Genomic DNA, 72,089 nt, shown 5'->3' with positions numbered 1-72,089 from the left:
GGTTGAACACGCACTCGACCTAACACACCACTGAACTAATATCATGGCTAGAATCCCAACCTGATTTCCCAAATTCTGCTATCAAGCACCAAGAGGACACGATTCCCATGCTGGGGAGTTTTACCGAACTCCCAACTCACATAACTCTCAAACCAAACAGCCACTTGGGTTGTCTTCCTTCCCGAAAACGATATGTAACTTATCCCTGTTTCAAAACCGATCCTGCTTCTGCATTCCGGGATGATTCTCCCCCACTTAGATTCAACCAAGTCTTCACAATACATGAAAATTTGAGAATTCCCAATCCTCCTCACTTTCCAACGATCGATCTGATGACCACCAACTCTTTCCAACTAGGGCTCCATTACTCGCCATCCACAAGTGATCACTTACTTCTAAGAACTAGCTGACACTTCCTGAATCCCAGTGAAATCGTCAGTCCCTAATACTTGAATGATCCCACACTCAAATCCTGAAGTGAAAAAGGTAGATGCTCCAACTAACATCTCAGCCACAAGTTACTTCCATTGGCGCTTTCCTTCGCTAATTAATAACGCTTACTAAAACCACTGAATTCTGACAATGTTGAATAACCATCCTGTGGAACCCGGTCCGCATACCTCCCACATAATACCCTTCTTCCCAAAGTGCTCCAACAAATCTCCCGCCCTCGGCTCTAGAAATAATATCATTCAGGGTCTCGCACCCTGACTCACTCACCAACTCGATCATCCGCATCTGAACTGCAGTAGCTGAAGCAACCTCGGCCCTATACCGGGCTACAAACTACTCCCAAGGCATAGTCGCCAATCCCAGAAGTGCAATAGATCGTACAATCAATCCTTACCGCCCGATACAAGAGATCCAAGGCGAATCGGATCTCACAAGACACTTATGCCACCTCGACTCACCCTCGCTTACCAGCGCCGAAATACTGTCGCCAATCCCGGCGACCAACTGACCTCGAGCTGGAATAAAACCTAATCTTGAGTCACAAGCCTGCTCAATCCTTCGAGCTCGTAAAGTGAAAGGGCACAATCTTTGCCCTAGAAAACGACATTCCAATCCTATCAATTAACCCTTCTACTTCCAGCTGCATAACTCCAGCTAAACATGATCATTACTCCTTTCCGGAGTCCCCGCGACTCACATTCCGGCCTCGAGCAAAACCCCAGAAGCCTCAAATCTAGAAACTCATGTGCTAGACTCCCCCGCTCAACCCACGGAATGAGTACAGAACATCTCCCTGATCACAAGTAACTGCAGCCCTCTGCTCATTAGAATATGTTCCAGTAACAAGTCCCGGTACTGAAAGGCTCGACCAGCTCCTCCCCCTGCCGTCGTTACAGTTGTTGAAGCTGCAGCGGCAGCCGTCTCAACAATGGTTGCAGAGCGCTCATCAAAATACTCAACCATGGCGGTCTTGATAGACCCACACATCTCCGGAATCTGACCCCGGACAAATCTCGATCACCTCCTCCTGGATGATCTCACCGACACGATCCACTGACAATGCTGGCCTATCCTGGCTGCCAGCTCCCGATCCTAACTCGAATCCGGTCTCAAGACGTCTTGTAAACACCATTCTGGTAACACACCAGAAAGGTCTCTGATAACCCATATAATGACAAAGAGCCAATTCCCAACCAAACCCTAGGGGTTGTGACTTCCTTGCTACGCGTATGGGTCCTGTGCTTTCAATAGTACGGGCCCATACTACCTTCCACACCTACCTATATTTGTCTCAAGTATCACCACAACACCCTAACAATATACATAAACATAGAGAGCACTCAATCTTCACTCCTAGAGGAAAGCTAACTGTCTCACAACTGACCTACCGGTCCCACACAACTCACCTATCCATGAAACTTCCACCAACCCTGAAGCACTAGTGTATGCTAGCCATACATAATGCTGGGCCCTATAGACTTTCGAATATCCAATCCTACCCTAAGCTCCCAATCAAACAAGAACAGAACATAAGGCCAAATCAAACATTCTCAGGCTATAAGATCTTAATTATGTATAACCGTGATGCATACACTAAGCAACTACAGTAATGATGTCAATCTCATATAAAGGAAACCCTAGGCTAGCAGGCATAATGTAATCAGGCAATTCTATCATGCAATTCCTGAAGATCCCTTGCCTAGTACTAGCATGCTGTTCTTACATATCACAAATCAAATAATCCGTATTGTATTTTGGGGTCTATCCGCGAGCTCCGGCTGATCGTACACTTGCATCCTCCTTTTTATTATATTGAAAACATTTTAAGAAAATCGTTTTATAACCCTGTCCTCAGTTTGAGACTGGAGGCACCTGAGTGTTTCCTCCAATTCACTCAAACCAAGGCTCTGATACCAACTTGTAACACCCTAAAAATTCAAGCCAATTTAAAACTTTTTAAAACATTTAAAACCATTAAGTCATTACAGTTTGCTTTCAAAATAATTTAAACATCAGAGTATCCCCAAAATCAATCATGAAAATGTAAGGAGGTGCACGATCACGCCTTCGCCTTCCCGCGATCATCCGAATACCTAAAACAATAATCGATAAATGTAAGCTCGAAGGCTTAGTGAGTTACCCCCAAAATACCAACCCATACTAACCAGAACCAATATCATATCAATACAAATACAGAACAACATGCATAATGAGCCTTCATCCTGACTGGACCGCCTCGCAGGCCTTCAGTCTATCTGGACCGCTCTTCGAGCCTTCGGCACGTCTGGACCGCCTCGTAGGGCCTTCAGCCTATCCGGACCGCTCGACGGGCCTTCGGTCTGACTATCATACCCTCCTGGGTCTGTAGTCTATCCGGACCGCCCTGGGTATGTTGGCCTTCAGCACAAAGCAGGACCGCCTCAACCCAAACCCCCAATCAAACAACCATGTCCACATACATATCATACGCTAGCATACATAACGGTCAACCGATCTAACAGATCAAATAGCATAGCAACATCCTATAACCAGGATACCGACCTAACCATGTCACTAACATATATACAGATAATCATACGGATCTAACAGATCACATAGCATAGCAACATCCTAAAACCAGGATACCGACCTAACCAGGTCACTAACATATATACATATAATCATACAGATCTAACAGATCTCATAGCATAGCAACATCCTAAAATCCAGGATACCGACCTAACCAGGTCACTAACATATATACAGATAATCATACAGATCTAACATATCTCATAGCATAACAACATCCTAAAATCAGGATGCAATCATCAAGGGCCGGCCTTGGTGCCGTAGACCCTGTTGATATAGTGAGGAGAACTCACCTGTCACTGCTGAAGTCCCGCAGAATAAACTCCAGCTGCTGGTTGACAGCTTCCCGAACTGTCAACATCAAACAATACCCAATTAATAATTGGGTCCCAAGCCCAAGGTCCAACTCACACTACAAAAGCCCAAAAGTCAAATGATGGCCAAAGCCCAACATATGGCCCAATCTTCCAAATTGGGCCCAGACCTCTACATGGTCTTTCCTTAAGGCCTATCCAATTATTCCAATCCAATTCCCATGACACATTATCACATAATCATAAAGTCCCAATTATGGCCCATCTATGGCCCAATTTTCCAAATTGGGCCCAAGTCCTCACATGGGCCTTATCCTAAAGCCCATCTAATTACTTTGGTCCATTAACTTGTTCTTGGGTGGTCCATCAATAGTCCAACCACCAAAACCCTATAGGAAGGCCCAACTCAAGGCCCAAGTGAAATTAGGGTTTCACATAAAATGATGATTAGGGTTAAGTGTTTCTCACTTAACCCATTAAGGACTTAACCCACTAAGGACTTAATCCACTAAGGACTTAATCCATTAAGTCCAATGTTGCTTAGATTAATTTCTGCCAATGATTATTATATAATATTTCAAGTTATTAAATAATTCCCGTGTGTGTCCCGATAAATTCTCAAAATTAGGGTTTTATTGACATTAGGGTTTTCCAAACCATAATTAGGGTTTCCAACCCAAATACTAGCCCATTTATCAATTGTTGGGCTTTTAGGTCAATTAGGGCTTATTGGGCCTATTAGGCCCACTAGAATATCATTAAGCCCATTAGGGTTTTCACTAAGCCCATTAGGCCTCATTGGGCCCATTAGGGTTTACAAGGCCCAAACGAATCAAACTCACATGACAAGCACACTGCCACCCGACACGACGGCCGGTGGCGGCAGCCACCACCTCACGGTGGTGGTTACAAGTTTTTCCATTGATAACCGACACTATTACAATTTTTACAAGATACACAAACACACACACTCACGTAACATAACACACACGCACACACCGTCGCACTGTGGCGGTAGATGGTGGCAGCCACCATGGCAGGCGGCCATGGTGGTTCCTGTTTCAATTCCGGCCAACAAATCACGCACACGAGATGCACCAATTATCAACAACAGCACACAAGCACCCGGAGACACATACACAACTCGATTTCAGAATATACTCCAACCACCACCCACCTGGTGGCTCACGGTGGCGGTGGCAGCAAGGTTGGCGACAACAACAACAAGGAAAAGAGTAATAGCAGCGGTTATCCAACCACCATGGCCGGTCGCCATGGTGGTTCTCCCCAATCCATGTTCGACAAAGATTCCACTATTCATATGCTTCCATGTCGTAGGCCACGAATAACGGCCAGTACCACCCTCCCGATGGCGTTCAACGGACGGCAGCAACCTTCACACAAGCATTCGGCAGCAGGCGGCGGCGGCTGCTGTGTGACGAGTCCCAAAGTGCGCGGTGGTAGAAGGAGAAGAAAGAAGGAGGATACGGCGGTTCACCGCCTGATGGCAACGAAGCAGCAGCGACACAAGGTAGTGGCAGCAGCAGCGATCATAGCAACGGTTCTCTGATCCCTAACCGGTGCAGCTACCCTCGACAGCCCTCGGTGGTCTCTCCCGGCTACGCACAACCACCAGCGACGAATGATGGTGATGATTCGATGGTAAACAGCAGACGACGAGGCGGCGGCTAAGAAGGAGGATGGAGATGGCGGTTGGTGCTTTGAGGCTTAGGGTTAGGGTTTGATACCCGGTTATGTTGAAGTTATATATCCGGTTCCAATAGATCTATCCCATAATGACACTTCCAGTCCCTCCCTTCTTATTCTTTCTCAAATTAAATCCAAATATTACCAATTGACCCCTCCTTCTGAAAATCCTTACAATTTAAGTCTAAAATGTTACCAAACACCCATTGACTTCTAGAATCCTTTGCAAAATAAGTCCCGAAATTACACTTTAACCCCCGAAACTGTAAATCATGACATTTGGCTCCCCAAAAACCAACACCGCACTACATATTATTTGATTTTGGACTATAAAATATAAAATAATAATAAAAATTACTTCTCGGGGTTTCAGGTTTATTATTTAATTATTCTATTTTAATCGGGATGTTACACCTGGTTAAGGCAATTACCCCTCCGGTACCATAGAAAGGCTTGGGCTTGCAGTTTGCGGAATCCTTATAAGAGCATCCTTTTTGGTGTCCATGGCTTTCGCCATGGTTAGAGCTGTTGGCACCATTTCCATTTCCGTTTGTGCCGTTAGTACTGATTTGAGCCATGACAGCTGCCACAACAGCTTGGAAGGTTGTGGAGTCCATCTGTGGAGGTGGTGGCGGCGAAGTTGTTGATGTGTTGACGACACGTCTGACAACTCTTCGTGGTGACATCTTTCTGCCATAAAGTTTAAAGGTGGAATGATGGTGAGTCTTTGCTAATGGTTAATGGTCGGGTATTGTCGAAATGGAATGTCTCAGTTATATATGTATTAGGTCGCGTTGTTATTGTAATTTTCAAGCAATTCATAAATAGCAATCTACTATAATAAGTAAACAATTGCATATAAAATAGAAACACCCAATGAAATAAAATGCATGCCAATTTCGTTGATAACATATATTAGTACATGTGTTTGGGAAAATTGACCTTTAAGAAGGTCTACAATACATCAAAATAAAGAAAAATTTTGACAACATAACGACCCCTTGAATAGTGTAATCACTTGTTCGTAGGGTCGAACCTACATACAAGAAGGAGTAGCACCGACGCTTACTCGTAAAACCTAATCTATAACAAAATGTGAGTAGTATATGCTCTACTCGCGGAATGTGGTCTCCTGTGGCCCCCAGAATATAGCCATGAAAGCCTGCATCTCCTCCACTCGGTGCTTGGCCTCAATCACCCTCTGCTCAAGGGCAGCGTGTCTCTCTCTGTGCTCCCTGGTCTCCGCTAGAGCGGTCGTGAGATCCTACTGGAGGCCGTCGATGATCCCACGTGTCCAGTCGTGATCCTTGTCCAGTCGTCGAAATCGGGTGGCAGTGACCTCTGTGGTGGCACCCACATCCAAAATCTGGCTATTGGATGCTCTGGCCTGCTCACCTAGGCGTGTGATCTGATGGATCATGATAGGGAGAGCCCTGTCAGTTGGACCTCTGTGGCCGAGGTCGTAGAAGACTCGCTCCATACCATAAGGGGAGCGCTAGCCCTGCTGTCGACTCTACCTCTGTAAATCCTCCACCCAACGGGGTGTGGGCCCCTGGAAACCCTGTCGGTGTGCAGGAACACGGGCGACGTATGGCGGGTTAACGACTTCGGACTCTGCGTCGGAGTCTTCCTCCTCGTCTGAACCGTCATCCTCCTCCTCGATATCCTCCATCTGCTCTTCAGGATCCTCCTCTATCTATACTTCAGGGTCATCCTCTGGATGCTCCTCTATCCATCCCCCGGTCCCATGGTTGGGGAGTAGGGGTCTCCCGGCTAATGAAATCCTACCATGATGTCTGTGCAAGGGACAAGGTATAAGTGACATAGAAACAGTCTAGGTGTATGGTTCTATAGTATCATAAAATACTCCTATAGTATTTTAAACTTTATGTTTGGTTCTTAGAGTTTCTTTGTATGGGGGGGGGGGGGGGTTGGTAGGTTTTAGATTCGTTGTTCACCACGACTATTCCCAAACACATGCTAGTCATATCTCGCATAGATATGGTTGATCAGACCATATTTATCCCGGATATGATTACATAACTATTTAGGCTTAATCGTAACGTCCATCTTATCTTAATACTTTTATATGGTTCTCGTTATGACACTGTTCTAGTATGTATGTATGTACTTATACTTTTATAAAAATACCATTATATTTTTAAAAGCATACTTCTTAGTCAGAGTGTTTTAGCCCCATTGTATTTATAGTTGTATATCTTACATGGTTTGATATACTTAGTTCACTATAAACATTGCTCCGATATCAATCTGTCACACCCCCAAACCAGAACGACGGAAACGTATGAGGGTGGACGACTTCATGTACAGTATCATAACATAATGAATAATAGTGATCAAAGCCATACAACCATCATAATTATAAATAAGAAGATTACATTGTATCCAAAACATTGTTCGATTCAATACCGAAAGCCTAAGACAAAAATAATTAACCTGACGCTGTGACGCCCCATCCACAAAAACCCTTTGATTACCTGTTTACCGATTCCATGAGAATACAAGTATTTTTGAAAAAGTGTCAACAATTAAGTTTGTGAGTTCATAAAAGTTTTGTATGAGAAAAATCTATAACTTTTCCTTGTAAAATAATAGAGTGCGCTTTCAGAAAATCCAATATTTTCTTTAAAAATGAGCTGTAAGTCTTAAACCCTAAGACTAAAAATGTGAGTAGTGCTTTACTGGAAAATAGTATCATGTAGTTTTATCATTATATAAAACCATTTGAATGTATGTTAGCCTCGAAAACCAGATGTATTGTTAATACCTCATGTGAGTTATTATAATCATGCTAAAAGACATAGATGGCCTGTTACGACGTTCTTCGGGCGTTGGAATGTTAGACATTTGTCACCCCAGACCTGCCGGTCTATCTGTAGCTAGCAGCTTAGGTGCGGGATTGTCAGTCCCGTATAGATCTATACACAAGTATCACACTCTCTTACGGGAGATTCTGGTTATAATACATGACTTTTGTGGGTACTCTGGTAGGTACGTGGAGACTATGACTCACAAAATTGTATTAGTTGTTTACGTATAGTGTAATGAAAACCCTTTTGTAAGTGGAAATGTTATCTTTCCATAGTAGTACATAATGTAAAATAATTATACCTTTAAATAATTATATGTTTCGTCCAAAATGATAAAGTAGTATTTATGACCCATAAACTATAGCAATTATAGTTTATTATAAATGTTTTGTTAAGTCCATTTATATAATCATATATATAAATAAATATAAGTTAACATGTCTAGATGTTTTAAAAGATTATATCATATAAATTTACATCTAACACAAGTATAAGAACATTTAGTACGTTAAAGCAAATTTCTAGTTTTTGGCCATTTTTAATGACATTTACCGGTAACTAGTAAAATATAACTTTGTAAAACTTATTTTTACCTTTTTGAGATATTTAACTCAAGTTAACTTTATATGTTTAAAACCATATATTTTTAGTTAAAACCCACAAAAATGGTGTCATAAACTAGTTAGGACCATTTTTGCTAGAAAACCCCATTTTTTTACATAAAATGATAGATTTTTGAGTTTTCTTTTTGTAAAACTAAATCTTTGATATTTTTGACTAGTTTCAAGACATATGTCCCAAATAACATATTTTGGTTTGTTTCACACAAAAATGATGAAATAACTAGGTTATAACCATTTTTGCTAGGAAGCCATATTTTGTTCATAAAACTCTAATCTTCATAGTTTTTGTGGTTGTAACTTATCTTTAAGAAACATATAGCATGTTTGAGTTTGTTTTTCTTAGTTTTGTATTTCAAACTAACATACCACATATAAATGTTCAAGTAACTAGTAATAAACTCATATTTCATGCAAATAATACTTTATATACAACATAGAGATGAAGCATGCAAACATTTTGTTTTATTATGCAAATGTTTCTTGTATTCCCCCCCCCCCCCCCCCCTTAAAGTATAAAAATCTCGAAAATATGGGGTATGAACTCACCTTGAGTGTGTTTGTGGTTGGTTAAATAGATGAAGATGAAGATCCTCAAGCTTAGAACACTTGAAGGTGGTTGAAGAACACTTGAAGATGGTATTATCCTATTGATTTTAACACATGTTAATGTGTGTAAAAGTCACAAAACTAGTATGAATATGTGTAAAGTCACTAGATAATCAAAGAAATGCTTACCAAAAATCTATGAACCAACTTGGAAGGATGAATCTATGGAGGATTTGAGCATGTTTCTTGAGAGAAAAATGAAGGAAGATGAAGATGGTGGGGGTTTGGGAACCCCTCAGCCGCAAGTTAAGAGAGAGTGGGGAGAGGGTGGGGTGGGTATGCTTGGTTACATGTTGGTTAAAAGCCTTGATACTTGTTGGGTAAAAGTCTTGTTGGGAAAAGATGCAACAATCATGTCACCTAAGTCAACCCTTCCTCATTTTTATAAAAATCTAGGTAATTTATAAAAGTGAGGTAATTTTTATAAAAACAGTGATATTTTTTATAAAAAGTGTGGTAAAATAATTTATAATTAATAAATTTGAATCATGAAAATTCGAATTATTATAGAAACCTCAATATCATCAAGGATGTTAGCACATTGTGTTACGAATATTATTTTTTCCCAAAATAATATATACTTGAATTATCGAATTTCACGTTGTTAATCCTACATAGGATTTTTATTCAATAATTGGTGAAAAGCGGCGCACTTTGTATTAATATTCGTAAGTTGTACATTAGGAACATTAGGAACATAGTACTTATCCTAAATTCTTAATACTAGTCGAGTTGACTTGGTTGACTTGTTGACCTTGTTTGGCGCAGAATTGACAGTTGTCACAGATACAAGAAAACTTTTCTAATTATTCTAATTTATCTCTCTTACCCCCTTTCAAGCTGAGAGGTGGTGGACCAACATGAAGCTTGGCATGAAATTGCTCAAACAAGGGGCGTGGAAGACTCTTCGTAAAGATATCAGCTAGTTGTAGATGAGTATGGATATACCGAGTGACCACTTTACCAGAAGTAACAAGCTCTCAAACAAAGTTATAATCGATGTTAATATGTTTGGGTCGCTTGTGAGAGATGGGATTTTGACAGAGAAAAAAGGCACTATGTTGTCGAATAAATTAACGGGTATTAAGGATGCCAGAGCAGCATGGAGATCACTCAAAAGATTTGTAATTCAAACTATTTCAGCAGCAGTGTTTTCCATAGCACGATACTCAGATTCACAACTGGAACGAGAAATAGTAGGTTGCTTTTTGGCCCTCCAAGAGACTAAGTTACCACCAAGGAAGGTGGAGTAGCCATAGGTTGATCGTCTGGTTTCAATGCAGCGAGCCCAATCAGCATCAAAGTAGCAAAGTAAAGATTAATACTTGGGATACTGAAAATGCACACCATAAGAGATGGTGCTTTTGACATAGCGTAAGATTCTCTTGACAACTTGAAAATGGTCAGTTGTAGGAGCATGAAGGAACTGACTAACTTAATTGACTGCATAGGAGAGATTTGGACAAGTAATAGTCACGTACTACAGCGCTCCAACTAAGGATCTGTAGAGAGTAGGATCAGTGAAAGGAGTGCCATGCGATGTAAAAACTTGAGTCGTTGACAAGGGTGTGAAAACTGGTTTTGTATCAAGTAACTCAACACGACTCTGAATATCATGAGCATATTTAGTTTGTGTGAGAAACAAGCATCAGCATTGTAAGAGACTTCAAGACCAATAAAGTAATTTAGGGGACCAAGATCTTTAGTGGCAAACTCCTTGTTGATCTGCTAAATAAATTGCTTGATTAAATAAGGATCATTTGTAGTGAATTAGGAGCATTTGATTTGGCATGCGGAATTGTAAGAACACAAAGAACACGGTGATTTGGGTGCTAAAATATGTATTCGATCATCATGAGGAGATTACAAAAATGAACTAGATCTAGTCTACGTAATTAACTCACTCAAAACTCTCTATGAACTACATCTCTCAAGCACACTCTACACGTGGTATGCAACCCACTATATATAGAGGTGCTAACATCTCTTTCTCTCTCTCTCTCTCTCCCTCTCTCTCTCTTTCTCTCTCTCAAGTCACAAGGCTTTAATCCCATATGCAAGTGGGTCTTCAAGTCAATCCATTACAAAGTCACTCCATGTATAACATTGCACCCTAACATTCTCCCCCTCAAAGTTAAGAATGGGTGACTCAGCTTCAATTTTCCAAAATGAGCAACTCCACGAACGAAACCTCAAGCGTGACAAAAGTAGAAATAAGCATCAAATCTTTAATTCTTCAATGACTTTCCAATCTGGGTTCTAGAGTGTGAGACCTTATAATCCGAGCATCGAAAGGTAATTTGGAGTATCCAAATCTCCACAAATCAATTATCCAAATGTGAGCATAAAAGCACACTCCAAAAATCTTCATTAAATCCAAACCCATCATGAACTGGGAAAACCCACATCACTTCAGAATTTCAAATCGAATCACTTCTTAAAATTCTATTTCTCAAGTCACATCGGTCTTCAAATCCGTGTAATATGAAAAATTCATAACTTTCGAATTATCATATTCAATCTCTCCCCCGTTTTATAATCGAAAAATGATAATAAAACCGAAAAGAAATCAGAAAGCGCTCAATTCGGAATTTTTCATACAAAACTCCCCCTTGACACGTGGCATAAACATTTTGCTTATATCCAGAAAATCCAAAAATATCACAATTTTCGAATTCGATACTTTTCGGACCGCCTTTGACTTGAAATTTGAAAAACCGGATAGAAACTGTCAATTTTGAAAATACGCAGGGACCTGTTGCGCCAAAATAGCTTCAAATGCAAAACTTTACCCCAAATGTGAAACTGGGCATGAAGTGTCAATTCGCATCAATTGTAAGGACTAGATTTGAAATATATTCTCATTTCATAGAATTTTACCCCAATATCGAAACTGGGTAATTTCTGCCAACTTCCTTAAATTGCAGGGATTCGAAATGAAAATTCAGCATTCTACACACATTATGACCCCATTTCGAAAGTGGGTAGAATTTGACAATTCGTTGGAAGTGTGAGGATTTGAATCGAACATTTTCCTTTCTTCCCTAAAGTTGTTACCAGATACGAGCATCGAGCATCACACATCAAAATCAGTATCCATAGATCGAACAACTCCTTTTACCACATATCAAAATTGTGTTCGAATTCCAATCATTCGACTCTAGCGATACTTGTTCGGCCATCAAACCTAAAACATGATCTCATATGCGAATTCAATTCAGACTTGACTTTCACATGTCGAAATGGCTAGGCGCACATCAAACTCTAAACATACATATCCGAACTCCAATCATACACCTCGAATTCCAAGTGTACACATCGAATTCCAAGCAATACAGTTTTCGACTTGTCAATACCCACAAACACGTTCGACCTTAACTTGACATCAGATGCGAATGAACAAAATCAAACATGATACCAGTCAATGTGATTTTGACCCCAATTTAAAGTCTTTCGACTCCAAGGATCAACATTCAACACCCTACATCGAAATCAACTCCCCCATACAAACGAATTCGATTCTCAGTCAATTTAGTCAATTCGACCCCAAGCGACACTAATTCGATCCCAACTCAATACCATATGCGAATGAAGAGCATCACCAGTCGAATTCGACATTGACCTTAAGGCGTTCGACTTCTAATACCATTAACCATTTCGATTTAACCCTAACTCGATTTCAACTTATAAACATCACCAATTTCGAATCAAAATTCACTGATCGAAAATCAAAGAATCAATTTTTACTTTTGGTTTGACTTTTTCGATTTCAATAGTCAACAAACATAAAAATTATGATTCTCACATAGATTTTCAGATCAAAAAGAGATTATTCAACTATTCTTCATCATCTTCAACTATTCTTGATCATGTGCTTCAAAACCAAAGTATCGATTGACAATTCTCAATTTCAACTTGATCATAATCGAATCGTAATCGAACAAATCATACACAATCGATTCACAAGCCCAGATTCACAAACAAAACTAGTAGATTATCAGTTAAGGTTGAAACAAAAACATGAATCACAATCAAAATATAGAAGCGAGATCATAAAATTGGACAAGAACATCATAATGAGTAAGCGACGAATCTAACTGATTTAGGATCGAACATTGGGTTTAATGAATTTTGGGCTCAAATATGATGAATAGTATCAGATAGTCAATATTGGATTGAAATGAATTATCGGCTCAAAATAATCATGAACTGTAATTGATTCGAACTATGGGTTCAATATGAACATAAACATTATTTGATTTTGGGCTAGATTTTGATTCCAACAAACAATTGCAGTCAAGAATTGAATCAAACATAAGAAAGTAGGATCGTATTGGCTTGATCAATGAAAAAATTTATTGGATCATAACAATTGGGTTTTGAAATTTTGTTTGATCCAATGAGTCAAAATGATAAAAAAAATCAATAACACAAGCACGATTTTTAAACTCTGAGAGGTTAAGAGAGATCATCGAGAGACTCACCATAATTGTTCAATTTGTGTTAAATGTAGGGGTGAGCATAATAACCGAAAAACCGAACCATAACCAAATTAACCAATATAATCGAACCATAATAACCGAACCATTTTAAAAACCGTTGGTTCGGTTTCTAATTTTTGTTAACCAATAACTAACGGTTTGGTTATGGTTTTATAGGTTAACCGAACCATTATTAACCGAACCGCTAACTTTATATTTTAATATATAAAAATAAAAAGATTATATATAAAACAATATAGTCAAACTTATTTAAGACCTATTAAAATTTCAAAATGTAATTCATTAATCATCACTTATCAGGAGACGAACAATCTTCCAATCATGAATTGAGTTAGATTATTGATTAATGTTGTAATTCCTAATCGGCTAATTCTATAGTTTTAAACATTATTCACCATTAGTTTAATCTTCACACTCATAATCCTAATTGGAAGGCTTCTCACACTGTTAATCCTAATCAAAGATTGTTTTGACTTTATAGTTCTTTTCGAAGGATTTTTTTACTATATAATCACAACTTCTAGGTAAGTTAAGTTTTTGTTTCTTCTTGACTTTGTGATATATTAAGAATGTAATTTTTTTTCACTTTTTTTCTTTTTTTATTTACTGTTTTTGACTTAATCACATTTAATGTATATGAGTGATTGACTTTTTTTTTATCCAGATAACACATAATATGAACGTTTGACTATTTTATCTTATAGTTTTTTATTTAATCGCATTGAACGTGTCTGAATGTTTGACTTTATTTTAATGTTAATATCAATTATTAATATATGAAATTATTAATGTCAATTTTTTAAATGTTTTATATTTTTATTGAATGTTTTTGATTTTGAATGTGACTATGTGTTATCTCACTCCGAGTATCAAAGGTACACATTTTATTTTATTAATATAAGTTAGGTTACAAACATTGGTTCCAAGGACTCTTTTGTATTCTTTCATTTTTATGCCACTATACTTTCATCATTTATATTATTTTGAACGTTATGGTTAACCAGTATTAACCATTAACCAAAACCGTTAACCGACAAAAACCATTAACCATAATCAATATTAACCATACCCAATGGCTACCAAAATGCATTAACCAATCATAATGGTTATGGTTCGGTTTTGACCAATAACCGAACCAAACCGCCCCATACACACCCCTAGTTAAATGTAGCCAAATCGAAAATCGTTTCCTCAAAAATTGCTTTGATCTTCGAATACCCGCTCTGATAACAAATGTAGTGAATTAGGAGCATTTGATTTGACATGCAGAATTGTAAGTACACAAAGAACAAGGTGATTTGGGTGCTAAAAGATGTATTCGATCATCATGAGGAGATTACAAAATGAACTAGATCTAGTCTACATAATTAACTCACTCAAAACTCTCTATGAACTACATCTCTCAAGCATACTCTACAAGTGATATGCAACTCACTATATATAGAGGTGCTAACATGTCTCTCTCTCTCTCTCAAGTCACAAGGCTTCAATCCCATATGCAAGTGGGTCTTCAAGTCAATCCATTACAAAGCCACGCCATGTATAACTTGACACCCTAACATCATTACCTTTCAAGATAAGATTGTTAACATAAACAACCAAATAAAGTAGGATACACCCTTTGTAAGTATAAAAAGAGATGTATCCGCACGACTGCAAACGAAACCAAGACTTAGAAGAAAGGTGCTTAAACGTTGGAACCAAGCCTTTGAAGCCTGCTTTAAGCCATAAGGTGCCTTCTTCAAATGACATACAGGATGCAAAAACCTTTGATCAATAAAACCAGGGGATGTTACATGAAGACCGTGTTGGTAAGATTGCTATTTAAAAAGACATTTTTGGCATCAAGTTGATGCAACGACCACCGATGTAAGAATACAAAGAGAGGACAATACGAATAATAGTTGCTTTGACAACATGGCTACTGGTGAGAGAGTAATCTTGACCCAGAATCTGAGTGAAACCTTGCACGACAAGACGAAATTTAAGACGTACAATGCTACCATTAGAGTGAAATTTAGTTCTAAAGACCCATTTAGAACCAACGACGTTGGAAGAAGTGGGACGAGCAACTAGTTCCCAAGTGTCATTATCCTTCAAATCATCCATTTCAGACTCCATTTCTGTGAGCCAATGAGGATTTTTAGCTGCTGATTTAAAACCTTTAAGTTTTTTGGTAGCAAAGAGAGCACGATGAAAAGGATGACCAGTAAGAAAATATAAGTCAACAACATGTTTGGGCTTAAAGATGCCATCTTTGTGTCGAGTAGTCAGAGGATGATTACAGGTGGAAGCTAGTCGTGGGAACGGTGGTAGAGTAGGTTGTGGTATTGGATGTGGTGATGTTGTCGAAGGCGTGATGGTTGATGAAGGAGAAACTGGTTCAACAGCGTTGTAAGGAGCTGATGGTGAGTCATGGAGAGACTGATTTATGCATGTAGGACATGTATGAGAGCCATTGGGTGGTGACGCCATTACGGATGTGGAGATAGTAGATTCTTGGAGCAGTGGAGTGACATGCATTGAATTATTTTGATAAAGTGTAGGCTCATCAAAGTTGGTAAACACCAATGTAGCAAGATCAGAATATGATTTTATCTAAAAATGGAAACATGTTTTCATCAAATTAAGCATGATGGGTGGTGTAGATGCGATTCGTAGAAGAATCAAGGCACCGGTATCCTTTATACGGAGTACTGTAGCAAATGAAAATGAAGGGAATCCTTCTACGTGCCAATTTGTGATCTGAGTAGTTTCACAAATACGGAAAGACCCTACAACCATAGGCGCAAAAAATGTCATAATTTGGAGAAACACCAAATGAAGTTTCAAACGGACTTTAGTTTGCGATCACTTTGGATGGAAGACGATTGATGATGTATGTTTCCGAAGAGAAAGCATCAACCAAAAGTGATGTCGGGGCACTAGCGTTAAATAACGTAGCAAGACCAGTTTCAGTTACATGACGGTGTTTACGTTCAGCCCGTCCATTTTGTTGAGGCGTATAAGGACATGAAATGCGGTGGTGTGTACCATTTGTTGAGAGAATGGTGCTAACATGATGATTTAAGAATTCTGTGCCACCTTCTGATTGAAAAGTTTTAACCTTGAAAGAAAATTGGGTCGGTACAAAGGTTAAAAAGGTCTTTAAAATAGTGTAAAGATCTGATTTGGCGTGGAGTGGATAGAACCAACTGAACCTGGACTAATCATCAATGAAAATGACATAGTAAACGTATCCATCAGTAGACATAACAGGAACAGATCACCGTAAGTCACAGTGAATAAATTCCAACACATGGGATGAGTGTTTTAATTTATGATCAAATGGTAATCATTTACTCTTGGAAGGTGCACATGATGAACAAAGAATTGCTTTTGGTAAAATAGAAGTAAAAGACAAACATCTACGTGTTTTCAACAAAGAAATGTTATCAAAATCTGCATGTCCTAATCTAGTATGCCGAAGTTCATAAGAAGCTTTAAGGAATTTATTTCGTAAAGCATATAAAAAAGCCTTTTGTCCTCGCTCAAGCACATATAAACCTTGATCAATGTTGCCCTTTGCTAGAACCTCTTTCGTTTCTCAATTCTAAATGTTAAAGAACTTGTTAGAAAATAGAACATCCACTAGTGAATCATTAGTTAATTTGCTAATAGATAGCAAATTTTTGGAAAGATGTGGCACAACAATAACATCTAAAAGCTTGACATTGTTATAAATTGAAGAGGTACCAATATGAGAAATATGAGAAGAATTACCATTACCAAAAACAACTTGATCCTTGCCTGAATAAGAAGAAGACGAATCCAAATGACCAGTTGAGTTCGTCATATGTGAAGAGGATCCATAATCAACAAACCAATTTGGATTGTTAACATTGCATTGAGACTGAAAAGCTTGAGCAAGATTGGCATCAATAGATGAACCTTTGGTGGCATATGTAGCAAGATCAAGACACATTTTTGCATAATGACCATTCTTTCAGAAAAGTTGGCAATGTGGTGGGCGTCTCCCACGACCACGATCACCAGAGTAGGCACTCCTCGAGTATCCAGATCAGCCACGACTAGATGGTTGGCTGTTACGACGAGTTTGTGCAGTAAAGGCAACATGTGGCGGTAATTTGGTCATGGAAGCAAGAAAGAGTTCATGACTTCCATCTTAGGCCATTAAGGTGTTGTTTGTTTTTTTTTTTTTGAAGCAAAAATTCATGAAGTCTGCGGACCACCTCTGCACTAGAAGAGGTGGACCAAACGAATGCAGACTGTAATAAGAAGCGTGTTTGTTTTTTTAACATCTGCATGTTGTTGCAGATATTAAAAAATTAAAATAAACCGATTTTATAAACCGAAATAGTTTTTTAATACCGAAAAATTACTAATGTATGACATTTCAGCAAGAATTTATGATATTTCATCAAAAAATAATAATATTACAACAAAAAAAATAAAGATATTTTAGCAAAAAATAATGATATTTCATCAAGAAATTATAATTATTCAATATAAAAAATCGAGAAAAAAAAAAAGAATTCACCAAGAATAAACAAAAAAACGAAAAAAAGGTTAAATAATATTTCAATAACATATAATCAAGATTTCAGCAAGAAAAAAGAAGAAAAAGAGGTCGAAAGAGGCTGGAAGAGGCAATACAAGTGTTGTGCCAAACAGAACATGCTTTTTAATCTGAAGACTTCTAAAAAACAAACAAATGCGAGATTAAAAATGATGCGTGTGTGCTGCGCCGCGCAACAATAAGAGGTCTGGAGAGGTTTTTACAAAAAACAAACAACACCTAAATCAATTAGGGTAGGCAACAACAATCAATTTTGGGTCAAACCAGGTCAACAAAAGTCAACCAGATCAACTTAACTTGTATTAGAAATTTAGGAGAAATGTAATTTCCCTAATGTTTCTAATGTACTATCGATAAATTATAATACAAAGTACCTTTCTTATTAGAAAATACTGAATAAACCCCAATTTGGGTTGGTAAAGCAAAAATTCGATAACTTAATCACATGTTATTTGAGTATAAATAATATTCATAACTCAATGTAGTGGAGTTCATAAATCTTATACTACATGGCAAATTCATAACAAATGCTACAAACACAAACTTTTGGTGAATTCGTCACCAAATGCGACAAATTCGAAACCCGGCTAAACACCCAAATTTTTAACGGAAAGAATTTAGGAATCAATCCAACTTCCGTGTAACATATTATTATTTTTTATAAGAATGATTATTATAATAATTTGAATTTTTATAATTCGAATTAAATATTTATACATCCTTTATAACATATTTCTTTATAAAAAAACCACTATTTTTATAAAAAATGCCAAGTTTTATAAAGTTTGAATTTTTTTATAAAAAAAACACTAGAAACAAGGTTGTCCCCCACTTTATACTAACACCTTCTGTACAAATACATGAACCATGAGGTATTATACAACTAGTCTAATCCATGTCCCCCATACCCCTACCCACCCCACCACCCTCCCCCCCCCCTTTTTTTTCTCCACTTCATCTTCTTCATCATCTTCATCTCTTCATTTTCTCTCAAGAACACTTCATTTCTCTCAAGGTTAATCCTCCACAAGTTGGTTCTTCAATTTTTGGTAAGCTTTTCTCCATAAATCTAGTGATTCTACACATAAAAAATACTAGTTTTGTTACAATTACACACATTAATATGTGTTAATATCCATAGGGTAATTCCGTCTTCAAGTGTTCTAATCTTGAAAACCTTCAACTTCACCTCTTTATCCAATAAGAAATACACTCAATGTGAGTTCATACCCCTTCATTTTTGTTTTATCCATGTTTTAGGGGGGGGGGATACATGTAAACTTGTGTAATAACACTAGTTGTTATGCATGTTTACTCTTCAAGTTTTGTAAAAGTATTATTTACATGAAATAATGTTATTACCTAGTGTTATGAACATTTATGTGTGGTATGTTGTTTAAAATGAAAAAATCTATGAATAATGAGTATAAACATATAATATGTTCTTGAGAAAAAGTCACAAAAACAAAACTATAAAAACTATGGTTTTATGAACATAATATGATTTTTCTAGCAAAAATGGTTTTAACCAAACTATTACATTATTTTTGTGGGATACAAATCAAAATATGTTATTTTGAAATGTGTTATGAAACTAGTTAAAAATACCAAAGATTTGGTTTTACAAAAAGAAAACCTTAAAAACCCACCATTTTTATGTAAAAGAAGGGTTTTTCTAGCAAAAATGGTCATGACTAGGTTATGGTACTATTTTTGTGATATTTGACCTAAAATATGTTATTTTAAACATATAAGGTTAGTTTGACTTAATATCCACAAAAAGGTAAAAATAAATTTTACAGGGTTTACGACCTAAATTTTTACCGGTTCGCGACGTTAAAAAAAAGCCAAAGACTAGAAAATTGGCTTTATCATACTAAATGTTCTTATATTTGTGTTAGATGTAAATTATATAATATAATCTTTTAAAACATGGGCATGTTAACTTATATATATATATATATATATATATATATATATATATATATATATATATATATATATATATATATATACACACACACACACAACAAAACATTTATGATAAACTATAATGGGTGTGGTTTATGGGTCATTAACACTATCTTACCATTTTGGGGTGAAAAAATAATTATTTAAAGGTATAATTATTTTACACTATGTAATCACTGTGGAAAGGTAATATTTCCACTTTACAAAAGGGTTTTCATTACACTATACATAAACCTGTTGATACAATTTTGTGAGACATAGTCTTCACCGTACCTACCAGAGTATACACTAAAGTCCTGAATTATAACCAGAATCTTGGTAAGAGAGCATGACACTTGTGTATAGATCTATACGGGATTGACAATCCCGCACCTAAGCTGTTAGTTACAGCTAGACTGACAGATCTAGGGTGACAATTGTCTAACATTCCGACACTTGAAGAGCATCGCAGCAGGCCAACTACGGTTTTAGCATGGTTGTAATAACTCACATGGGGTATTAACAATACATTTGGTTTACGGGGCTAACATACGTTCAAATGGTTTTATACAAGAATAAAACTACATAATACTATTTTCAAGTACAAGAATACGTATAAATTTTTTTGGTCTTAGGGTTTTTTAGACTACAACTCGTTTTAAAAAATATTGGATTTTCTGGAACCATTCACTATCATTTTACAAGGAAAAGTTACAGATTTTTCACATACAAAACTCTTATGAACTCACCAACTTAATTGTTGACACTTTTCAAAACTACTTGCATTCTCAGGAAATCGTTAAGCAGGTAATCACAATATTTTGAGGATGGCACGCTACGACGTCACACTATTCACTTTTGTCATAATGTAATTGGTATTGATGTAACATCCCATTTAAAATAGAATAATTAAATAATAAATCGGAACCTCGAGAAGTAAATATTATTATTATTTTATATTAATATTGTCTAAAATTAAATAATAATTAGCGGGGAGTTGGTTTCGGGAAGCCAAATGTCGTGATTTAAAGTCTCGGGGGTTAAAATGTAATTTCTGGATTAGTTTTGCAAGAGATGCTCAAAGTTGAGGGCTGTTTGGTAAGTTTTGGACCAGAATTGGGATGGAATTTATTGTTGAGGGTTAAAAGGCTAAATTATGGTCTCATATTGGAAGAAATTGTTAGGAGGGGGCTGGAAACGTAAATATGGGGGAAATGTATGTGACCGGGTATATAACCCGTCACCATGCTCTTAACCCTAACCCTAGGTGAAGGCAACAGCCGCCAACCCCTAAGTACCGGCCGTCACTCCTTCTTCTTCGACTTCCGACGCCGCTACTTTCCTCCGTCGAGTCGCACACCGCCCCGGTTGAGACCCCTAACCACCGGAGCAACCCTCTCGTGCTCACCCTGATGCCGGGAAGACGAAGTTGTTCGTGTAACTGCCGCCTTCGCTCGTTACGCTGCCTTTCAGTCTTCATCGTTGCCATGGAAGTCCTCCTCCGCCGCCGAGAGTGTAACAAACACTCGGGAACCACCAGCCGAGTCTGTCCCACTATAGCCGGCCGATAGCGCCGCTGCGGCCACTGCCTTGTGTCGCCGATAGCCGCTGTTATTGCTCGTTTTATTTTCCGCCTGCCTCCCAAAGCGGCTGAGCTAGTTGTGTTCTCGGTACTCCATCCCGTATGGCGCTTTTAGATGTGTGCTGATGGAACTGAGAAGTCGGGTGCTTGTGATACTGGTTGGAGATCGAGGAAGAACCACCATGGCCGCCAGCCATGGTGGCCGCCACCACTGCCATCCCAAAGTCGCTGCAATCTCCGCCTTGAGCCACCGGGTGGGTGGCTGGAGAGTATTATGCAATTTGAAGTATGTGTGTGTATTATGTATAGCCGGAAATTCGAGGATAACCACCGCCACCACCGTGAGGTGGTGGCTGCCGCCATCTACCACCGCCAGCCACCACAAGGTGGTTGTGTGTGTGTGCGGGGGTGTTAGTTTAGTGGGTGTGTTATTTGAGTTTTCTGTTGTATGATGTAATCGTTAAAGGATAATGGAAAGAAAACCCTAACCACCACCGTAGGGTGGTGGCCGCCGCCTCTTGCCGCCACCGGCCGTCGTGTCGGGTGGCGGTGTGCTTCGCATTGGTGTGTTTGATTCGTATGGGATGCATGAAACCCTAGTGGGCCCAATGAAGCCCTAATGGGCCCAAAAGAACCATACTTGACCTAATAAAACCCTAATTTGGGGAATTAACCGGGACACGCGGGAATTATTTAATAACTTGAGATATTAAATAATAATCATTGGAAAATTAATCTAAGGCAATAATGGACTTAATGGATTAAGTCCTTATTGGATTAAGTCCTTAATGGGTTAAGTAAGAAATACTTAACCCTAATCATCATTTCATGTGAAAACCCTAATTTTGGGATTATGGGCTTGGACTTATCGGGACCCACTTTTGGGCGATTGGAAAGGAATTGTGTATTAAGGCCAATCACACCATATGACTTATTTAGTAAAGTGAGGGACTTAATGGATTAAGTCCTTAATGGGTTAAGTGAGAAACACTTAACCCTAGTTGTCATTTTATGTGAAACCCTAATTTCACTTGGGCCTTGAGTTGGGCCTTCCCATAGGGTTTTGGTGGTTAGACTATTGATGGACCATCCAAGAACAAGTTAATGGACCAAAGTAATTAGATGGGCTTTAGGATAAGGCCCATGTGAGGACTTGGGCCCAATTTGAAAGATTGGGCCATATGTTGGGCCTTGGCCCATTACTTGACTTTTGGGCTTTTGGAGTGTGAGTTGGACTTTGAGCTTGGAACCCAATTATTAATTGGGTATTGTTTGATGTTGACAGTTCGGGAATCTGTCAATCAGCAGCTGGAGCGTACCTGCGGGACTTCAGCAGTGCCAGGTGAGTTCTCCTCACTATATCAACAGGGTCTAAGGCACCAAGGCCGGCCCTTTATGGATTGTATTCGGATTATTGCATGTTATGCTTACTGATTTATATCCTGGTAGTTAGGATGGTGATATGCTATGCTTTAGTGATCCGGTTAGGTCTGTATCTCGGTTATTGGGATGTTGCTATGATTGGTGATCTGTTAGATCAGTTTGACTGTTATATGAAATGAGCTAGTGTATGATATTTATGTGCACATGTTTGTTTGATTGAGGGTTGGGTTGAGGCGGTCCTGCTTTGTGCTGTAGGCCAACATACCCGGCGAGCGGTCCGGATAGGCTGTAGGCTCTACGTGGCGGTCCAGACGTGCCGAAGGCTCAAAGAGCAGTCCAGATAGACTGAAGGCCTGTGAGGCGGTCCAGTCAGGCTGATGACTCATTATGCATGTTGTTCTGTATTGGTTATATGATATGGTTATGTTTGTATGGCGTTGGTATTTTGGGGAAACTCACTAAGCTTCGGGCTTACAGTTGTTGATTTTGTTTCAGGCACTTCGGATGATTGCGGGAAGGCGAAGGCGTGATCGTGCACCTCCTCATATTTTCATGATTGATTCTGGGAATACTCTGATGTCTAAACTATTTTGAAAACAACCTGTAATAACTTAATGGTTTTAAAATGTGTTAAAAAGTTTAAATTTGGCTTGAATTTTATGGGTGTTACAAGTTGGTATCAGAGCCTTGGTTTGAGTGAATTGGAGGAACACTCGTGTGAATCCAGTCTCAAATCAAGGAAAGGATTTTAAAATGAATTTTAAAATGGTTTTCAAAATAAGTAAAGGAGGATGCAGGGTGTACGATCAGCCAGAGCCAGTAAGTAGACCCCAAAATACCATACAGTTATTTGATTATGTGATATGTTAGAACAACATGCTAGTACTAGGCTAGGGATCTTCAGGAATTGCATGATAGAATTGCCTGATTACATGATGCCTGCTAGCCTAGGGTTTCCTTATATGAGATTGACATCATTACTGTAGTTACTTGTGTATGCATCACGGCTGTATATAATTAAGATCTTATAGCCTGAGAATGTTTGATTTGGCCTTATGTTCTATTCTTATTGATTAGGGCTTAGGGTAGGATCGAATATTCAAAAGTCTATGGGGTCCAGCGTTATGTATGGCTAGCATACACTAGTGCTGCAGGGTTGATGGAAGTTTCATGGATGGGAGGGTTGTGTGAGGCCGGGAGGCCAGTTATGAGATATTTAGCATTCCTCTAGGAGTGAGGATTGAACGCTCGCTATGTTTATGTATATTGTTAGGGCGTTGTGATGATACTTGAGACAAATATGGGTAGGTGTGGAAGGTAGTATGGCACGTACTACTGAAAGCACAGGACCCATACGCGTAGCAAGGAAGTCACAACCCCTAGGGTTTGGTTGGGAATTGGCTCTTTGTCATTATATGGGTTATCAGAGACCTTTCTGGTGTGTTACCAGAATGGTGGTTACGAGACGTATTGAGAGCGGATTCGAGTTAGGATCGGGAGCTGGTATCCAGGATAGGCCAGCATTGTCAGTGGATCGTGTCGGTGAGATCATCCGGGAGGAGGTGATCGAGATTTGTCCGGGGTCAGATTCTGGAGATGTTGGGTCTATCAAGACCTCCATGGTTGAATACCTTGATGAGTGCTATGTAGCCATTGTTGAGACGGCTGCCGCAACAGCTTCAACAGCTGTAACGACGGCAGGGGGAGGAGCTGGTCGAGCTTTTCAGTACCGGGACTTGTTACTGGGACATATTCTGATGAGCAGAGGGCTACAGTTATCTGGGATCAGGAAGACGATTTGTACTCGTTATATTTCCGTGGGAGAGCGGGAGAGGATAACACCTTAGTTTCTAGATTTGAGGCTCGGGGGTTTTGCTCGAGGCCGGAATGTGAGTCGCGGGGACTCCGGAAAGGAGTAATGATTGTGTTCAGCTGGAGTTATGCAACCGGATATAAAAATGGTTTATTGATAGGATTGGAATGTCGTTTTCTAGGGCAAGGATTGTTCCCTTTCAGTTACGAGCTCAAAGGATTAAGTAGGCTTGTGACCCCAGGATCAGGTTGTATTCTAACTCGGGGTTAGTTGGTCGCCGGGATTGGCGACAGTGGTTTAGCGCGGGTAAGTGCAGGTGGGTCGAGGTGGCATAAGTATTTTAGAGGTCCATTTCGCCTTGGATCTCTTGTATCGGACGATAAGGACTGATTGTGCGATCTATTGCACTTTCGGGATTGTAGACTATGTCTTGGGAGTGGTTGTAGCCTGGTTCAGGGCAAAGGTTGTTTCAGCTACTGCAGTTCAGCTGTGGATGATTGAGCTGGTGAGTGAGTCAGGGTGCGAGGCCCTGAATGATATGATTTCTAGAGCCGAGAGCGGGAGATTTGTTAGAGCACCTTGGGAAGAAGGGTATTATATGGGAGGTCTGCGGACAGGGTCCCACGTGATGGTTATTCAGCATTATCAAGATTCAGTGGTTTTATTAAGCGTTATTGATTGGCGGAGGAAATCACCAAGGGAAGTAGCTCGTTGTTGAGACATTAGTTGGAGTATCTATCTTTGGACTTTAAGACTTGGGAGTGGGATCATTCGAGCATTGGGGACTGTTGGTGTCCCTGGGATTCAGAAAGTGTTCAGCTAGTTATTAGAAGTGTGTGATCACTGGGGATTGGCTGGTAATGGAGCACTAATTGGTAAGAGTTGGTTGTATTTGGATCGATCGTTGGTAGTGAGAAAGATTGGAAATTCTCCAATTTTCATGTATTGTGAAAACTTAGTCGAATCTAAGTGGGGGAGAATTGTCCTGTGATATAGAGGCAGGATTGGTTTTGGAAATAGGATAAGTTTCGCATCATTGTCATGAAGAAAGACAACCTAAGTGGCTGTTTGGTTTGTGGGTTGTGTGAATTGGGAGTTCGGTAAAACTCTTGAGCATGTGTATCACGTTTTCTTGGTGATTGATAGCAGAAGTCGGGAAACCAGGTTGGAGTTCTGGTCATGAATTGTGTTCAGTTCGAGTATTCGGCCGAGGGTGTGCTCGACTCTGAAGGTTTTGGATTGATAGGTTGAGGGTTTTGATAGCTGCCAGGACTCGGCAGTACATTCAACACAGGTGTGTGGGTTATTAGCATATGCGCTAGACACGCAGGTCAGGGAACAGACCACGGATTTCCGAGAGGATGGACGATCGACATGAGGCCTAGGGTTAGGCCGGGGTTAGAGTCCACGAAATGGATCAGGAGTTCGGAACCCTAAGTGGGTGAGAACAGTCTGCATGGGAAAGATCACCAGGGGGTGGTCCAAGGAGATGTTCAATAGTTTAGAGTGGTCCAGATGACTGAAGGCCTAGTGAGGCGGTCCAGTCATGCTGAAGACTCTGTATGTGTTTGTAGATGTATGTGCGGGTATTGAGTATGTTGCTATGTGATATCAATCAGTAGGTCTGTTCCCAAGTATCGAACGTGTTGCTGGAGTAGGCTGAAGACTCCGGTATATTTTGGGTTGATCGGAAGTTGTTATTAGAAATCGGTTAGAGTACAGTGGATCTTGGTGATCTCATCAGTTCGGAGTGTCTCATGAGATTAATCTCTTTGGATCAGGTAATACTCCAGTTAGGTGACCGTGAGTAGATCTGAATGGGTATCCATCAGTTCTAGGAAGGCTTGGGATTAGAATGTTCAGTCGTTCAGGTTCTGGGAACCGGATTAGACCTGGTTAAGCTAGTGATAAGACTGTAGGAACGTCACTACAGTTATGAGGTCAAGGAAGTAATAGATTGCTTAAGATTGCTTGTGATGTAAGGCTACCATTAGTCATGTAGCAATTCCTTTTTAACCGTGGATTTGGTAAGGACGGGATTTGACGCATGGATCCGATCGGTTGGATCAGGAGGTTGTTAGAGCCGCAGTGGCATGATAACTAGTGGCAACTAGTTCTAGGGAAGGATTTCGTTCGGAGGTCGTGTGAGGCAACTATGTGGGAGTCCTTTAGCTCCGCGACCGGGCCGGAACCCGGTATTTCAGATGTGTGTTACTCGGTTGTGACGAATCAGAGGATTTTGGATGAGATGCAAGGATAGGTCCTTGGATTTCTAGATATGGATTAGACCGAGTTATGTATATAGTGGTATTCCAATTTAGGGTATTCCATCGTGAGGATGACATGACCCTACAATTGAGTGGACCTGACATGTTTGGTATTCCAACCCGAGGGTTGATTGGACCAAACATGTGTGTGATACGAGGGTATTCCATCCTAGGGATGACTGGACCCATCGTAGGCATGCCTGGTATTCCAGCCCGTGGCTGTTTGGGCCAGGTATGAGTATTTGTGTTTATGAGCCGGTTAGTATATGTATGTGGTTCGGGAACTAAAGGATCATAGTTAGCAGTGTGGGATTTGTGATTTTGTTTTCTAGTGGGAACCTCAGGTTATCAGAAGTTGAGTAGCCAGTTGGGAGTTAAGTGCAATGTATTCGACAATGACCCAGTGTGGGCAGTCTGTCAGGGAGCCAGACCATCTCGAGACTTCATATTACGGACTGAGTGAATGTGATCATATTGAAAGGGATTCGTTTATTTTTAGGTTTTAGAACCCTGCGAGGGTTGGTTGCGGGTGTCGTGGAAAGGCTAGGGTTATGCTCGGGATTGTAGTCCAAGTTGTTTGGCGTGTAAGGAATGAGGAGAAACGATTTCGAGGACGAAATCAAATTTAAGTGGGGGAGAATTGTAGCATCCCATTTAAAATAGAATAATTAAATAATAAATCGGAACCTCGAAAAGTAAATATTATTATTATTTTATATTAATATTGTCTAAAATTAAATAATAATTAGCGGGGTGTTGGTTTCGGGAAGCCAAATGTCGTGATTGAAAGTCTCGGGGGTTAAAATGTAATTTATGGATTAGTTTTGCAAGAGATTCTCAAAGTTGAGGGCTGTTTGGTAAGTTTTGGACCAGAATTGGGATGGAATTTATTGTTGAGGGTTAAAAGGGTAAATTATGGTCTCATATTGGAAGAAATTGTTAGGAGGGGGCTGGAAACGTAAATATGGGGGAAATGTATGTGACAGGGTATATAACCCGTCACCATGCTCTTAACCCTAACCCTAGGTGAAGGCAACAGCCGCCAACCCCTAAGTACCGGCCGTCACTCCTTCTTCTTCGACTTCCGACGCCGCTACTTTCCTCCGTCAAGTCGCACACCACCCCGGTTGAGACCCCTAACCACCGGAGCAACCCTCTCGTGCTCACCCTGACGCCGGGAAGACGAAGCTGTTCGTCTAACCGCCGCCTTTGCTCGTTAGGCTGCCTTTCAGTCTTCATCGCTGCCATGGAAGCCCTCCTCCGCCGCCTAGAGTGTAACAAACACTCGGGAACCACCAGCCGAGTCCGGTCCCACTATAGCCGGCCGATAGCACCGCTGCGGCCACTGCCTTGTGTCGCCGATAGCCGCTGTTATTGCTCGTTTTATTTGTCGCCTGCCTCCCAAAGCGGCTGAGCTAGTTGTGTTCTCGGTACTCCATCCCGTATGGCGCTTTTAGATGTGTGATGATGGAACTGAGAAGTCGGGTGCTTGTGATACTGGCTGGAGATCGAGGAAGAACCACCATGGCCGCCAGCCATGGTGGCCGCCACCACTGCCATCCCAAAGTCGTTGCAATCTCCGCCTTGAGCCACCGGGTGGGTGGCTGGAGAGTATTATGAAATTTGAAGTATGTGTGTGTATTATGTATAGCCGGAAATTCGAGGATAACCACCGCCACCACCGTGAGGTGGTGGCTGCCGCCATCTACCACCGCCAGCCACCACAAGGTGGCTGTGTGTGTGTGCGGGGGTGTTAGTTTAGTGGGTGTGTTATTTGAGTTTTGTGTTGTATGATGTAATCGTTAAAGGATAATGGAAAGAAAACCCTAACCACCACCGTAGGGTGGTGGCCGCCGCCACCGGCCGTTGTGTCGGGTGGCGGTGTGCTTCGCATTGGTGTGTTTGATTCGTATGGGATGCATGAAACCCTAGTGGGCCCAGTGAAGCCCTAATGGGCCCAAAAGAACCATACTTGACCTAATAAAACCCTAATTTAGGGAATTAACCGGGACACGCGGGAATTATTTAATAACTTGAGATATTAAATAATAATCATTGGAAAATTAATCTAAGGCAATAATGGACTTAATGGATTAAGTCCTTAATGGGTTAAGTAAGAAACACTTAAACCTAATCATCATTTCATGTGAAAACCCTAATTTTGGGATTATGGGCTTGGACTTATCGGGACCCACTTTTGGGCGATTGGAAAGGAATTGTGTATTAAGCCCAATCACACCATATGACTTATTTAGTAAAGTGAGGCATTTAATGGATTAAGTCCTTAATGGGTTAAGTGAGAAACACTTAACCCTAGTTGTCATTTTATGTGAAACCCTAATTTCACTTGGGCCTTGAGTTGGGCCTTCCTATAGGGTTTTGGTGGTTAGACTATTGATGGACCATCCAAGAACAAGTTAATGGACCAAAGTAATTAGATGGGCTTTAGGATAAGGCCCATGTGAGGACTTGGCCCAATTTGAAAGATTGGGCCATATGTTGGGCCTTGGCCCATTACTTGACTTTTGGGCTTTTGGAGTGTGAGTTGGACTTTGAGCTTGGAACCCAATTATTAATTAGGTATTGTTTGATGTTGACAGTTCGGGAATCTGTCAATCAGCAGCTGGAGCGTACCTGCGGGACTTCAGCAGTGTCAGGTGAGTTCTCCTCACTATATCAACAGGGTCTAAGGCACCAAGGCCGGCCCTTTATGGATTATATTCGGATTATTGCATGTTATGCTTACTGATTTATATCCTGGTAGTTAGGATGGTGATATGCTATGCTTTAGTGATCCGGTTAGGTCTGTATCCCGGTTATTGGGATGTTGCTATGATTGGTGATCTGTTAGATCAGTTTGACTGTTATATGAAATGAGCTAGCGTATGATATTTATGTGCACATGTTTGTTTGATTGAGGGAAAGGTTGAGGCGGTCCTGCTTTGTGCTGTAGGCCAACATACCCGACGAGCGGTCCGGATAGGCTGTAGGCCCTGCGTGGCGGTCCAGACGTGTCGAAGGCTCGAAGAGCAGTCCAGATAGACTGAAGGCCTGTGAGGCGGTCCAGTCAGGCTGATGACTCATTATGCATGCTGTTCTGTATTGGTTATATGATATGGTTATGTTTGTATGGCGTTGGTATTTTGGGGAAACTCACTAAGCTTCGGGCTTACAGTTGTTGATTTTGTTTCAGGCACTTCGAATGATTGCGGGAAGGCGAAGGCGTGATCGTGCACCTCCTCATATTTTCATGATTGATTCTGGGAATACTCTGATGTCTAAACTATTTTGAAAACAACCTGTAATAACTTAATGGTTTTAAAATGTGTTAAAAAGTTTAAATTTGGCTTGAATTTTATGGGTGTTACAAGTTGGTATCAGAGCCTTGGTTTGAGTGAATTGGAGGAACACTCGTGTGAATCCAGTCTCAAATCAAGGAAAGGATTTTAAAATGAATTTTAAAATGGTTTTCAAAATAAGTAAAGGAGGATGCAGGGTGTACGATCAGCCAGAGCCAGTAAGTAGACCCCAAAATACCATACAGTTATTTGATTATGTGATATGTTAGAACAACATGCTAGTACTAGGCTAGGGATCTTCAGGAATTGCATGATAGAATTGCCTGATTACATGATGCCTGCTAGCCTAGGGTTTCCTTATATGAGATTGACATCATTACTGTAGTTACTTGTGTATGCATCACGGCTGTATATAATTAAGATCTTATAGCCTGAGAATGTTTGATTTGGCCTTATGTTCTATTCTTATTGATTAGGGCTTAGGGTAGGATCGAATATTCAAAAGTCTATGGGGTCCAGCGTTATGTATGGCTAGCATACACTAGTGCTGCAGGGTTGATGGAAGTTTCATGGATGGGAGGGTTGTGTGAGGCCGGGAGGCCAGTTATGAGATATTTAGCATTCCTCTAGGAGTGAGGATTGAACGCTCGCTATGTTTATGTATATTGTTAGGGCGTTGTGATGATACTTGAGACAAATATGGGTAGGTGTGGAAGGTAGTATGGCCCGTACTACTGAAAGCACAGGACCCATACGCGTAGCAAGGAAGTCACAACCCCTAGGGTTTGGTTGGGAATTGGCTCTTTGTCATTATATGGGTTATCAGAGACCTTTCTGGTGTGTTACCAGAATGGTGGTTACGAGACGTATTGAGAGCGGATTCGAGTTAGGATCGGGAGCTGGTATCCAGGATAGGCCAGCATTGTCAGTGGATCGTGTCGGTGAGATCATCCGGGAGGAGGTGATCGAGATTTGTCCGGGGTCAGATTCCGGAGATGTTGGGTCTATCAAGACCTCCATGGTTGAATACCTTGATGAGTGCTATGTAGCCATTGTTGAGACGGCTGCCGCAACAGCTTCAACAGCTGTAACGACGGCAGGGGGAGGAGCTGGTCGAGCTTTTCAGTACCGGGACTTGTTACTGGGACATATTCTGATGAGCAGAGGGCTACAGTTATCTGGGATCAGGAAGACGATTTGTACTCGTTATATTTCCGTGGGAGAGCGGGAGAGGATAACACCTTAGTTTCTAGATTTGAGGCTCGGGGGTTTTGCTCGAGGCCGGAATGTGAGTCGCGGGGACTCCGGAAAGGAGTAATGATTGTGTTCAGCTGGAGTTATGCAACCGGATATAAAAATGGTTTATTGATAGGATTGGAATGTCGTTTTCTAGGGCAAGGATTGTTCCCTTTCAGTTACGAGCTCAAAGGATTAAGTAGGCTTGTGACCCCAGGATCAGGTTGTATTCTAACTCGGGGTTAGTTGGTCGCAGGGATTGGCGACAGTGGTTTAGCGCGGGTAAGTGCAGGTGGGTCGAGGTGGCATAAGTATTTTAGAGGTCCATTTCGCCTTGGATCTCTTGTATCGGACGATAAGGACTGATTGTGCGATCTATTGCACTTTTGGGATTGTAGACTATGTCTTGGGAGTGGTTGTAGCCTGGTTCAGGGCAAAGGTTGTTTCAGCTACTGCAGTTCATCTGTGGATGATTGAGCTGGTGAGTGAGTCAGGGTGCGAGGCCCTGAATGATATGATTTCTAGAGCCGAGAGCGGGAGATTTGTTAGAGCACCTTGGGAAGAAGGGTATTATATGGGAGGTCTGCGGACAGGGTCCCACGTGATGGTTATTCAGCATTATCAAGATTCAGTGGTTTTATTAAGCGTTATTGATTGGCGGAGGAAATCACCAAGGGAAGTAGCTCGTTGTTGAGACATTAGTTGGAGTATCTATCTTTGGACTTTAAGACTTGGGAGTGGGATCATTCGAGCATTGGGGACTATTGTTGTCCCTGGGATTCAGAAAGTGTTCAGCTAGTTATTAGAAGTGTGTGATCACTGGGGATTGGCTGGTAATGGAGCACTAATTGGTAAGAGTTGGTTGTATTTGGATCGATCGTTGGTAGTGAGAAAGATTGGAAATTCTCCAATTTTCATGTATTGTGAAAACTTAGTCGAATCTAAGTGGGGGAGAATTGTCCTGTGATATAGAGGCAGGATTGGTTTTGGAAATAGGATAAGTCGCATCATTGTCATGAAGAAAGACAACCTAAGTGGCTGTTTGGTTTGTGGGTTGTGTGAATTGGGAGTTCGGTAAAACTCTTGAGCATGTGTATCACGTTTTCTTGGTGATTGATAGCAGAAGTCGGAAAACCAGGTTGGAGTTCTGGTCATGAATTGTGTTCAGTTCGAGTATTCGGCCGAGGGTGTGCTCGACTCTGAAGGTTTTGGATTGATAGGTTGAGGGTTTTGATAGCTGCCAGGACTCGGCAGTACATTCAACACAGGTGTGTGGGTTATTAGCATATGCGGTAGACACGCAGGTCAGGGAACAGACCACGGATTTCCGAGAGGATGGACGATCGACATGAGGCCTAGGGTTAGGCCGGGGTTAGAGTCCACGAAATGGATCAGGAGTTCGGAACCCTAAGTGGGTGAGAACAGTCTGCATGGGAAAGATCACCAGGGGGTGGTCCAAGGAGATGTTCAATAGTTTAGAGTGGTCCAGATGACTGAAGGCCTAGTGAGGCGGTCCAGTCATGCTGAAGACTCTGTATGTGTTTGTAGATGTATGTGCGGGTATTGAGTATGCTGCTATGTGATATCAATCAGTAGGTCTGTTCCCAAGTATCGAACGTGTTGCTGGAGTAGGCTGAAGACTCCGGTATATTTTGGGTTGATCGGAAGTTGTTATTAGAAATCGGTTAGAGTACAGTGGATCTTGGTGATCTCATCAGTTCGGAGTGTCTCATGAGATTAATCTCTTTGGATCAGGTAATACTCCAGTTAGGTGACCGTGAGTAGATCTGAATGGGTATCCATCAGTTCTAGGAAGGCTTGGGATTAGAATGTTCAGTCGTTCAGGTTCTGGGAACCGGATTAGACCTGGTTAAGCTAGTGATAAGACTGTAGGAACGTCACTACAGTTATGAGGTCAAGGAAGTAATAGATTGCTTAAGATTGCTTGTGATGTAAGGCTACCATTAGTCATGTAGCAATTCCTTTTTAACCGTGGATTTGGTAAGGACGGGATTTGACGCATGGATCCGATCGGTTGGATCAGGAGGTTGTTAGAGCCGCAGTGGCATGATAACTAGTGGCAACTAGTTCTAGGGAAGGATTTCGTTCGGAGGTCGTGTGAGGCAACTATGTGGGAGTCCTTTAGCTCCGCGACCGGGCCGGAACCCGGTATTTCAGATGTGTGTTACTCGGTTTTGACGAATCAGAGGATTTTGGATGAGATGCAAGGATAGGTCCTTGGATTTCTAGATATGGATTAGACCGAGTTATGTATATAGTGGTATTCCAATTTAGGGTATTCCATCGTGAGGATGACATGACCCTACAATTGAGTGGACCTGACATGTTTGGTATTCCAACCCGAGGGTTGATTGGACCAAACATGTGTGTGATACGAGGGTATTCCATCCTAGGGATGACTGGACCCGTCGTAGGCATGCCTGGTATTCCAGCCCGTGGCTGTTTGGGCCAGGTATGAGTATTTGTGCTTATGAGCCGGTTAGTATATGTATGTGGTTCGGGAACTAAAGGATCATAGTTGGCAGTGTGGGATTTGTGATTTTGTTTTCTAGTGGGAACCTCAGGTTATCAGAAGTTGAGTAGCCAGTTGGGAGTTAAGTGCAATGTATTCGACAATGACCCAGTGTGGGCAGTCTGTCAGGGAGCCAAACCATCTCGGGACTTCATATTACGGACTGAGTGAATGTGATCATATTGAAAGGGATTCGTTTATTTTTAGGTTTTAGAACCCTGCGAGGGTTGGTTGCGGGTGTCGTGGAAAGGCTAGGGTTATGCTCGGGATTGTAGTCCAAGTTGTTTGGCGTGTAAGGAATGAGGAGAAACGATTTCGAGGACGAAATCAAATTTAAGTGGGGGAGAATTGTAACATCCCATTTAAAATAGAATAATTAAATAATAAATCGGAACCTCGAGAAGTAAATATTATTATTATTTTATATTAATATTGTCTAAAATTAAATAATAATTAGCGGGGTGTTGGTTTCGGGAAGCCAAATGTCGTGATTTAAAGTCTCGGGGGTTAAAATGTAATTTATGGATTAGTTTTGCAAGAGATTCTCAAAGTTGAGGGCTGTTTGGTAAGTTTTGGACCAGAATTGGGATGGAATTTATTGTTGAGGGTTAAAAGGGTAAATTATGGTCTCATATTGGAAGAAATTGTTAGGAGGGGGCTGGAAACGTAAATAGGGGGGAAATGTATGTGACAGGGTATATAACCCGTCACCATGCTCTTAACCCTAACCCTAGGTGAAGGCAACAGCCGCCAACCCCTAAGTACCGGCCGTCACTCCTTCTTCTTCGACTTCCGACGCCGCTACTTTCCTCCGTCGAGTCGCACACCACCCCGGTTGAGACCCCTAACCACCGGAGCAACCCTCTCGTGCTCACCCTGACGCCGGGAAGACGAAGCTGTTCGTCTAACCGCCGCCTTTGCTCGTTAGGCTGCCTTTCAGTCTTCATCGCTGCCATGGAAGCCCTCCGCCGCCGCCTAGAGTGTAACAAACACTCGGGAACCACCAGCCGAGTCCGGTCCCACTATAGCCGGCCGATAGCGCCGCTGCGGCCACTGCCTTGTGTCGCCGATAGCCGCTGTTATTGCTCGTTTTATTTGCCGCCTGCCTCCCAAAGCGGCTGAGCTAGTTGTGTTCTCGGTACTCCATCCCGTATGGCGCTTTTAGATGTGTGATGATGGAACTGAGAAGTCGGGTGCTTGTGATACTAGCTGGAGATCGAGGAAGAACCACCATGGCCGCCAGCCATGGTGGCCGCCACCACTGCCATCCCAAAGTCGCTGCAATCTCCGCCTTGAGCCACCGGGTGGGTGGCTGGAGAGTATTATGAAATTTGAAGTATGTGTGTGTATTATGTATAGCCGGAAATTCGAGGATAACCACCGCCACCACCGTGAGGTGGTGGCTGCCGCCATCTACCACCGCCAGCCACCACAAGGTGGTTGTGTGTGTGTGCGGGGGTGTTAGTTTAGTGGGTGTGTTATTTGAGTTTTGTGTTGTATGATGTAATCGTTAAAGGATAATGGAAAGAAAACCCTAACCACCACCGTAGGGTGGTGGCCGCCGCCACCGGCCGTTGTGTCGGGTGGCGGTGTGCTTCGCATTGGTGTGTTTGATTCGTATGGGATGCATGAAACCCTAGTGGGCCCAGTGAAGCCCTAATGGGCCCAAAAGAACCATACTTGACCTAATAAAACCCTAATTTAGGTAATTAACCGGGACACGCGGGAATTATTTAATAACTTGAGATATTAAATAATAATCATTGGAAAATTAATCTAAGGCAATAATGGACTTAATGGATTAAGTCCTTAATGGGTTAAGTAAGAAACACTTAAACCTAATCATCATTTCATGTGAAAACCCTAATTTTGGGATTATGGGCTTGGACTTATCGGGACCCACTTTTGGGCGATTGGAAAGGAATTGTGTATTAAGCCCAATCACACCATATGACTTATTTAGTAAAGTGAGGCATTTAATGGATTAAGTCCTTAATGGGTTAAGTGAGAAACACTTAACCCTAGTTGTCATTTTATGTGAAACCCTAATTTCACTTGGGCCTTGAGTTGGGCCTTCCTATAGGGTTTTGGTGGTTAGACTATTGATGGACCATCCAAGAACAAGTTAATGGACCAAAGTAATTAGATGGGCTTTAGGATAAGGCCCATGTGAGGACTTGGGCCCAATTTGAAAGATTGGGCCATATGTTGGGCCTTGGCCCATTACTTGACTTTTGGGCTTTTGGAGTGTGAGTTGGACTTTGAGCTTGGAACCCAATTATTAATTAGGTATTGTTTGATGTTGACAGTTCGGGAATCTGTCAATCAGCAGCTGGAGCGTACCTGCGGGACTTCAGCAGTGTCAGGTGAGTTCTCCTCACTATATCAACAGGGTCTAAGGCACCAAGGCCGGCCCTTTATGGATTGTATTCGGATTATTGCATGTTATGCTTACTGATTTATATCCTGGTAGTTAGGATGGTGATATGCTATGCTTTAGTGATCCGGTTAGGTCTGTATCCCGGTTATTGGGATGTTGCTATGATTGGTGATCTATTAGATCAGTTTGACTGTTATATGAAATGAGCTAGCGTATGATATTTATGTGCACATGTTTGTTTGATTGAGGGAAAGGTTGAGGCGGTCCTGCTTTGTGCTGTAGGCCAACATACCCGACGAGCGGTCCGGATAGGCTGTAGGCCCTGCGTGGCGGTCCAGACGTGTCGAAGGCTCGAAGAGCAGTCCAGATAGACTGAAGGCCTGTGAGGCGGTCCAGTCAGGCTGATGACTCATTATGCATGCTGTTCTGTATTGGTTATATGATATGGTTATGTTTGTATGGCGTTGGTATTTTGGGGAAACTCACTAAGCTTCGGGCTTACAGTTGTTGATTTTGTTTCAGGCACTTCGAATGATTGCGGGAAGGCGAAGACGTGATCGTGCACCTCCTCATATTTTCATGATTGATTCTGGGAATACTCTGATGTCTAAACTATTTTGAAAACAACCTGTAATAACTTAATGGTTTTAAAATGTGTTAAAAAGTTTAAATTTGGCTTGAATTTTATGGGTGTTACAATTGAAACAAACAATATTTAGATATAATGTAATTTTCCCAATTATAATTATGATGGTTGTGTTGCTTTGATCGCTATTATTCAATATGTTGTGATACTGTTCATGAAATCATCCACCCCCAGACGTTTCCGCCATTCTGGTTTGGGGGTGTGACATAGGCCGAGGGTGGACGACTCTTTGAGTCGTAGAAAAGTTTTCAAACGAAGAAGCAAGGCCTCGTAAAAACTAGTTTCACTTATCACTATCACTGACACGATGGCCAATATCACTTAATTGGTCGCATATAGCTTTGAACTTGCATCAAAATTCAGCAACTGTAGAGGTACCCTTGTTTAATTGTCGAAGAAGCTCTTGAAGGGTTTGCATGCGTTCTTGAGAATCATGACAATACACACACTCAAGAGTTGTCCAAATATCTCTGGCGGTTTGGAGACCTATAGTCTCAGAGATAGCTTCCTTAGACAAAGAAGATTGTAAAATGAGGAAAGCTTTTTGATCAGCTTCTTTCCACGTAGAGAAGACAGGATTGAAGATTTGCCCTTTGATTCGATGATTGTAGTAGGAATAAGAAGGGTACCATCAACATGATCAATCAACTTCTGAAAAGAAAGAAATGGTGATTCCTAATTACGCCTCTGATATAGAGATGATTGACAGGTGTAGAAGAAAAGGTTCGGGCGGGGATTTTTAGGGTTGGACCGTAATTTTGGCTGATACCATATAAGAGTATTTTCCCTTAAATAGGCATCTTGTATATTGACCAATATATATAGTACAAAGATACAACTTTTAAGGAAACAAACGAGCCTCACATATAGAGATACAAGAAATCTTTTCTAATTATCCTAAATTATCTCTAATACGATGAAATCAAATATGAAGGGAGATGTTCTATATATGAAGACGAATGTTCTAGATCTGACCGGATTTAGACAGATCTGGACTAGGAACACCACCGGAAATGAGAATAAACCACCAGAATCCTTAGATCTGTTGGAAGTCGTCGGAGAAGGACGTAACAACGATGACCATGAGTTTAGCCAGTAGCAGGAGGCAACAACATGGCGGAGATGGTAGGTGGCAGTGGTAGATAGTCGTCGAAGGTTGGTGGCAGCTGGGATGTATAGTCGTTGGAGTTAGGTGATGGATGTAGAAAAATGAAGTGTTTGAAAGTAGAGAGATTTTGAAAACTTATTTGATCTTTTATATATATATATATATATATATATATATATATATATATATATATATATATATATATATTTATATATATATATGTTCATTTCGACCATGCTAATTTTGTGAGACATTGGGACACGATCCTAGCCACTCATCTTGGAGATCAAAAAGTGAAAAACAAAAATTGTAAAATGCAAAATAAAATGAAAAATCCAAAAATGTTTTTTTTTAAATATTATTTCCGGCATTTAATTTATCCAAAAAAATAAAATAATAATAAAAATAATAAAAAATTATTGTTTTTTATTTAAAATATACGTGAAATATTTTAATAAAATATTACACTATAAACATTTAAATCAAATTTCTATAATGTTAGAATATTATAATACTCTATTAAGATTGTTAGATATGTTAAAATATTTTAATATTGAGTAAATTACACGAATCGTCCCTAGTGCAGGTGTCAAATGATGCGTTCAATCCCTATTTTCTAAAATTAACTCGGACTGTTTCTTATATTGTAAAAAATTGCACGTTTCATCCCTTATAGACATAAAATCATTGCCCTTTTCTATTTCTTTTTCATTTATTATTTATATTTCTGAATATTTTTAATTATTAAAAAATATTTTAATAAAATTGTGGGTCCCACGTTGCTTATATTTACATTTTCCTTACTTTCCCTCTATCCAATATTATCTTTCTCTACCTCCATTTTTTCCGGCAACCCCAACATTTCCAATTTTCCGACGAATCCAACATGTCCATTGTTTCCGGCCACTCCAACACATCCACCAAGGTCAGAACTTCTACCACCATCCCAATCATCACCTATCACTTCCGACCACCCTTTTTTCCATGAAGACCCAAATTGAAAAAACTCTACATCAAATGTAATCACTGTCACCCCCACTTCTGTTGGACTTGTGACACTCAGTAGTTTATAGAGAAAATACAGACATCCTCCATCTCCCCTCGAACCCCTAAATCTGATGTAGTGGTCATATAGATCTGAAACAACATCGATAATCGGAACCATAGATCTGGAAACACGAACCGAAGATCTGGAAACACAACTGGTTCGTAAAACTTTTATCGGAGGAGACAATGGTTCCAATTGGTAGATGAGGTTTAGTAGGTGGTGGCGGTCAGGTGATTATGATGGTTGCCAGGAGTGGGTGAGAGAGAGTTACATCCGGAGTGCAGATACGTTTTTATGGCACCACCACCAACAACAACCAAAAAACATCGAAACGTAGATCTATAAACTCTCGATGGTGTGGCGATGGTAGCGTATGCAGCAATTGTCGAACGGAGAAGTGAGACCTTGCAACAATGTGCAGGTGGAGACGACGACGAAGATGCGACGACGGTGGTTGCTCCGGTGACCGATCTTGATGATGTACTGAAGAAGATAAATTGAAGGGTTGAAGGGTGTGGGTGGGTTTGGGTAAAGGATAAGTGTTTGTGGTGGTGGGCCCATTTTTATTTTTACCTAATTTTTATTTTTCTTTTGAATTATTAATAAAAAACAAATCAAAAAAGAAAAAAAAAAGAAGGTAAAATAGTCATTTTATCTTCGTAAGGGACAGTCCGAGTAAGAAAAAAACATTACAGGGATGGTCGGAGTTAAGTTTTAAAAATAGAGACTAAACGTGCAATTTTACACTTGAACGAGGGACGAATCATGTAATTTACTCTTTAATATTCTACTATAATTGTTAGATTTGTTAAATATTCTAAAATTCTATTAGAATTTTTTGAATATTTATAGTTTAATATTATAAAATTTTAATTTGAATATTTACAATATAATATTATATTATAATATTTCACGTATATTTTGAAAAAAACATTAATTATTTTATTTTATTTTTAATTTATTTTTTTGGATAATCTAAATGACAAAAATAATATTTAAAAAAAAATTCAAAATTTTTTATTTATTTTGCATTTTAAAAATATTTTTTTATCTCCAAAATAGATGGCTAAGATTGTGTTCCCATTGCTCACAAAATATGATGGTGTCACATGAATATATATATATATATATATATATATATATATATATATATATATATATATATATATATATATATATATATATACTAGCCGTTTACCCGCGCAAAGCGACGGGTACGAATAGTTTTTTCAGTATTTAGTTTCTAAAGACAATTAGTTTTTTGCGCAAATAATTACTAAATCTAAACTAATTAAGGGCATCATCTCATCTCCTTAGTTATTGGTACCATTAACATATAATATATAAAACAAAATAAACAATGATCTAAATATTGTGTATGTATTAAAATATAGTAGGATATTAGTCAAGACAACTATATATGAACATTGTCCGGACAAAATGCCAAATAATGATTCTAAACATTAGATAGCATATTTTCTTTTATAGATAATGTTTAATATATAGCTTATGTCCTTATTAGAAAATTTCTGTATTTAAAGAATGTGTTTGGTTTGAAGATCCAAAGTTTTATTCTATATTATGTAACACAACAATATTTTTAAATTTTTTTTTTCTTCTCAAATTTTTAGGTGCTTACAGCCGTTGGACACCACCAATAATTTTTTTTTAAAAATTATTTTAATGATATAAAATAAAAGTTAAAAAATATTTATTAACTTAAATTAACTGTTTTTGATAAGTTGATTTTTTTAACTTATTTAAAAGTATTTATAATATGTGAAATGGATTTTACCTTTTTTCCCCTATATGCAAAAGATGTAGATTAAACCAATTTCATTCCTTAACAATATGACGTTAAACCAATTACCTTCCCCTGCTAATTTCAAAATCAAAGATTTCTTTTGGAATCTTCCTAACCACTCTAACATCAATGTCGAGCTTAAATAAACATATATAAAAAGAAAATCAAGTTTCCTAACATAAAAGCACCAACTTCCATTTTGTGGTAAATAAAAGATGTGTTGAAAATCACACAATGTGGATGATTAATGTGCGTCGTAAGGTTGTACAATACAAGAGATATTGTGCTTCATAACTTGGAAACCTCTTGATACTCTATATACAATCCACATTAATTGTTGCGTTGCTGGAGATAAAATCAACAACACTGAAATTAAAAATAAATACTTAGTTAGAAGAAAATTAGAGATATTCATGTTTCTAGATTCCTATTTCTTGATTGTCTAAAGAACACACTTAGTAAAGTTGAGGTAAAGCTTCGAGGAACTAAAATAAGCCTATAATATGAATTATAAAATGAACTTATTAAACCATTTTTTGCCATTGTTGTCTTCACATAAATAAATGCAAAGTTTTCGTAAATATAAATGCAAATATATCTAATTAGTTAAACTATATTAGATATATACACATAAAAACTCACACATAGCAGCAACAACACATACAATCTCCACACATAGCTAAAATATATCCAAGTAGTTACTTTATTCATGTGGGTTGCAGGAATAGCAATTTACTTGATACCTTCAACTATTGGTATGTATAATCTGAGATGTCCCTGTAAAGGGTAGTTAGGTAGGGGCGACACCAAGGAAGATTTTGCATTCGCCCATAACAGGTGAAGTTTGGGGCAGGGGTAAAAACGTCCAAAAGAGAGGATAACTAACAAACTTAGGTGAATAGTGTTCCAAAACTAAACATAACATTGAAGATTGTACATTAACATTTTTTTTAACACTCAGTAGATGCAGTGAGCAGTGAAACGTTGTTGCAAATTACCCACATATAGCAAGGGTAAATTCGTCCATCTTGCCCCTTAACGACCAGACCATGAAGACAGAAACCGGATTGTCAATCCTTGCACCTTTTAAACGGTTGGAACTATTCCAATGCTCATGGTAGTACCTGAAAGGGGAAAATTAAAAAATTTAAACTTGAGGTCAAGATTTTGTTGCAAAATTTGGTGATTTCCTCATTAGAAATATTCTACAAATATTAGAAAATCTTTCACAAAAATTCAATTACTCGTTATATGATTATAGTTATCTAATTGAAAAGTATTCCCAAATATACTGAAAAATAAAAACACAAGGGAGTGATGATGCCATCACCTTACCGAAACCTTCATAAATCAAAAGGGCAAATAGGTAAATGGTCTTACATTCTATTTTGTTCCTTCAATCGGTCTCTTTCACCTGCCATTTCCACAACACAAAGAAAGATTTAAATCAACATAATGATTTTATTATACCCAGGACAAAATATAGAAAACTAAAACATATCTTCACCGTTTTATCTTTAAAAGAATACCTTGATAAAACTATAATATGAAGTCGAACGCTATACAGGGGCACACTGAAACTTTCGATAAAATCCCAATATTTAATGATCTCATAACCCTCTGTTTCACTTGAAAAAAAGTAATTATAATAAAGAATTCAATAATAAAAATGATAACATTAGACGGGGTAGTGAAAGAAAATTATTTATACCTAATCAAGAATAAGATCTCATTCAATAACCAACCAACAGAACAACCTGAAGAGGCGAAAGAGTAAGAACCTTAACGTGTCGGTCGATTCCTACTGCTCAAAAAATAAGAAAAAAAACACCCATATATTTGGCTGTAACAATGTACTTTAATAATGAAACTCAAGAAACTTACCATCAGCCATCAAGATCATACGCACACAAAAACAGATCCAACACATAAATCAAACATAAAATCGAACATTAGTACTGGATTTAAAAGACTTTTGTTCCTGAACAAAAAATGCAGGTTAAGAAAAATAGGACCCTGATTTGGATAATATATCAAGATATCGAAGCTATATTTACCATCAACCATCAAGGATTCATACACGCGCACAAAGAAACAGATCCTACACATACATCATTCATTAAATCAAACATTAGTACCAGATTTTACAAATAAAAAAAAACTTTGTTCCCGAACAAAACCTGCAAGTTAAGAAAAACAGGACCTCAATTTCAAAAATATTTCAAGATATCCAAGCTCTGCTTTACGGAGGGTTTTGACATATACGATAAGGATGCGACCTATGGTTTTAGAGAGAGAGAGAGAGAGAGAGAGAGAGAGAGAGAGAGAGAGATTGTGGATTATAAGAAGAAACGATTCTAAATCAAAAGCAAAAACCATCAAATTAAAATTGACACAACATATGGAAGGGTAAGAGAAAATTAAACTTGAAATCAACATCAAGATAACCTTGAAGAAACAAATTAAACACACAAAAACTACATAAATCAAAAATAGTGAATGGAAGTTGTGTTCGTCGACAATTGAGAAGACGAATAGTCACAGAGAATGCAAAACGGGAACTGATAATGACAGCAAATCCGTTTGTAGGTTGTTGGTTCAGTTGTGGGAGGGGTAAACGGTGGCGGTGAGTCCTGTTAGGGTTTCTTGACTGAGAAAGGAAGAACGGAGAAATGGGAAATGATTTCAGCGAAGGAGACTAAGAGCTTATGATATAGAAGAAGATAGGTCAGAACTTAGAGCGTATGATATAGAGTGTTTCCATTTGACCGATTCAATTGGCATAACTTGAGGAATATCGGTTCATCTTTGACTATTGACCGGTTCAATTTCAAGATGTGTTCGACCGGATAATATTTGATTTCTTTGTATGCATAAAGTCATTGTACATGATGTAGTATAGCTTATACCTCTCAAATTTTAGCATTTGAGGCTAAATGCTTTTATATATACTAGCCGTCTACCCGCGCCAAGCGCCGGGTGCGATTTTTCTTTATTTTAGACATTAGTTCGTATATAGGATTAGTGTTTTTGCACAAATAGTTTACTATACATAAAAAATTATCAATAAGAGTCATGGTACCAGAAACGAAATCAGAAATAATTAAAAATGAAAAGTTGTGATTCTTTAAAAATGAATATGAACACATGATTGGCTAGTCATTATTTATCATGCAACACTTCTTTATATACGACATTTGACGTATAGACTTCACTGTCGTTGAATTGTTCATCGGGTTTCACCAATACTTTTGTAATGACACGTGATATCCCTCTGGATAATGCCACATAAAGTTGGCCATGCGAGAAAACCGATTCTGGAAGATAAATTCCTACATTTGGAATTGTTTGTCCCTGAGCTTTATTTATTGTCATTGCAAAACATAATCGAATTGGAAATTGCTTTCTCTTCAGCTTGAACGGGAACATGTCATCTTCAGACGGACTTAGAGGAATCCTTGGCAAAAATACCCTCTTTCCAGCATGTTGACCAACAGCTATTTCTGCATCAATGACATTGTGCTGAAAACTTTTACATATCAATCGGGTGCCGTTACATAATCCATTTGACGGGTCGAGATTCCGTAACAGTATTATCGGGCATCAAACTTTCAGTCTTAAGTAATGAGGGGGCAAACCACTAACACTGAGCGTGTTCAAGAATTCCACAGGATAGAAGTTATTTATATCGTCCACGGCTTCATCAAAACTATAGTAATTTCTCTCTTCTCCATGGAATCGGCCGATCAAATAATCATTAATCTCATCGACACTATCATTTCTTGTGGATAATATTGCATGCGAAATTATATAATCTGGTTCAGATCTATTAATTTCAAAGGATGGAAAGATTGCATCAATCAAAGCATGCAATGGCTTTTCTTTTTTAGTGAAGGGAATTACCATATCATCAGGGATGCGAATAAAGTTTCCGTGCACCGTTTCTTCAACTCCATCACTGACACGTAATAGAAAGTCTGAGAACCATGGATCGGTTAGTGCTCTCATATTTATAGTTAACCGCAACTTGATAATCGAAGACCAAAGAGGTGACATCCGTATGCTAGAATCCACAGTCTGTGCTCGTGTTCCACGTCTAACGACCGGCAACACTTGTCTGAAATCACCTCCCAAAACCATTATCTTTCCACCAAATGGGAGCATCACCCCAGTGATATCTTTCATTGTACGGTCAACCGCCTCCAATGCATGTCTTTTAGCCATCGACGCTTCGTCCTAAATGATTACTTTTGCAGTCCGAAGTAGTTGTGCAGTACCACTTTGTCTTGAAATCTTACAGACCGAGTTATTTTCAAGATTGAAAGGAATCTTAAAGCGAGAGTGAGCTGTTCTTCCCCCGGGCATGTTATTAGCCGCAACACCAGATGAAGCAGTCGCGAGTGCAATATGACCACACGAACGAATATTAGAAAGTAAAGCTTTGTACAAAAATATTTTTCCTGTTCCACTAGGACCGTCTATGAAGAACACTCCTGGAATATCATTATGGACATGCCGCATGATCTCATCATACGCAAACTTTTGTTCGGGATTGAGAGAATCTCGGGCTTGTAAATGTTCAGGTTCTAAAACAATAGAGCATTCTTCTTGTACCTCACGAAAAACTCCAAATTCTAAATCGACATTTTGATTTATTTTTGGAAGATCAAAATCATCAATACGGTCACCCATAGATTGTAGGAATACCATGATTTCAGTGAGGACCATATTCTGGACTCTCTCAACACTTCCGTATTGTCGCCTATAATCTTCTGAAAGACCATTGTAGTGCTCATGCCATAACTTACGAACATCTCCTGGCTCACAAAAACTCAATATCGTTGCAAACAACCTTCTTAGAGCATTGAGAAATTGAAACAAAGATGCATCTGTAAGACATTGAGACAAATCATCATCGGACTCTATTAAGCCTCTTTCAAGAGCTGCTTTCCGAAATGTTGGGTATTTTATATTGTTGACCGTATAGAGATCTTCAAAACACGTAGGGCCACTAATATGCAATAAAAGTAGGCGAAGGTAGTATCGCTCCCCTTCAGCAGGATTAGCAGAAACCAAACGACCTCGCATTAATCCTAGTTTTCGATGATTCCAAGGACGTGACTTCGGATCCCACGTAAACTTTTTAGGAAAATCTATGTATTTATATTCTCTTGCACGAATATCTTCTTTATTTTTTAGAAAAAACGCAGTCAACATTGATCTATTATCTCTCTCCTTTTCAACAACGCTAGTCAGTGTATCATCCTCACTGAACCTAACCAACTGTTGATTTGGGAGATGCACCTGCAAAGCCATCACACAAGGGTATATCTGAGAAAGGGGGAAGCTAAAAATCCTCCATATTTCCTCAGGAGGTGAGACATATCGTGCATCCTGATACCGTTTTATCTCATTGATAACAACTGGTTCTCCATCCGGATCAATATTGATAACTTGTTTGTCATGACCCTTGTAAATATACTTAAACACATATTTCACAGAGGTTATACTCGAGCAGACCTCAACATTCATATGGCAGTTAAACATCATTAACAACTTTGGGTTATACGGGACAACCCATCTGTTATCCATCTTATTGCCTCGTATGTCCACCTCTATACCATTATCTCCGATGAAACTTGCAGGAAACACGACACGTTGCCCTATCATAGTCGGTCGAACCTCACCGGCATTAACACAATCCACAACACCTTGGTATAAATCTGCTCTTATTTTGGACTGGTTTTTTCTACAAAAATCAAAACGTGAAGTCTCAAGCTTGATGTAGATATCTACTACAAACTGTTGTAGCAATCTCCCTCCCAACAAAATTACATTATAATTTGGCCGAATTTGAAACTTATAGCAGTAGTACTCTCGCATAGATACAATATTCCGCCCTTTTTTTGTATTAGAGTCTACACAATGTTGATGTCGTGAAAAAAAATTAAGAATTAATGTTGTGTACAAAATGTAATGTTTGTTAAGTTAACTAAAATTTTAAAAGTTATGATATGTGTACCTTCTAAATCATCCCCGATGTCTTCGTCGTCATTAATAATATCATTGATGGAAAATCCATGTCTTGGGATTTTTGAATTCCATCCAGACTCACCGTTAGGAAAAAATAAAGGATAACACAATGGATCATAACATCCCCAATAAGATTGAATTGTTTGCGGTTTCTCGGATTTTCCATAAACGATAATACTTCGTTTATATGCGGCTATGTTGTCGTTACCTTCAACCCAAATACCAGCGACCTGAGGTTTTTATGATACAAACGACATGATTAAATATGGTGTGTAATATGCACTGTTGTATTTCATACATGGTATATTTATTTTATAATTAGTAGAAAATAATTATTATGGTACCTCAGATGTGGTTGGTCGGTTGTATACCCTTTGATCAAGTTCTACCAATGCATTTAAAGTGACTCTGTAATTGTCAAGCGGCCCTAGATCAGCAAGTCTTCGAAATGTCTTCACGTATGGGTTTGTAGCAAGAACACGAATCAACTTTCCAGCAATTTCTTTATCAATATTCTTCCTTTGGAGTCTATGTGACATCTCATAATCAGCGTCGTAAAAATACAACTGTAAGTACCGAGGTATTCCATCTCTTGGAATTAACTGATCGATTCTATGATATATTCCTCCATTCACACAAAAGGTGTATACTCCAGATGTCATATTTGTCAATGTTTTGTCATAATCAACGCCCATTGATGCGAAAGAAAAGTTGATGTTGTAGCTTCATTTGTCTAAATGTCCTACCTAAGTCGTTTCTGGATGTGAAGAGGTTGAGTAATTCTTCAGGAATAGAGGAATGTGATAACTTTGTCTTACCATCCATGCAACAAAAGGTAGGGAATTCAAACTGAAATCGTTTTGCTCCACAATGAACACATGGTTGCTGTACCTTCAAAACACGATGTTCTTTAGGGATACCATTATAAACAAAGCTATATGGATCCTGATGACTAATTTCAATAGGTGTTGTCGGTGAGTTTCGTTCCTTGTGTCGTTGATATGCATTTCTGTTCTTAATCGATTTCCTTTGAGCAAAATCCAATACACTTGTAGGAGTTACATTAGTAATATCAGCCAGGGTCCTCTATGCTGTAGACACATTTGTCATAGGTGTCATGTTTTGACTACTTACTTCTCCATTAGCTGTTTGTCTCATTTTCTTCTTCTCCTTTAGTCGTTCATAATATGTCTTATTATATAATTTTCTTTTTTCTGCAATAATTTTTTTGGATGAATTATGCATAAAGATAACGTATTAATCATGTTGCACATATGAAACATACCCTTTTGTGCATTTACATCAAGTTGGATAGCCTCATTAGGCCTATTTTCCTTATCTACAATCATCATATCAACTGTAAAAACATGAAATTAATAATATAGAATTTTATTTTTTATAACACATTGTAATAAAAAATAATTTTTATATACAATACTTATAACCGTATTAATTGAACACTGATTGAGTTGAACTAATTATTTATATGTGAGATTGATACTTACATTAAATTATACTGCTTTTTTTTTAATACTTGAAGTAATGTTTTAACAATTTGTGTTTTTTGTTAATATATATTTATTTCAAGTTTCATTAGTTTTTTTCGGTAAATATTTCTTTCATGTTTTAATAGTTTTTTTCAATAATTGAAAGAATGCATATTGATTGATTTATATTTAAATGATATTTGTAATTTTTATTTGGTAGATTATTTGTTTTACTTATTATACAACTGTATAAATATCTCATAAACAGAAAGAAGAAAACTAAATAACATAAACAAAATAGTCAGACAAAGAAACTAAAATTTATAAACTTAAAAGTTTTAAATCATTATAAAATACTAAAAATCCATGTCACAAATTCAGCAAAAAATAAATATAAAAAGTACGCAAGCAAACAACCTTCTAAAAATCCGCAAACACATAACTACCACATAATCCGCAAACAAATAACTACTACATAATCCGCTAACAAATAACTATAGAAAAATTAATTATTCTCTCTATCTCTAATCCTAATTCGCTCAGCTTCCGGTGTCCTTGGATCCAACGTGACATCAGTTAATATAGTAGAAACCAAAATATTGTCTGTATGGACATGTAATATATAGTTAGTAAGGTATATTAAAATAAATAATATGTAAAGAATGAAACTATATATAATGTTGCCCACGGTTAACTTACACAAATTTAAGTGGACCAACTTGACCCTAGAGACATAAATTATGGATTGATTGAATATTGCAAGATACAATGGTATCATAAGGCTCATCGGTACGTGATTGAACATCAACTTGATAATATGTCCCCTATTCATTTAAACAAAATGTTGTTAAAACACATAATAACAATGAAAATTGGTTAATATATTTAAATATACTTACATCTCATTTTGGAGAAATAGTTCAAATGCATAGAATGGCGTGATTCGTCTTCCCCAAACGATTTTTCCAATAACATCTAAACCATATTAAAATTACTATAAATTTAATTTGTTGTATGCAATTGATAAAAACAAAATATATATAATTAAATATATAAATGTACCGATCATCATTCTTCGACGGCTAAAATCTCTTGCGAGGCTTGTGATAGAAGAACATAATGGATAATGTGGAAATGAATTGGCGACATCATTTCCCAATCGAGTAAATATTGTGTTAATTTTTATTAGTATTGCCCAATCACCAAAAAAATTCTGTAACTTTGATACGTGTGGTGATCTTCGTAAAACTGCTCAACTTGGAAATGATTTAAGGACAATACACGTCCAACCAAATTCATGTTCAAAACTGTTTGCCTCAAACATTGTGGGACGATGGCGATCATTTTGTCTCTCTGGATATGTAATATATTAACAATTATGTAAATAATAAAATGAACATTAGCCTAAAAAATCTCATATTTATTTTATTGTATTCATACTTACGTTACGATCAATCAACCAAATCAGGACTCGGTTATTTTCAACGTTGTCCCACACATATAAAACCCGAACAGCTAATATGTTCCACCATATGTAAACGCTTCGCAATGTCGAAAAATTTTGAACAGTAATATGACCATCCATCACTGAAATATTTTTCAATTAAAGTTATATTTCACATAACAATTTCTTATATTTTGTTTAACAAAATAAATTATCAACTTATTGAAAATAATAAAAATTTAAATGTTTACATTTTTTATCATATATATATTTTTTATCATATGGAAGACAATAAAATAAATAGTAAAAAAAGGCTTCTTGAAAATACAAATGAGTTATGGAAAAGTTGGATCGTTATTTAAAAACCAAATAAAATCAATTCGGTATATATTTTAAACATTCTTCAGAATAAATACATTCATACATTTAATCTGGTAAATATATTTTTATTTTTAGGAAAATAAAGTTATGACTTCCTTTTTCTAACGACACTCTCCTTCCTTTTTCTAACCCTAAAGATGCCGACACTCTCCTTCCTTTGTCTAACCCTAAAGAAGCCGACACTCATCTACCACTCTTTCTTTCACAAACACATATACTCTTTCTCATAATTGATAACCTCCTACAAACTGAAGAAGAGATATGTCGTCCTTAGATGATCCGTTTAACATCCAAACGCAACATCCACGCGTACAACCTTCATCAATAGAAACCATCAGCGACCACCACGACCACCGAATCCTTCTGATCTACAACCCCCTATCCCTCATCTGGATCTACACGACGATTGGAGAAACCCAACAGGGTTATGTTGAGGATGTGTCGGTTCTTATTGGTTGCTGCTTCTCTTGTTGCTGAAACGTGTCTGCTTCTTTACAGGTTTTGAATCTTTCTTCTAGTTAAATTTTCATCCTCTATATATATCTCTCTACCATATACCTAACAGAAAACCCCTAACCCAAAGATTCATTGTATAATTTTCAGAAATTTGAAAGAGAGATCAGCAGGAAGTTCTTGTTTATTCATAATTGCATCCGTATTCGAAAGTGGTTAGGGTTCAGTTGGTTTAATTTCATAGATCGACGAACCCTAGAAATACTAACATTCACGCCTCCGATGCAATAAATTCTTCATAGAACGTATGTATCAAATCCCTAATTTTGAACTTTTTAGTTCTATACCTTAACATTACTTAAATTTATCTATTTGGATTTCAATGTGGGTTTTGAATATCCATTCACAGATTGTACAGTTTAAGGATTTAATGTACGAAGCATTAACATTTGAAGAAAGTTGGGACAGAGATGAAGATATGAAATAAATTATCCACTGATTACTCAATCCTCAGTGCTTTCACACTCGTTGTTTCTCCATCTTCAGTTCCATTACCGGTGATTAACATAAAAAGGTAAAACAAATTGGTTAATCCGTTGACTATTAATTGATTGTAGGTGTGTTTCCTTTTAATTAATATTGTTGTCTAATTTTAGGTTACCCCAAAATGAGATGGTTTATTATTTTGATTGGCTTGTTGAGAAGCTTCATAGATGCCTTCTCCTCCTTTCAGTCATTTCTTTCTTTTTGTTAATCTGTTGACTATTGACTCAATCCTTATGGACTTTTCTTGCCTTTTTTTTGCCTTTCCATATCTATTCTACTTTGGATCATAAAGGTTTTATGCTCTTTGGTTCTGTTGTCCTTTGTAATTTAGAATTTGTTAAAAAGGTAGGACTTATTTTACAAGGTTTTATTGAATATTGTTATACGTTATAGGATTAAAAATTAATCGGGGGAATGGAGTAGACTTCCTGACTCCAAAATTTATTGCAGGTTTTATGTTTTGAGATTTAGTTTTTGTTTAATAACATATATTGTTTAAATTTGTTTGCTTCAAGAAGTCCATGTTTTAAGTGAAGTTTCTAAATTTGAGTTTGTGGGAATTATAAATTTTTAAATAAAAAAGTTTGTTATATTGTTCCTTTATAAAATCAGGTATACCCTGTAAATTTGTATGATAAAAGGGCATTATTATGTCATTTTGTCCGGATCATTGAAAACCTTAGGACCGCCAGGGAGTAGACTTCCTGACTCCAAAGGCACAATGAAAACCTCAGGCCCTTTACATGTTTTTGTTCGGGAATTTTTTTGGTGCTACACCTAATATATATTTATAGTTCCGGCCCTGGGCTATGTTTGTGTCATCTCAGTTAACATCAAATAATGTGTATTACATTATCCTTGTTTTGATGATATAGAATGAAAAATAAAGGCCTAAATCACATTCATAAACTAATCAATTTTTGTATTTTTTTTCTTCAGGAAAATCTTAAGAGAAACCATCAGAAAGTGTTTTTTTAACTCAAAATCGGTTCTTCCTCACACATAGGTCTTATTTACTGCTGATGGCTCCTTAAACGGTTCTGAGATAAGTTATATATGTGTAATTATTTTTATTGAACATGATTTTGGTATATATGTTGACATATTGACATTTTTTTAACAATTTTTGGTGTTCATATGATGTATCAAGACTGCATGGGTTGCCGACAGATCTTGATTGTCCGATATTTCATTTCTTAGATGAAAAAAGCTACATGGAGAGGTAACTAAATTTATGAAGTTGTTTAAATGAAAAAATATTGTTCTTTAGCTTTATGGATTTTATGGTTATTTTGTTTTTATGAATCAATATTGGAATTGGACTATGGATTCTCCTAATATATAAAATATGTTGAGGATCATGTTACCAATCATACATAGACATATATTACATACAATTTGTTTGATATTTATATTATATATGATTTTTCAGGGAGAATTATTAGCTTTGTAAGGGTTCTATTGGTTAATGAGCTCAAGAAACTATCTGCAACAAACCTATGTTTCCAAGTAAGTGTCAATTTCTTGGTTTCAAAAACTCAATCTTAAATTTCTTAGTCAATCAGATGTAAGTAATTAATTAATAGTATAAGAGTAATAATACTTTTTAATCTCTGATTAAATACTATTTAAACTTAACAGCATTTACAACCAACTATGCAGTTCTTCATTGATATAATCAATAAAGTAATAAAGCATAGTATTCCAATACATATTACTTAAATAAGAGATAATCTTAAGGAAAATAAACATACCTGTTTTATTTTGATGATGTCGATAGAATAGATGGTTGTTATGAAGAACAAACGTCGTCTATGCATGTATAAAGAAAAACATAGTTATTGAATATGATGTATACGTGAGGAAGTAAAACAATATAGTTAAAAAAATATGGAAAACATACGTATGAGCAGATTGTGGAACTGGTGAAAGTTTTCTCTGTTAATATGAATTACAAATTCTGTTTGCAAATGACGTATCTATATAAATATATAAATAGTATATATATATATATATATATATATATATATATATATATATATATTCTAATAAATCTGTTTAAAGTTTGTTATGAATGGATAAGATACAGTTCATATATATGTGCTTGTATATTTAAAATATTGTTTTGAAAATGCGTAATCTATTTGGATATACATTATCTTTTTATCTGCTAAATAATCAAAATTTATGTATTAATTTAATAAAAAAAATATTTTTCGGTTTTGGTTTGTTTAACATTGAAATGCATGGTGCTTTTTGAAACATATAAAATCATTTGAGTCATTTTTCTAAAATAACTTCCAGGGACAGGATGGTCAAAGGGACGCCAAAATAGCAATATAGATTGGTAACAAATACCAATTGACATTAACCAGAAAATTAGTTACTTACATTTTCTAATGACCTACTTACTGTTACACCAACTTCATTTCTCTATACCTCAATATGAACTAAACATCTTATCAATATAACAATTTTAGAAATAACAGATTAATTTGACCATTAAAACTATTTTTTAGAAGCAAATATAAACATAATCCTCTATTTTAGTTATAACATCACAATATAATTTTTCCAGCAAAGGCTCTAATGTATTTTACTTTAAACAATCTTCAATTTATTTTTTTCAGTTATATTGGCTCTATACTGAAACTACAACAATGTTATTTAGGGTGAAAAATCAAGAAATAGCAATGATAATCATAAAAAAACAACTTAAAATAACAACATTAGAAAATGTCAAACTTTATTTAAACAATCTACGGAAGGAAAAAACATAAAATTTGCGCCTTAGAAAACAATTATAATAAAAAAAACTTAGGTGTCCACAATTGTATCGTCTTCCTCGTCACGAAGCTGATAACCCATGCTTCGCGTACGAATCGTGACTCGGGGTTTCTTGATTGGTCGTGTAACCATTGTTGAATCGGCTGTATCGGTTGTTTCCTTTGCTTCATCATTCAACTGTTCATCTTTAGAACTTGAAATATCAATAACTTCGTCCCATTTCTAGTTTGCCAATGCCAACCCTCTTTTCTTTTGTTTTGCAACATTCCATTCATGCAACATGATTTTAACACATTCAACTTGTTCGTTAACCTCATCATCGGTAAAAATCCTCATTTTATCTCTTAGGTGTATTAATATTGGTGTTAAAAATTGAGTATTACTAAAGCTTAATTGAGACTATTTATAACTCATTTTCCCGCTAAAGCACGATACTATCCCTAAAATTTAGGAATGAAATTATTTAAACTTTTTAGTACCTTATCGTGAATTAGTCAATATATTATTTTAACAAATTTTAATGGGAATGACGAGATTTGTTCTTATCTTATTTTATAGCTCATTTTTACCAAATATGACCCTAAGGTTATTGAAATGTATTTTCTGTTCACTTTTTAAAATAAAATTCGCAGATAATAAAAGAATATAAAGATATATTTTCATGAGTGCTTATGAAATTATTTATGATTATGAAATATTGTCTTGTTGAATCTGTTTATGAGGTTACCGAATGAATATATTTTTTTACCATAACATCCCATGATCTAAACTATAATACAGTACAACCCATGAATATATAATTATATACCAAAACAACCCTTGATTTAAAAATTAATACCACACAACCCATTAATACATATTTTGTTTATTATGTAAGAATTTTACTTTGAAAAGGCTAAATTATAACGTTGTACTTTCATTGTATTATTTAAATCACATTTCATTTGGAAAAGAAATGTTCATGTAAGAGCATTTTCTGTCGAAAATAGTCTTCGACTCGAATATACTTTTGTTTTTCGTATATGGTTTTAGAAAGTGGATATCGGATGAGGTATCCGAAAACCACAACATCTTACTTTCATTTCTTTATAATATAGATTCTACTTTCAATGTTATTCTCAATCAGGCATTGTACTTAAATTATTTGTATAATGTTGTAATAAGAAATGAAAGTAGGATGCTATAATAAACAATAAGAAATAAACAAATATACTACGGAAAAGTATGATTCAAAAACCATAAATTCAATAATAATCATAAGAGAAAACATAAAATCCCAATATCCTAGTAGCTAAAAGCATATAGTACTAAATATAAAATACCAAATTTACGACTTGAATGTACTACAAAAAGCCATTCAAATTATTGATAAAATAAAATTGACGATCTTTCTTGTTAGGCTCATTCTTCATCCGGCCAAGCCACAACAGCTCCTGTTGGATTATGTACATCATTTCCAACCGGATTTTGCTGGATCACACCTACATCATCTTCAGCCTGACGTGGCGCATCAGCTTCTTGTATTGGTCGGTTCATATCTACAGGTGACTCCAACCAATTTCTGCAAAAAGGTAATTTAAAAATAATATTAATAAACACCTACAATTTAAAAACAATAGAAATAATCAATTTAGCATTAAAGTGATTAAAATTCAAGAATATAATATATAAACTAAGTTACTTTTATGAAATTATGAAATAATTGTTTAAATACAAATGATAATATCATGACATACCCGTAATCTTCGTCATCCGGTAGATGACGAAGCTTAAAGAACCTGTTTGGGGTCTGGATCGTGAGTCGGGGGATTTTGAACGGTTTTACTGACTCAGCTGTATCTGTTGTATCATCTTCATCAGTCAACTGATGTTGATTATCAGAACTTACAAGATCAATAACTTCATTCCATTTCCAAGATTCAAGGGCTAAATCACGTTTTTTCTTTCTTTGGAAATAATGTTGTTTTTCACCAGATTCATGTGTTGTTGTATCCACATCATTGTTAAAGGCCTGCATGATGGCTGTCAAGAAAGTTAACATTATTAATTAATATAAGTAAACATAACTTCAAAATGAAACCCAAAACAATAAAGAATAGATGAACATACTTGTTGATAGTTGGAATATTCAATTTGACTGAGAAATGGGTTGGCATTTGGCGGCATTAGTATATATAATGGTATTCTTGATAAACTTTGTTTGTTATTAAGGGAGAAAATAGGTATGGTTTAAATTTTGAATTTTAAATCCCAATCCTAATCTTGTTTGCCACATGTCATTAAATCCACCAGCCTCCAATCCACTTTTCCCGCCTAAACTATATTAATGCATTTCAAGAAATTCCATTCGCAACTGATATATCTGATTTTTCATGTATTTAATCTGAAAAATAAAAAATATGTTGGTTATAGTAATATTTTAGGGAATAAAGTTTGATTTTCAAGTTTTGTAATTAGTTTGGATAGATAAATATGATCAAATTTTAAATTTTAAATATTATACTTAGTTTGGATAAATAAAAAGGATAAGAGTAATATTTGAATATATGTTGTTTTGGAGGGTAAGAAAAAGTCAACATAAATTATAACTATCGTAATAATAGTTATATCTATTATCTAAAGTTTGAATTTCAAGTTTTATAGATAGTTTGGATAGATAAATATGATTAAATTTTAAATTTTAAATATTATAATTAGTTTTGATAAATTAAAAGGATCAGAGTAATATTTTAATATATATTTTTTTTGGAGGGTAAGAAAAAGTCAACATAATTTATAACTATCGTATTAATAGCTATATCCATTATCTAAAGTTTGAATTTCAAGTTTTGCAATTAGTTTGGAAAATGTTATTTTCTGCACGTTTCGTATTTCTAGTCTTCCATCATCTTTCAAAATATGTTTTTTTATTAGATCATATTCTTTTCTCAAGTTACTAATATTTTGAAACAGGAAATACCTTTTTAAAAGTCATATGTGGAAATTTGAGTAACAATCCAAGGATTCTTAGGTAAATTAGGTCTAATATTTTCAAGTTTTGTAATTAATAGCAATCCATATTTAAAATACATTATCTAAAGTTATATAAGGATTCTTATGATGTTATAATAAGTTATATATATTATCTTTATAATATCCATTATCTAAAGTTTGAAATTCAAGTATTTTAAAGTAATATTATGGTAATGTACTTTCAATACAATGGTTTATTATCATAAAAAAAATTGAACTTGAATATAATAAATGCCAAACAACTACATAAATAAAAATGAAAGTACAACGATTAAAACAAAAAATGGGTGTTATAATAATCAACCAATACAAAGTAAATTGCTATTATTTAAATTTAAACCTTCATATTGATGGCACAATAAACAACCTTATCTATGATTCTAATTTATATTAGATTATTGGGGTGTAAAGGTCTTCATCTAATTTTTTGTATTCACCCAAGAGTAAGCCATTGGTATCGACTATCATCCATTGGCCATAAGTAATCCACCATTTCTGTTGTTCATTCATAACTTTATCATTTGAATGAATAATATCTTCTTGTTACAATGGTAAGGGTAATTTTGGAATTTCTGTATGCACGACCACACTAAATTTGCATTCTTCACATAACCAATCATGTTTGGGTACTTGATCTATAATGTTCTGCATACAATATGTGTGTTCAGCACCATCCTTGCATCTACTACATATAGTAAGTAAATGCTCATAGCCTACATCTCCACAAATATCACACACAATCACATCACACAACTGGTCATCAACAACCTCAACATCCATTACAGTGTTGATCTAACCTGCAAAAAAACAAAAATTTTGTACCTAGAAAATACATGGCGTTTCAAAAATGCAAATGAAAGTATTATATACCGTTTTTTGACTTACATTATATTACATAAACAAAAATTATGTTATATTAACATAAACAAAAATTACACACACACACACACCATTATATTAAATATATTTTTTTTGTCTTATATTATATTAGATAAAGTTTTGTACAATATTATGTTATATTAAGATATTTTTTTTTGATTTACCTGATTGGACTTGAAATTTATTATTTTATGCAGGAATATAAGCTGGATTGCTAGTTTCTTCAGGATCTGTAAACACAAAACACACACACACACAACATTATATTAGATATAGTTAAAGTTTTGTACAATATTATGTTATATTTGATTTACCTGATTGGACCTGAAATTTATTATTTTATGCAGGAATATAAGCTGGATTGCTAGTTTCTTCAGGATCTGTAAACACAAAACACACACACACACAACATTATATTAGATACGGTTAAAGTTTTGTACAATATTATGTTATATTAAGATAATTTTTTTTTGATTTACCTGATTGGACCTGAAATTTATTATTTTATGCAGGAATATAAGCTGGATTGCTAGTTTCTTCAAGATCTGTAAACACAAAACACACACACACAACATTATATTAGATATAGTTTCTTTATTTACATTATATTAGATAAAGTTTTTTAAAATATAAGTTGGATTGCTAGCTGATAAAGTATTTTGTGTTTTTTTATGTAGGAACAGAAGATGATATGATGATTGTCGCTGGTTGATTGGGTGGTGTAGTACTGGCTGACTCACCATGTATTGTTGGCTGTTGTATTGCTGGCTGTTTCGTGTCCTGTAGACAAAAAAAAAACAAAAAAAAAACAATTAAAGAGACTGAATTTATGTGTTTAATTTGCAATTTTTTTCTGTTGTATTAAACAGGGAGATACAAAGTGAGTTTGTGTATGTATGTAAACACACACACACATACACACAAACCTTTAATCACGTTTCATATTTTTTTTGCAGGAATACAGATATATTTGATAAATTAGGGTTTTAGATGCTTGATATAAATAGGTAGGTAGAGATATCGGAAAAATTAACAAAATTTTGATTTCAAATTTTTTTTTGTCACGTTTATAATATTTTCCTATGAATTAGGTTTTGACTGTTTCATTCATTACCAAGTCAAAAACAAATGAATTGAGTAAATGTTGACCAGATAAGCCACGATACTCTTTTTAATGCATAAATTTATTGTACAAATTGCATAATGTCTTGTACCTCTTAAATTTCAGCCTTTGACCAAATATGTATATTAAGGTATAATATATATATATATATATATATATATATATATATATATATATATATATATATATATATATATATATATATATATATAGAAGTAGGTTCATTTAAAAACATAGATTAGTATGAATACGTGAGGACGATTTACAGCCAATCAATTTTTATCATTTAAAAAAATAATTTAATTTATTTTTAAGGGTAAGCATGTAATTTTACACAAAAGTCAATCAAGTAATTAAAACAAATAGCCTAAAAATACGTTGATTGATCTTTCCATAATCCACAAATGAAACCCACCTATTAATCATTTTGTATTACCAGTCATATCATTCATCGTTTTGAAAAAGATTTTATTATTCTATTGATCCAAATGGATGCTCATACAGAAGACGGCGACCATGTTGATTTATATTCAATGCAGGATGGAATAGATCATACTTTTGATGATAGTCTGTTCGATGACCAACATCATGGAATTGATAAAAATCCAGGTTTAATTTCTTACAAATTTTCGTATATCATGATAAGAATCCAGGTTTAATTTATTACAGTTTTTCGTAAATGTTAACTTCCTTTTACTAAATTCTGATAGTATATTTTATGTTAATTCATCAATGTTTATTTTTAGTAGAAGATTGTTATATTTATGATAATATTGATCTAGATGCAAACGTTTTAGGTGATATTTCAATTGAAGACGAGACATTGGGTGTATTTGATGATAATCAATCTAATGATAATCATCAAAGTTCTAATCATCAGCATGTGCTTATTAATGGAAACAGTATTGGATTCCAAAGGTACCTGATGAAGTTAAGCCAAAACTCAAAGGCCATTACAGGTCCTATGAAGATATAACAGATATGTATTACAAGTATGCTCTTGCAGCAGGTTTTGATGTTAGAAAAACGACAAATAGAAAAAATGGGCATGGTATTATTAGATTGAGATACCTCGTGTGTAACAGACAAGGTCTTCCTAATACAGGTCATGTTGATACATTGAACCCAAACATAAGTAAGATAAAAAGAAGGACTGATAGTCGAAGGACTGGATGCAATGCTTGTATCAGATTTAGGATGATAGAAGGAAGCTCTACATGGTTGCTATATGAGTTTGTAGAGGAACATAATCATGAGCTTATGTCTCAAGATAACATATTGTTTTCCCGACACCACAGACAGCTTAATTCATGGCAGAAATCGTTCATTATCAGTCTTTCTAATCAGAACGTTGGTGCCACCCAAGCTCACATGCTATTTACTGCTATTAATGGTGGATACAATATTATTGGAGGCACTGTTGATGATTTTAAAATTTTGATGAGGGATCTTAATTGCTTTATAGGTGGAACTGATGATCAAATGTTAGTCGATAAGATGACAAACAGAACAAAAAATGTTCCTAATTTTTCATTCGATTTCAGAGTTGAAAATAAGCAACTCAACGCTATGTTTTGGGCTGACGAGACCTCAAAGATAAATTATAAACAATTTGGTGATGTTGTCTCCTTTGATGCCACATTCCGAACCAACAGGTTATGTATTTTTTATGTTTATGTTTTTTGTTTTAATTTTAAGTCTTTTAAAAATTTCAATGTAAATTTTACCACTTTTTAGGTATGACATGGTATTTGTTCCTTTCACTGGAATCGACAATCACAAAAAGTGTGTTACTTTTGGTGTTGGATTGCTTAGCAAAGAGGATATCGACTCATACACATGGTTGTTGAAATCTTTTCTTAAAGCCTTTGGTAAACAACCAATATTGGTGTTATCTGATGAAGACCCCGCGATGAAAAACGCTATAGCCAATGTTTTCCCAGAATCAATTCATAGGTTGTGTATGTGGCACATCACTTCCAAATTACCATTGAAGGTTACAAGCTTTTATTTAATAATCTCTCCGTCAACATTTTATTCATTTTGAATCACTGTTATTTTAATTTTACATTCTGAAAAGAATCAATGATAGTACTTTTGTATCTCTAACATATAGTCTACATTGACTAATGTTCTATAACATTATTGTCGTTTCCTTTTATACATTTTGGACTGATTCAATGATTTTGATTTTTAACACCTTCCACATTTTCTTATTGTAAGGTATCGTTGGATATTGTCAACGACGAGGAATTTAAGTTACTGTTCAACTCCTTGATATGGAATTCTAAGCTTGAAGAGAAAGATTTCGAACAGGGATGGCAAGCACTATTGGATGAATATGATCTTAACGATAATACTTGGTTAAGTAGAATGTACAACTTGATACATTCATGGATTCCTGCATTTTTCAAAAGAGTCCCTATGTCAGGTCTCATGAGAACAACATCTCGTTCTGAGAGTCAGAACTCAGCCTTTCATCAAAACACTCATTATGGATCAACTTTAGTAAACTTTATGAATTCGTTTGAATCTGCCATGGAGAAGCAACGTTATACTCAATCCTCTTTGGACTTCAAAACAAAAGACAAATTCCCTAAAATGAGAACACCATTTCCAATAGAGGAAACGCTTCTCTATTCTACACACGTAAAGTGTTTAGACAGGTTCAGAACGAAATGTACAGGTCAATGACAACATGTTTTTCGTTAAATCACAACATCGTTGACCATGTTCATGAGTTTCAGATAAAAGAATTTAGGCCACATGGATATTCCATCTCGAATCGATCTGACTCCGATATTGTCAGTGATGATGACGATGATAATTGGGATAAGTTGCTAAGAGACTCTATATATACGGTATTATTTTAAACTCTGATATCATCTTATTTTTTTCCACACCAAATTTTGCATATATATCTGATTATTTTTCTATACATGTTAAATGTGACCAGAAAGAAGACACATTCATTTGTAGTTGTATGAAGTTTGAACAATTTGGGATTCTTTGTCGCCACATTTTTACTGCAATGAAAGCCTTCAACATCCAATTCATACCAACAAAGTATCTTCTAAGACGGTGGCAGAAGGATATTATTCCACCTGAATTGTTACGAAGATGTTTCCGGTATTCAGATTCTGATGAGAATATACAAAAAATAGCAATTGACATATTTTCAACGGTTGACAACTGTCTCTCTTCTTTGAGCACCAACAAAAAAAGACTGGAAGAGTATTATCAAGCACTTAAGGAATTGGAGAGCAAGTTTATGGATGGCGTTACTATGAATGAACGCCCAAACAAGTCAACAGACTTTGAAAATAGACTTGGTGTGTCGATACCCGCATATGTTCAAATTCAAAACCCCACTGGAATTAGGAACAAAGGGTCTGGGACTAAAAAAAGGATTAAAGGTGCTCAGGAAATTGCAGTTGAAAAATCACGTTGTAAATACTGTCGTAAGGGTAACGATCATGACAAGCGGAATTATCCTACACGAAAGGAAGATGAGAAGAACAACATATTTAAACAACATCCTGGAAAAAAGCACTAATTTTATTATTGATCTTTTTTATTTCATATTATTTTGTTTGGTTTGTTTACTTTATGGTAAAACACTTTTAACATTCTCAGTCAATTGTCACTTTTCAGTATTATGTTTTTATAACTTGTGTACCCTATCTATACTTTATTTTTAAATTTTGTTTATTATTTTTCATTGAAATTGTTTTCAAAGCTTATCCACATATTCCTTGTTTTTTAACCATCCCAATCCTTACAACATTATTACACGTATACAACAACCAATACATTATAAATGTCATTATCTTATTAATAAAGTCACAAAACATTACATTCTTATGTTTTTTTTTTGTATCATTATTCATTTCAGAATTTATAAAACCAAAATTGATTCCATGATTATAAGTAGACATATAATTAAGTACTACATTCATATTCAATAACGTAAAAACACTATGTTTACGTTATTATTCTGTAATGAATGTTGTATATGTTTATTGTTGAAGTAATTTTAATATGAATATTAACGTTTGATTATTCATAGATTCATTAAAATGTTATTATTCTATTATACATTAATGCATATGCATTTTCATAGTAAATTATAAAATTAGTTTTGCCTTGTAAATATTCATATATTCATTGTTGAATAATCAAAATAAGACTGTTGATACAAAATTCATTCCAGAATTATAACATAAAAATAATGTTTTTACCTTCTCACACTTTTTAATATTTTTATTTGAAGTATCCCCATCTACATTATACGTATTTATAAATCTAGTTAACAAAAAAACTTTATTTTCATACATAAAATAATCATAAGATGCACTTAAAAAATATGGATTATGAATTATGTATTTGTTGATAACACCGCTTAATACCTACTTCAAATTAGAATTATGTTATATATTCATTTCAGAATTTAATAAGTGAATAGGTGTTATATTATTCTAACACCAACTTTTATAGTCATTCTTTTCACTATTCATAATTCAAATTAAGTCTTATAATCTATGTTAATATAATAGGAATTTGATGGGGAAAAAATCTTTAAGTTACTCACAACATGTATTTCATTTTAGCATCCATATATTCAACAAAAATGCACCACAAACCCATAGCTTTAGAAATTACATGACTCATATTTCTTATCAATGTGTGCCCTTTGCTAAGTGTCATATGCCATATATTACATATGGAATATAAGAAATATTCAGGTTCACAGTTCTAATAATAACCATTAAATAAACCATCACATAGTTTTACTTAGAATACGTCCAACACATAATAATCCTAACAAAATTACCATAATCCAAAAAACCAACATAACAAAACACTTCAAACTTCATAAACGATCAGGTTTTTATAATACTAATAAACCTAATTAAAAAACACCATCTTCTTCACAGATCATTCTACTACAGCACACCTGTGATTTCCTTCTTCTTTTCTTCAATCACCTTCATCCTTTCAAACCTATCCATTTTTTTAACAGATGCATAATGCTTCAAGAATGTTTTCTTCATAACATTAAAATCCGACATCATCAACTTATCCAGATACTTATACCTTAACCTTCCCAACATCTTTTCTTGAATTTTATCATCAAAACATAGACCACAATCCCATTTATGTGCCGCTTCTCCCATGTATGTTTCCATGTGTCGCATAAGGAAAATTCCACAGTCAACACCAACTATATTCCTTTGACACTTCATTTTTATAACCATAACTTCTTTTTTAAGTAACACATTTGCTTTTTTGTGTTCAACACTATTCAGATAACGACAAAAGAAGCTTTTCTGCATGTCAAATTAAATAATAATTCATATTATAATAAATATATAACAACAATACTCACGATCTATATATGAATTCATTAAGTAAACAACAGATCTAACCAGGATACGTGGTCTATTCCCATATGCAGACTCGATTGTCCCAGACCTCTTGATGTGATCAAATATATAAAATGCAACCCTTTCAAGCAAAAACACACTAGGTAGTAACTTTCATCAACAACAATTGGTATGAAAACCTACATTTAAACAATATCAACATCAGTTCCACATACATGTGTGATACCAATCATGTCTAAAAACTGTAAAAATTAACAATTCCATACCAAGTCCACCGTTTTCAAATCTGGTTTGTCCGTTATGTCATTAATCACAGCTACAAACATAATTCTGAATTTATTGTACCTTAGCTCCTCATCTACAGCTTCATCAACCATGTAATCTGTCTGTTTTATCATAACAAAATACCGACCATATTACAATTCATAGCGGAATATGACATACAACACACATCTTATTTATAAAAACTTACAATCGTATCGCATGTGAAGTACATCCTAGAGTAAGAAGCCTCTGACTTCAGTTCTTCGGTTTTATTAAGGAAAGCAGCCCACGCGTCTATTACATTGGTATGCACTTTTTTTCTCATAGCTAACGAACGTGCAGCTTCCAAATGCATTCCATGACCATCAACAGTTTCCCATATAAATTCCCTACCATTTAAACATAATACAATAAAAATGCCACGACAAAAAAAAAATCCATTTTAATTGAGTCACATAAAATGTACATTCTTACCCTTTATCTTTCCCCCATGCTATTATGCTTTGAGCCACAACGTTTTCATCATCTTTAACCGCCTCATCCACATCTGTTATCCGATCTACATATGGTGAACACACCAATTGTCCAAGTTTCCCCTTCCTTTTACCTTTCCCATTTTTCAACTCATCAACATGCACCATTTCTCTTTCCATAATATCTTTTTCAGTTCTTTTTTTCAGTTTGTCTTCCGCTACAGATTTTTTTGTATATCTAATTACTGGCTTGCTTCCTTCTTTAACATCCATACTCTTATCTTCCTCATTTAATTGTGTTATTCTCAAATCGAACGATGGTATGTCATCTTTGCAAAAATCCTTGTTCTTTCTCATGCTCCGTTCCACAATCTCATCAGACATATTCAAAAACCAGGAGTCAGAACAACTGGACTATCCAATGATGTATTTCCTTTATATTCCAGAAAGAGCACGGAAGGTGAGTCGCACCCATCCATAATCTTTGTCTTCTCATTATTCCTTCCAGTAGATTGAACATTGCATATGGGACTATTTCCTTTCACAAAACTACTTCCTTTCACAAAATTACTTTGCCCAGGATTGACTGCAACTTTAACGGGCGTTTTCATTGTCACTTCATTTGTGGGAGAGATATTATCTACATGTTCCACATTCTTTTCATTAAAAAGTTTTCGCACCTTTCGTAACCACTCTTTTACCACATCATCATTTGCATCCTCTTCTAACCCCTTCTTAATTGCTTCCTCAATTTTTCCTTATCATCACAGATCCTACTATATATCTTTTCAATTGATTCCACATCTACCTGTCATTGTAATAAAAACGAGTTACAATATCTTCTTATGTATAATATTATTTATTACAGAAAATATGACATAAATATTAAAATAACTTACCACCTTATCCTCATCCCCATTTACATCAACAGGATCCACTTCCCCATCTGCACGAAACTCCAAGGTTCCAAATTCTCCATTTCTCAATCCATGCTCCTCCAACATTTCCAAATCCACTGAGTCAATCTGATTTATCAATGGCCTTGATCTGCGGAGATTATATCCATTCAAAACTACTTTGTCCGCATACGTAAGCTGTAACATCAGAATTAATAAGTTATCTTATATTATTTTCATTACAGAATAAAAAACTACAACAAAAATAAATGCACATACTTACAAATACTTACCAGTAACAGCGTGACTGGACCTGTGTAATAACAGTTTGCGTCATTTGGCCGCCATTTGTATTTTGCCTTCTCCAAACATTCCACTATATATACTTGCACCAATCAATTTTTTGAATATCTTCACACCTTGCTAATTTCTCCAGACAATTAATACGGCTTGCCCCACTCATTTCTGTCTCTGCAAACGTGTTTATGAATAATGTCAAGAAATTAAGCTTGAACATGTCATCCGCCACATCCGATTGTCTAATCCTCTTCACATAGTTTCCATTATTGAACTTTCCTCCTGGATATTGACTTTTCCATGCTTCAATAACTACATCTGTTTTATCGCATTCCGCCAACTGGTTGTAGTCTAAACCTTCACTTGGCAAACCAAACATCTTTTCAACCGTTTTCTTTGTAATAAGTATTTCCCCTTTCTTAGTCTTAATCGTGGATGTTTTTGCTCTAAATTTGTCCACCATGTAGTAAGCCAATCTAGAAGGTATTGAATCTAACTTTATATCAAGGAATGCACCGAAACCCATTCGTCTCACCATTTCTTTCTGGCTGTATGACATTCCCTTCACCGCCATATACATTGATTTTGGGGACATACGGCAACTTATTTTTTGCAACTCCTGAGTTTTGTCGTCCTCAACATCTGCATCTTCATTTTCTACAACATTCTTTCTTTTCGTTTTTCTTTTCTTCATTCCTTTCTTCTTAACATCTTCCTTTGAAACTTCAATTTTTATGACTTTAGTTTTTTTCCTATCACTTCTTCTTACATTAACATCAACATCAGCTTCACTATCTTCATAATGTTCATCTTTCCTTTTCTTTTTCTTACTTACACTAACACTTGATTCGCCTACAACAAACCCAAAATAACATACGCATGATCACTATAATACTGCACCAATAAGAATCACGCATAATATTTGCAAATGTTTTCTGCCTTGAATACTAATGTATTCTGTAATGACTACTACATCAAACTGACTACTACATACTAATGTATTATGTATTCTGTAATATGTAATGAAGCATAAAATACATAATGTATTCTGTATTGACTACTACATCAAAAATAAACTGAAAATTGATTTTATGAAATATTACATACTCTCATCAAATACTGTTAGTCATGTCCATATTCAATTCATTCTTAGGGATAAGACCACACAAATAAGAATCATGCATATTTGTTTTTTATATGTTTTCAAGTCAGAATATTTAATATAAGTAATATATGATGTATTGAATGATTACCTAATATGTTCTTTATTGAATACTAACTCGAATCTTAAACATAACAGAATATTACATACTAACACACATAATGTGTTAATCAAATTTTGATTACTCATATTAAGATTGAATGCACGATTGTGATAATAAATAATGCATATTTGTTTTGTATATGTTTTCATTGCAGCCTATTTTTTTCCAAAACATATAAAAACATGTACTGAATTATTACATAACGTATTCAACATCTAAATCTTTTCATTATTGAATCCATGTAGAAGCATTGCACACTGTTGCACATACTGTGCATTCTGTATTCATTACATAAGTAATTTAATCTGTGTTGAATACTAAAATAAACTATTAAGTACTCAATTAATTCTGATATGAATAATTTAATAAATAATCCTTATTTTTTTTTTTAAAAAAAAAATACTTTTACTTTGACATAATACAAAATAACAAAAACCACAACACTAATAATACAACTTCAGTTAAGAATAATTATTATAAGAAATATATGATTTATTGAATTCGTACATAATGTATTCAAAATCCAAATGTTTTCATTACTGAATACATGTGGAAGCATTGCACACTGTCGCACATATTGTGCATTCTGTATTGAAGCATTACATATGTAATGTAATCTGTATTGAATACTAAATTAAACTATTAAGTACACGATGAATTCTGTTTTGAATAATTTCATACACAATGATTGTTATTATTTTTTTAGAGTACTTTTATTATAACACAAACCATAACACTGATAATAAAACTTCAGTTCAGAATATTTAATCTAAGACATATATGATATATTAAATTCTAAAATTATGTTATCAATATCCAAATGTTTTCACTACAGAACACATGTGCAAGCATTGCATATTTTTACACAAACTGTATACTCAATTAAGAACATTTTAGTACTAATATATACTTTCTATTAAAATATTATAGAATGTGTTCAATATTGAAAACATGTGGCTAATCATTTAATATTATTCACATAAAAAACAAAACAACATCACACAGTCAAACAAATACAAAGCTAAAACAATATCAGTCACAAAAGAAGTTACTTTTTTGAAAACGCGTTTTCACCTTCTTTTTTGCTAATGGTTCCCTACTAAGCATCACCACACTAGAACCTCCTGCAACATATGACAATGAAAAATGGTTTAAAATTAGACTATTTATTATTTAATATATAAAAACCTTGAAAAACTAGTCATCCGTCTAATTAGATTCCATGATTCAACCACAACAATAATCTTAACTATACTACGATTATAATATCATTATCAACAGGACACAAAACTTCAAACACACAATTATAATACTTGTCATCTTCAACAAAACCCTAAAAAAAATCAACAACAAAAATTGGGATACGTGAATCGTCTTATTCAACAAGGAAACCAACTAGAAACATTATCTTTCTACATTTTTAACCATTTTACGCATTTTATATTTGCTTTTAAATACACAGAGCAAACAATCGTCGTATTCAAAACAGAAACTAATTTAAAGTTGTATTTGAACATCAACGAGCAAAACCTGAATGAATGTTCACGAAATCGTCGTTATCAAGGTTAATGGCTTCTTCAAAGGTGTTGTTGAACTTGCTGCCCTTCATTTTTGACTCTGATCGAAGAGTCCTCATTCTGTGATATGTTGAGCAATCAACTCTTTTTATATTCAACTACCGAACCAGCTTCACCAGAATCACATTCAATGTTGAAATCGGCTAATATCTTCAACAAAAATTGGACGATGCGTACGGATTTGGAAGACGGATTCACCGGCGAAAATCACGAACAGAGAAGCCTTTTCCTAAATTAGTTAACCTAGTTTTTTACCCAAATGCCCTGAAACCCCGTGATCAGCTCATTTATTGTATTTTCCACTTTTTTTTTGCCTTTTATTAAATAGGAAAATACCTAATTATCCTATCCATCTATTTAATTAATCTAATGGTTGTAAAATGTCCTTATGTTCTCACAATAATTGGTGTTTTCACAAGAACTATCCCCTATATATATATATATATATATATATATATATATATATATATATATATATATATATATATACTAGAAAAGTTTTAGGCCCGTGCTAAGCACGTCCCATGGAGGGTAATGATTTTTTTTCTATAATCTAAAGTATAATGTGCTAATAACCAAACCGTGAAGATTTTCTGCTTTAAATGCGTGGATTTTCAATGTCACATCATGAAGAAGAAAAAAGAAAATGGAAATACAATTTTATTTTGCAACAAGTAAACGATGGTTGGATTCATATATTTTGCAAGATTGTTGTAAACATTCATTGAAAGTCTACCCTGCATTTAGTTTCTTGCTGCATAATGAATATGGGAAACCAATCAACCATAAAAATAAAGTCAACTGTAATATGATAGACGACAAAAGGCTTACCAAATCCATGTAGATATTCAGCCTCTAATAAGACATATATGGTGGAGAGAGAGAGTGAGAGATTGTTTTCCTAAATATTGAACTATTTCCCCTCCTATTGGAACATATGGATGTGTCATATTTGGGATACATGATGTGGCAGTTTTAAGACTTGTTCACCGCCACGTTTTAAGACTTGTTGACGCGTGACAGTGCTTCACCCAAAACATTCTCATTCTCACATAACTCTTTTTTAAGACTTGCTGCATAATTCATCACAGATCATTCTCACATAACTCTTTTTATCATCAATCAAAGCTGAATTAATCAACAAAACACATTAATAGCTTGATTTGATAAAAATTGAGTTTATCCATTAAATCCATTCATAAAATTCATAAGGTTGACGTTGTTCCATACACCAATAACTAGTCAAATAACCACTGGTGACTTCTCGACTATAGGATTCAGCAATGATCTTGGAGGCTAAAAAAATTAAAATGCATTTACTTAAACGTCAATATCTAAAGTAATCTAATAGTAACTTTAAATTTTTGATACTAAAGTAAACTACGAATTGTGTTTATGTTAACATGATGAACTTGCAACACATGGCCCAAATGTAATGATCAAAATAAAATGAAGGAGTAAATAAAAAAATATTTATGCAGGAAGTTAAAAGAGATCTGAGTATAGGTGGTAAAAGACTATTTAATTCAACACCTGTACATACAACTTAATATGTAAATCTGTGGAAAGATGAAGGATAAAATTGAGATAAAAAGGCCACATCCATATGCTTAATGAAAAAGTGAGTTCAAGGTATGTTAATCATTCGACTGAATAAAACACGATCCATGGGAAACAAATTCCTTCTTCCGTCACTCAAAACAACACCAGCTTAGGATTTTGTGTGCAATCAATCACTATAGAAACTATATATTGGAATCATAACTCTGAGATGATCACCAACTTAGGGCAAAAAGCCAGACATAAAATCACCCAAAACTGGAAGCCTGGGAAAAATGTGGCTGAAAAGTAAATGCAAACCTCATAATCAGCATAACAACATTTCAATTAATTTTGCCTCAATAACAAGAGTTTTTTAGGAAGGAAAATGTCCAATCTGAGATAAAAACTTAATTTTCCAATAAATCACTAACAAATCACTCAACCATAAATATAAGTCAGTTCCAAATATTAGATAAAGGGCATTTGGTGAGGAATAAAAGGCAATTAAAAAATATAAATAAAAAAGATACCTTGTTATGTTTCCCATTCATTCCCCCACACCCTCCCTCCCAGATTGATCTGGTTTGGTTTGTCAGTTATCTGTTGTGAATTTCGAGAAGAATAACGCACAACAGCTAAGAAGACGACCATATAAATTACAATGACATAATTGAAATAAATTAGGATGACAATTAATTACCTTAAGAAGGGAAGAGTTGTGATGTATATTTGACCACTGGCTGCATGAGAGGGAAGCAGAAGTAAAACAAACAAAACCTAATCAGATGGAAAATGGAACCCAGAAGTAGAAAGAAAATGTATAAAACTAAAAATCACATAATCAAACCCACCTTTTATCATAATGGATGACTGTCAATTGTTGAAGCAGAAAGAGGGAGACGAGACAAATAAATAACCAACCAGTTAAACTATGGACCAATAATTACCGTTGGAAAAAGGGATCGGTAGAATAATGCCAGAGGTTATCTGTGTTCATTGGCGGATATAGCG

General features: G+C 36.2%; 4 protein-coding genes and 2 long non-coding RNA genes across 14 annotated transcripts in view; 2 read left to right on the top strand and 4 right to left on the bottom strand.

Annotated features, from left to right (window-relative positions):
- Positions 1 to 41,255: 41,255 nt before the first annotated feature.
- LOC145110887 (uncharacterized) lies at positions 41,256 to 43,982 on the bottom strand. 8 transcript variants are annotated; one of them, XR_013710087.1, is made up of 5 exons: positions 42,944 to 43,980; positions 42,762 to 42,860; positions 42,613 to 42,646; positions 41,976 to 42,356; positions 41,256 to 41,598 (listed from the first exon to the last, which is right to left on the bottom strand). It is a non-coding gene; the product is annotated as an uncharacterized LOC145110887 (long non-coding RNA). The 8 variants fall into 8 exon arrangements; XR_013710093.1 differs by having other exon boundaries at positions 42,235 to 42,356; XR_013710092.1 differs by lacking the exon at positions 41,256 to 41,598 and having other exon boundaries at positions 41,920 to 42,356; positions 42,944 to 43,036; positions 43,117 to 43,982.
- A 412-nt stretch (positions 43,983 to 44,394) lies between these two features.
- LOC145112385 (uncharacterized) lies at positions 44,395 to 45,456 on the bottom strand. The gene is made up of 2 exons (XM_079048551.1): positions 44,871 to 45,456; positions 44,395 to 44,735 (listed from the first exon to the last, which is right to left on the bottom strand). The coding sequence occupies exons 1-2, from the start codon at positions 45,454 to 45,456 to the stop codon at positions 44,395 to 44,397; spliced, it is 927 nt and encodes a 308-aa protein (XP_078904677.1).
- Positions 45,457 to 45,468: 12 nt separating this feature from the next.
- Positions 45,469 to 47,927, bottom strand: LOC145112384 (uncharacterized). Its single transcript, XM_079048550.1, has 3 exons — positions 47,610 to 47,927; positions 47,255 to 47,495; positions 45,469 to 47,150 (listed from the first exon to the last, which is right to left on the bottom strand). Exons 1-3 carry the CDS (start codon positions 47,925 to 47,927, stop codon positions 45,469 to 45,471), a joined length of 2,241 nt encoding a protein of 746 aa, XP_078904676.1.
- An 11,938-nt stretch (positions 47,928 to 59,865) lies between these two features.
- LOC145112382 (protein FAR1-RELATED SEQUENCE 5-like) lies at positions 59,866 to 61,466 on the top strand. Its single transcript, XM_079048548.1, has 5 exons — positions 59,866 to 59,986; positions 60,124 to 60,206; positions 60,281 to 61,032; positions 61,115 to 61,373; positions 61,458 to 61,466. The coding sequence occupies exons 1-5, from the start codon at positions 59,866 to 59,868 to the stop codon at positions 61,464 to 61,466; spliced, it is 1,224 nt and encodes a 407-aa protein (XP_078904674.1).
- On the top strand, positions 61,278 to 62,933 carry LOC145112381 (uncharacterized). Its single transcript, XM_079048547.1, has 3 exons — positions 61,278 to 61,373; positions 61,601 to 62,238; positions 62,334 to 62,933. The coding sequence occupies exons 2-3, from the start codon at positions 62,056 to 62,058 to the stop codon at positions 62,931 to 62,933; spliced, it is 783 nt and encodes a 260-aa protein (XP_078904673.1). The 5' UTR covers positions 61,278 to 61,373; positions 61,601 to 62,055.
- A 7,137-nt stretch (positions 62,934 to 70,070) lies between these two features.
- LOC145116443 (uncharacterized) overlaps positions 70,071 to 72,089 on the bottom strand; it is a 2,448-nt gene continuing 429 nt past the window's right edge. The window contains exons 1-4 of one of the 2 annotated variants that reach the window (XR_013712087.1): positions 71,930 to 72,089; positions 71,779 to 71,818; positions 71,609 to 71,678; positions 70,071 to 71,377 (exon numbers count right to left, since the gene is read on the bottom strand). The exon at positions 71,930 to 72,089 is cut by the window's right edge and continues 429 nt beyond it. This is a non-coding gene — a long non-coding RNA (uncharacterized LOC145116443). The remainder of the gene's footprint in view (positions 71,378 to 71,608; positions 71,679 to 71,778; positions 71,819 to 71,929) is intronic. The other variant, XR_013712088.1, reaches the window with a different exon arrangement.

The sequence above is a fragment of the Lactuca virosa genome, chromosome 5 (genome assembly GCF_052849685.1).
Source record: "Lactuca virosa cultivar CGN04683 chromosome 5, Lactuca_virosa_CGN04683_v6, whole genome shotgun sequence".
NCBI lineage: Eukaryota > Viridiplantae > Streptophyta > Magnoliopsida > Asterales > Asteraceae > Lactuca > Lactuca virosa.
This window is presented reverse-complemented; position numbering and strand designations above follow the sequence as displayed.

What these genes read in the sequence shown, in the direction of transcription:
- LOC145112382 (XM_079048548.1), top strand. Translation starts at nt 59,866, where the DNA reads ATGGATGCTCATACAGAAGACGGCGACCATGTTGATTTATATTCAATG. An exon ending in TGGAATTGATAAAAATCCAG is followed by an intron (nt 59,987 to 60,123) that starts GTTTAATTTCTT and finishes GTTTATTTTTAG; the next exon opens with TAGAAGATTGTTATATTTAT. An exon ending in GCCACATTCCGAACCAACAG is followed by an intron (nt 61,033 to 61,114) that starts GTTATGTATTTT and finishes ACCACTTTTTAG; the next exon opens with GTATGACATGGTATTTGTTC.
- LOC145112385 (XM_079048551.1), bottom strand. Translation starts at nt 45,456, where the DNA reads ATGGCTAAAAGACATGCATTGGAGGCGGTTGACCGTACAATGAAAGAT. An exon ending in GAACACGCTCAGTGTTAGTG is followed by an intron (nt 44,736 to 44,870) that starts GTTTGCCCCCTC and finishes TCATTGATGCAG; the next exon opens with AAATAGCTGTTGGTCAACAT.
- LOC145112381 (XM_079048547.1), top strand. Translation starts at nt 62,056, where the DNA reads ATGTACAGGTCAATGACAACATGTTTTTCGTTAAATCACAACATCGTT. An exon ending in TAAGAGACTCTATATATACG is followed by an intron (nt 62,239 to 62,333) that starts GTATTATTTTAA and finishes AAATGTGACCAG; the next exon opens with AAAGAAGACACATTCATTTG.
- LOC145112384 (XM_079048550.1), bottom strand. Translation starts at nt 47,927, where the DNA reads ATGACATCTGGAGTATACACCTTTTGTGTGAATGGAGGAATATATCAT. An exon ending in ACCGACCAACCACATCTGAG is followed by an intron (nt 47,496 to 47,609) that starts GTACCATAATAA and finishes TAAAAACCTCAG; the next exon opens with GTCGCTGGTATTTGGGTTGA. An exon ending in CATCGGGGATGATTTAGAAG is followed by an intron (nt 47,151 to 47,254) that starts GTACACATATCA and finishes AACATTGTGTAG; the next exon opens with ACTCTAATACAAAAAAAGGG.